The sequence below is a fragment of the Phalacrocorax carbo genome, chromosome 9 (genome assembly GCF_963921805.1).
Source record: "Phalacrocorax carbo chromosome 9, bPhaCar2.1, whole genome shotgun sequence".
Lineage (NCBI taxonomy): Eukaryota > Metazoa > Chordata > Aves > Suliformes > Phalacrocoracidae > Phalacrocorax > Phalacrocorax carbo.
The window spans coordinates 9,746,455-9,818,543 of NC_087521.1; the positions used below are offsets into that span (position 1 = coordinate 9,746,455).

General features: G+C 43.6%; 1 protein-coding gene across 1 annotated transcript; it reads right to left on the minus strand.

Annotated features, from left to right (window-relative positions):
- Positions 1-20,436: 20,436 nt before the first annotated feature.
- EGLN3 (egl-9 family hypoxia inducible factor 3) lies at positions 20,437-50,274 on the minus strand. Its single transcript, XM_064460240.1, has 5 exons — positions 49,513-50,274; positions 28,452-28,571; positions 26,441-26,577; positions 25,695-25,768; positions 20,437-24,302 (listed from the first exon to the last, which is right to left on the minus strand). Exons 1-5 carry the CDS (start codon positions 49,867-49,869, stop codon positions 24,265-24,267), a joined length of 726 nt encoding a protein of 241 aa, XP_064316310.1. The 5' UTR covers positions 49,870-50,274; the 3' UTR covers positions 20,437-24,264.
- Between the last annotated feature and the right edge of the window lie 21,815 nt (positions 50,275-72,089).

Sequence of the window (72,089 nt, forward strand, 5' to 3'; positions counted from 1 at the left end):
CACCCTGCAGAGGCTTATTGCTTATATCCTATGTTTGGTTCCCTTGCACCTTCAAATCAGAAATGCGGTAGTCTATGTGTGGTGGCAGAGATGTTCTTTTGGGAGAGTTCAGCCCAGTCAGTGCTGCTGCTGATCTTAGATATTCTGGCAAACATCTACTGAAACAAAGGAAACAGGCCCCCAATTCAGTTTAGCTTGCTTTCAAGGCCTTGACCCTGTAACAGCCAGTACAGGCATGCTCAGAAAAATAACTTGCAAAACCAGTAGGTCAATACAGAAAAGCATAACTTAAAGGTAGGGGTTATGACGGTATAAAGAAATGGTTGGAGCATGTCTTCCCTGTTCAGAAGATTGCTTACATGCTTTATAATGAAAGAGTTCTGAAGAGCAACTAAAACTACTGTGTATTTCTTGGACAAATACAAAAGCAGAAAAGCAAAAAAACTAATCGAAGCAGTGTTCAGGTTGCTAGAGTTATCACATTGCTAGTATCTGCAGCCAAAACATGTAGTCTTCTCATTGGCATAAAGATATATCACAGCTATATAGAATCCCACAGTCAAAGAAATATGGTGTAATATCAAGTGCATAATATAGAGTTATACATATAATCCAAGCTACCAAACATCTATAAGGAATCGGCTACTGGCAAGGCACATACCCTAGAATGTTCCATCAGCCAGCAAGTTATATACTGTGCCCTTCAAGCAGAAACTGTATAGATATTTTTCTGAACTAATCTGATCAGAGGTGACAGACCAGATGATGGTATCCATCCCTTCTGACCGTAAGGCCCCATTGAAACAATGACCTTGCTGACACTAGTAAGAAATGTGCTCTATAAATGTGCAATTTGTAGAGTTAAGGATTAGACAAATTAAGAACAATAAAAAGTAAACAAAAAATGTGAAACAAAACCAGCAGCAAAATTATTTGTCATGACTGTAAGTTTCTGCCTGTGATTTCCAGCATATTTTTGTGAGGAAATAGTGAAGTTTTGTGAATGATCGGAGGTATCTTTTCATTATTATGTTGGCTCCATGTTCTCCTGCAGCAGGTGAGTTGTACTTAGAGGAATCAACAGTGCACTTCAGAGAAAGCGCCTGTGGGAGGAGAGCATGGAACTGACATTTGAGATAGGAGATATCCTTTAACTTCAGCATTAAGTGTCTGCATGCCATCTACCTTCCCTGCTGCTTTGGTTCATGGCTCAAACATCTCCATACACTGAAAATGAACTGACTCCCCACACTGAGCAGGGCTTACACCAGCCAGACAGCTTAAACACCGTGCAGCAGAGACACGGCAAGGCAGCACAGGACATGGGACTCCAGCGCAGGCCTGCCTTGCTGTCAGCCATCACGCTCTGCACACTGTCCCTCCTATAAGTAATTTTTGGCTGGCAGCGTTGGGAATATACCGACTCGGGTGGGTCACACAGATTTTTCTAAAGTCGCTTGGGGCCATCTAAATTAAAATCAAGTTGCTTAGAACTCATATGACTGGAAAGCACACCATGAAAACAATTTTCCCAAACCTCACAAATATTAACTTCACCAGTGGCTCAATATCAGACCCAAGAAAAAAGAAAACAAACCTCAAAAATTCTTCTACTGCTTTAATGGCATGGTGCTGAGGTGTGCATCATCTCCAATATACATCACTTCAGCTTTGTGGTGCTGCAACGAGACACAGACTTTGCCACCTAGCTATGCATTTATTCCCGTTTGTTAAATTCATCTTCCAATACAGACAAGAGGTTTCTGTCAAACTAAATTAAGTCACTACAATACTCTAGACCCTTCCTAAGACCATGAACACAAACCTTCCTTCCTCATAGAGACTTTCTGTAATTGAGCCACTGCTGCAGATGGAAAGGTCTCTCCCTGGAGTCCACGTCTCCCTTAGAAGTGGGAAATCCCAGATGCCTCCTTCAAGAGATTCTTGCTTTGGCTCAGAATACCTTCTCCCCTGCTATTTTGGCCAGGTCCAAAAGAAAAAGCATTGGAGAGAGTGATAAGTAAATGGATCTAAGAAAACAGTCACTTCTAATGAGAAATGTGTAACGATACTGCCAGTATTAGCAGTAGTAGTTGTATTAGCATCAGTAGTAGTGGTGTTGTACTGTAGGAGTAGTATCACATCTACTATCCCATAGTAATGAAAGTAGTGAAGATTAAGTAGTTGAGGTGTTGTCAGGATAAGTTCGAAGTGCTGCTGGATTTTCCTGTGCTTATGAAAGTGTGCTTAAATGGAAACATTAACTTCCAACTTCCTTGACCCTGTGCTTGCTTCTACCCTTTTTGGTCACTGATAGACTCATTTTTTCATTTGTGTACAAGATTACACACTGTCAGAGGTTAGCAAAGCAGGCAATTTGCACACTTCATTTTGGAATATTACTTGTCTGTTGACCTTGTAATATTATAGTTTAATAACTGCATATGACACCAGCATTTAATACTCTGGGCTAACAGATAAAAGTCAAGGCACAAATCGGTAACTGTTCAAGGACCTGATCACCACAAAGACATCCTGCCTTTTCATACCATGCCCAAACTAATAATGCCTAAAAAAACCTGCATGACCAGTTAGGAGGGGTTCATCATGGTGGGTCACTGGCTCTTAGAATTATTCTCTTTATGATTTGCTACAGCAGGGACTTGACAACCTTGTAAGAGGTATGCAAGCAGCTTTTCTTTAGTTGTCAAAAATGGCTGATAAATGCTGTGTTGTTATACATCAGAAGTAACATTTTCTTTGCTGATATGGATGGGTCTAGGGACCTGCAAGATAATCCTCTCTTGTGTACTATAAGAAGATGTCACAGACCAGGGCTCAGAGAGTACCAAAATGTTGATCACTATCTCAACACAGTTTAATAATAATAATAATAATAACAAAAACAATAATAATAATGAATTGTTATACAGGCTTATTCATAATTATTAGTTAGAACAGAAATCTGATTAGCTCTTCATACACATCCCATCTGTATACCTGACAGCCCTCTGTTGAGAAATAAAGGTGAGTGGCACGTGCTCAGTGAAGCTGATCCATATAGTGAAATGGTTTATGAGAAATGACGCTATATGATGAGAATACAAAATTTGATAATAGGTTTATTTATTGATTGAAAATAAAATTTATGAACTGTGAAGCTGAAAACTGCACCGAAGGGAATTGGTCCAAGAGGACACTGGGGGGGGCGGGGAGAGAGAGAGAATGTGTGTATGTATGTGTGTATTACACATAAACTAAGTTAAAGGTAGCCTAAAGGCTTCTGATTCCACAAGCAGAGCCTCTGAGGATAGGATCTGAAAGCCTTTAATGCTACTAAGGCTTCGTCAGTAAGATATTTGCATATTTTGCCTACAAACCCAAAGTGCCATATTAATTCATTTTTATTTACCTTTCTGCCGCTTCCAAAAGAAACCTCGCAGGAAGCCATTAATGACACAGCTTCACAAGAGATAATTTTCAGAGAGGCTTTGCAGGTAGTGACTGAAGGGGGAAAAATGTGTGTCAAATTTAGGTTATTAACAACATAATCCTTAAACAGACAGTATCTCAAAAACTAATTCATCTTCAAATTTGACTGTAAAAACTGCGTGAACCTTTGCTCTGTGTGCACGTGAATTTATACTGCATGGCCTTTTTTTCTTCATGTTTACTAGAAAGGGAAGCAGGAGAGTTTTGAAGTGCCGAGCTAGAAGCTGGAAAACACAATTTCATCTTATAGCTATCGCACCTTCCATTCAAATTCAGGGCTCTTCCTCCACAGACCACCATCAAAACTGCCAGGCAAGCAGTTTTCTTTCAGAGGCTACGTGCAAAGCCATTGGGTAGTGCCAGGGCCTGTTTCCAACAGCAGCTGCCTGGGGAGGAGTATTTAGGCAGGCTGGTGGTGATCTCTCTGGTGCCCGGTCCCCAGCAAGCGACAGCCGAAAGACTTTGCTCGCTTGGAGCACGTTTGCCGTCTCTGGCATCACACACAGGGAATCTGGATTACCACAACCCATTGCAAGCCAAATCATGCTGGTATCTAAAAACATTCTCTGGGTTTCCTCACACAAAATCAGACCTGGCATCCCTGATTTGTCCACAACTTACAGCAGCAGGCATTTGGGGCGAGACTGCTGTATCTCGTTACAACTTAAATAATACTTTTTGTTTAGTTTAGTGCCAAGTTTTTGGTGCACAAACCTTTGGACAAACTGATTGAGAAGCAATTGCTCTGAAATCTGTGACGTCCTGCAAGAAAGGAGGAGTCCCATTTAATACCATTTTAACAGCATGATTTGTTAATCACAAGATGGCAAACGCAGTCTCAACATTTTCCCCACTTAAGCATAAAGTACCAAAACCTTTGTGTCTTCCCACACTGAGAGAAGTAAAATCCCTTTTTCTGATGTGAGTTTATAATATCCAGTACAAGCTTCTTTTAAACTTTCCTGGTTTTGGAGGTACATTTTTCATCCCTCTACTCAGATCCTTTAAAGATATATAATTTATTAGAGGTTTCCTCTTCCTTCCTGCACTTTTCTGCTCTGGATGCTCTATTTATAGTCTTTGTAGTGTCACAATTATCACTGAGGAAAGACACAGACAGGCATGTATGTAGGCGACATAAATGAGCCCTGTTCTGCTGCCCAGTCCAGCACCTTTGCAACACATTTGTCCCTTAAACAGAGGAACCATTTCTCCTAATTTATCTGCACACTAATTTGTCTACATTTAACCCATGTTTAATCATTTTATCTACATCTGATTTATCACCATATAGTAGCCATGTCTCCCCATGTGCTGCAAAGACCCAGTCTCCCATTGCATCCCTTGTTGGGCTGGCATGTAGAGCGAGTCCCTGCATACAGGCAGGTGCCGTGTCCTGGTTACAACCCACCAGTGAGCCAAAACAAAAGGTTATATATGTGAACCATACAAGGTGCCAGGGACCTGGACCCCACTGCCCTGGCGGTTGGGTGGAGAGAGGGGAGAAGCAACACCTTTGTTAGACAACCGCCATCCCTCCACCACCTCCTTGGCCTGGTTGAAGCCAGTGAGATTTTGTGCAACTGTGAGGCTTCTTGGGGATGGGGCAAGGGGGAAAAAGTGCCTCCTGGCACATCCAGCCCCTCTCCCCAGTTGCACCAAAGTGGGTCTGCATCCAGATTTTCCTTTTTGTTCAGAAAAAGACTTGACCCATATTGTCCTGGAGGAAGGCAAAACACCTCAATTCCTTGCAGAGCAGTTAATCCCAGAAGCAATCCCACTGAAATCGATAGGGCCTCTCCAGCAACTCCCTGAGCCACAGTGTGTTTCAAAGCCTGACCCCCTGCTGCGGTGGATACACCTGGAGTCCATTACAAGGCTCCTTCTTCCTGTGATAGATGAGCACCTGAAATGTGCTTAAACAAGGGCCCTGGCCTTCCCAGGTGCCTGCCATTGCTGTATGGCACAGACACGGGCAAGCAGGGACACGTACAGGGAGGGAAAAGACGGCGAAGGCAGCAATGACAAATTGTGAGGCGAAAGGCCTCAGTTCCTATTGGAGCGTTACGTGTTTTTTAGGATGGTTTTTGCATCTCTGTACTGAAAGGCTACAGTGCACTGCAGTTATATTTGCTCTTTGCAAGTGCTGCTTTGTTTTGCTGGGGTTTTTCTGCACAAACTGAGGAAAAGTTGCATCTGGAAAACTGCAAGGTCAGCTCATGCCAGTACTTATTGCTCAAGAAGCAGCCCTGTGATACCATTAACCAAGCCACTGCCACAGTTATTTAGGCACAAATCCTAAAAATGTTTCTTAGATCATGACATAGAGAGATAGTGGAGAAAGTAAGAAAAAGGGATTTCTGTTTAGGGGACTTCAAGCTGGGACATTTCCTAAAGCAATTAATACAGGGAAGAAAAAACCAGGAAGTTCAGGAACACACGAATGTTGGCCATTTCTGCCTCCAAATAAAACTGCTTGAGATATCTTCGAAAGCTAGCAGCAGCTCTGTGCAACTGCATCATTTCCCACTGTGTGCTGTCCTGGGGCGTGGTGGGGGAAGGGGCCGCCGTGGTGAAATTGGGTGTGCAGAAAGGGGATTCTGTAGTGCACACGTGTTCACTGAGTGTGCAGGAGTAGTGTGCTGAAAGGTGTGTCTGTGCTGAAGTTGATGCCCTGTAATTTTAACATGACAATTATTTTATAATCCTTTAATATATTTTAAACTAATTTAAAGTTCAGGGCTGACAGTAGATTAGCCATATAGTTTAATTATTTAAACTACTACTCAGCGCTTGTCAGGCCACACCCGGAGTACTGTGTACGGTTCTGGTCCCCGCTGTACAAAAAGGATGTGGACAGGCTGGAAGGGGTCCAGAGAAGGGCCACCAAGATGATCAAAGGACTGGGAAGCTGCCATACAAGGCTACGCTGGGAGAGCTGGGTTTGTTCAGCCTTGAGAAAAGGAGGCTTAGAGAGGATCTCATCACCATGTACCAGTACTTAAGGGGTAGCTACAAAGAAGATGGAGACTCCCTTTTTACAAGGAGTCCCATGGAGAGGACAAGGGGGAATGGACACAAGTTGCTCTTGGGGAGATTCCAATTGGACTCGAGAGGGAAATTTTTCACAGTGGTTGACTTCTCCACATTGTACAGGGTGCTGGGCCATCTTGTCTAGACTGTGCTCTTCCTAGAAAGGTTGGACTAGATGATCCCTGAGGTCCCTTCCCACCTGGGATTTTGTGATGCTGTGAAATGCTTAAGCTTTCTCTAACATACCAAAAAAGAGGGAACTTTAGGTATTTCAGCTTCATGCTCCATGATAATTTTTCCCTTCCTTTACAAATGCCTGCAAAACAAACAAATAAATAAAGTGAAACATGCAGGGCCAGAAACTGTTTCTCTTTTCTGCTCCTCAGCGGGCATTACCAAGGTTCAAGCCTTACTTGCGGTTCTATAAAACAAGCAAACTACGGGCAGTGATAAAACAGGGCTCATGGCTGTATGAGAGCACGGGGTGGTCTGTCTGATCTAGGTGGGCACTCACATGGTATGCCCACACACGGCCTCACCAGTGGGAGCAGCTGGCACAGCTGGAGGTGATTCAAGCCAAGCAAGACGTGGGCTGTGCTCTGGAAGTGTCAATCTCCAGAGACCTGGAGAGGTAAGCCTGGAAGACTATTTACCTAATCCAGTCACCGTGTAAATCAGCAGTAGCAAAACCAATCCTCCACCCCCTTGCCCTCGATGGATTGTGTGCCTCTGCTTCCAGCATCCAGCGGGACCAGGATGCATCACCAAAGATGACAATCCTGGCACGTGCATGCTGCATGCCACATCTGTCATCTAGCCCCTCGGAAATAACCAGGGTTGCTGCTAACAGGTTGCCTATTGCTCATGGCCATTTTAATTTGGGTCAATTGCCTCCAAATTTGTTCTCACTCCACCATAGCCCTATAATATTTGGTCTGCCATATTGCTCACCAAAATGTACACACTCTGCTCATACCAAACATACTTGAGTTTTGGGGGTTTTTTTTGTTTTCTTTTGCTTCTGTTTTTGTCAACGAGATATAGCACAGTATTCACTAGAGCTTTAACATATTCAGTGCAGGCACTGTTAAGCCCATAAGCAAAAGTAGAAAAAACTAGAAAGCTTCCTGGCCCTTGTAAAGTTTCAATAAAAATAAGCTGGTTCTAAATAGTGGTCAAATACCTTGCTTAAACCTGTTCTTTGTCAAGGACAGAGTTTTAGTTGAAGTCATAGAATGTTGTCCGGTAAATCCTTTGTGTTTCATTTTTCACATGGTTTTATGACATTTCCTATTTACGTTTCTATCTCTTTAGTAAGAGAAAGGATTTCATAGAGAGGAAAAAAGTATATATTCTGCTTACAGATGTAGGTGCAACAGATATGCAACAACTATAACCATGCACAAACAACTGTGTCATAATGATTTGGCCTCTTCCACCTGCAAAACCCCACCGGAAAATGAAAAAAAGCTAATTTTGCTATAATAATTTCCAAAATAATTACTTCATCTGCTACTGAATTTATTATATCAAATTGCCTGCCTGATTTATCTGTGTTAATTATTTTTTAAAGGAGAGGTAGTAAAAATAAGAAGTGGAAGGATCATATGCAAATGGGACATCTAAAGAGCAGTCATCATATTGGAAAAGAGTTAGCTAGTCATAAATGGTCAAGTTAAACTTACTCTGTATAACAGAGTAAAGCATAAGCCATTTCAGGCAAGTTCCCCTGCTCCTGATAAGACATATTTTTAAATAGATCTGATATCCTAATTGTAATCTTTTCCCTCTGGGTAACAAGGCTAGGTGTTACTCAGGTTTACACCCACCTTTACATTTATTTTCTTTCTCTTTATAATGTGAAAAAATAAAATTGAAATGTATTCACACTTACACTTGTAAGAGCTTTGGAAGTTGTGCGGCAAGAATTTTGGGACCTTTGCTCCCGTCAGTTTTCACTAACACGTACATTTGCCAGTTCCCTTCTAGTGGTTCCTTTCAGGAGATCGGCTGCGTTAATTTAACTCCTCTACTATGATTTGTAGTTAACAGAGGCTGAACCTGGGATAAAAGGAGCTTGGTGACTGCTTTTGCCTTTTGCCATCATTTGCTTGGTCTGAAGCTAATGGTGGTAACACTGACAATGTTAAAGAAAAAAAAAAAAGAATAAAACCCGAGTACTTCAGGCTTTCATTCTAAGAAAAAAAAGGCAATTATCCAAAGACGGAGAGAGAGGGAGAGGTTGTTGAAAGAAAGCTAAGAAGCAGTGTCTGCTGCAAAAAGATGTCAGCTTTGAAAAAACATCTTTTTAACCTAAATATTTCCTGTTGGGCTCCTATGCCAGGTGCTCAACTTATCCATGCAGCCAAACCAGCACTGCTACTGCTATATGAGGGCCCACTGCGACTCTCAGGCCTCCAGGCTCCCGCACCACCAGCACCTTTCCACCCACCAAAAGAAAAAGACCGTGCAGCTGGTGGTTTTGCTGGTGCTGGCAGCCACGCTGCACGGGAGGCAGAGGGGTATGATGCCTGCAGACCCTCCGCACCCCCAGCCTATGCTAGGATTTAAACATGCATGCCCAAAGGTGGGATCTCTGTCTCTGTGTGTGTGTGAGCGTGTGTGCGTGTGCATGTGCACAAGTCTCTATATCCCTTACTTTGCTGCTGCCTCGTGACCCGAGCAGCTCTGGGGAGCCCTGTCCCCATGGGAGAGGCACCTCTCAAGAATAAAGTTGTGTGCCTCACAATATAAATAATAAAGAAGCGCCTCAGTCTTGTCTCCACAAAAATTCTCTTTCTTTTTTTTTTATTTTTAATCTAGGTTTTCTGAACAATGGGGAAGCAAAGGCCATTATTCAGCTCCTGCACAGTAAACAAAAGCATGTGGCTGAAGTACAGCATACTTAGCACTTTGGCTGAAAAACAAAACACCTTAGCACACATGTAAGTGCCATTAAAAACTATGTAAATTTGCAGATGACGTCAAAAGTGTCAAAGTCACTCAGGAGGGGCTGCACTGGGCCATTCCTCAGCCAGTTGTCAGGGCCTGGGGGCCACATTCCCCTGGGGGAGCACTCTCTCGGCTCACACATGAGGTTACAGAAGGAGGGATCTGCCACATCCCAACAAGACGGGACTGTGTCAAAGACAGCCTGAACAGTCCCATACACCCAGAAGACCCTTCACATTTTCTTCTTCACTGCCTGCAGCTCCAGAAGAAACTGAAAGAGGCGTGCAATACACCCCGTGACTGAATGGAGATGGTGCTGGTATGATTGTTTAACACCATGGGAAGTGAAATGCATCACGCACACCAAAAAAAAAAGAGCTAAACAAAGCAAAAAAGAATCTTTTTATAAATACATCAGGGCGTCTCAGACACATCACTATGATCTATAAATTATAAGCCATTGCCTAACACAGCTTGTACCACTTGGTGGCAACACTTCCATGTTTGATTTATTGAACCTTTCTTGTAATCTTTCTTCTGATGCATGAAAGGAAAAGCGTAGGCCCTGATATGTGCAATTAATTATTGCAGAGAATAAAAACAAAAGTTTTGAATGGCTTTGACAGCACTTTCTCTCCAGGAATCATACTAAATAGTTTACAAGAGCATATTACTTTAATGCCTGAGACATTTCTAACAGGAAACTTTTACATGCCACAGAGACATCACTGAGCGGCCTTGTATGGTAATCTTAAATGCTGGCAGCAAACAATTTCTTACAATGTGCAACCAGAACCACAAAAGAAAATGTTGACTAGCTGCTTGCAGAGCATCAGGGGCTCTGGAAAGACAGGGTAAATGGCTACAACTGTCCAAGGTTCTCCACTGCAAGTGTGTTTCTAAGACTATAGTTACACATCCGAATGGCATTCAAGGTGCACTCTTGCATGATGCCCAAACAACATGAGATGCCATGTCTCTTTCTTGCAGTTTAAGTTTGATCTGCAACACTCATTCTTCAAGCAGCGATCACTCAGTGTCCCCACCTGCTAAACTCTGGGCCCCCGCTAAACCTGACAAGTAATGTCATTAATGTCAATAATTTCCCACATTGCAGGATGTGCAAACTCACTAGCATTGGGCCCATACATGCAGTCTGTGGTGTCCTGTTCTGCCACATGTCCCTACAGTAATGTCACCCCAGTGTTATCAAGGGAGTGGCAGGATAGCTCTAGGAAAAGCAGCCCGAAGTCATGTAGCAGCCCAGGGGTGGTACCGAGCATGGGGGTCCTCCTGGGTCTCTGTTCACTGCTACAGGCAGATTCTGGGTAGGAAAGCAGTCCACAGACAATGTAGGTGAGGTTCATGTGCTGCAATTGCCTTCAGGAGTGCTCTCCAGCCCAGACCACCATAGCCTCAGGCAGAACAAGGACAATGCAAAAGGCACCTACATTTACCTATTCCTAACCTCTCATGAGACAGAGCACATATTTAATAGCACAAAGGCCTTGAGATCAGCAGCTGAGACAGCAAATGGAGACATTGTCTGAGCCTTAAGACCGCACTGGATAAATCTCCTAGATATTCCCCTGCCCTTTGTGCCTGCTGCACAGGGTGATGCTGGTCAGGGTGCTGGCACAGGTGCTCTGTCCAGAGGGGATGGCAGCAGGGTCCATCGCTTCCAAAGTGCTGAGCCAGCTCTGCCAGAAGAGCTGCCATCTGCAGCGGCTGGGGAAGGCCCCACCTCCTCCCAAATGGCCTCATCTACGTCTTCTGGGCATGACTGGCTGACAAGGGGAATGAAGGGAAGCTGAGACCAACAATTTTCATGCACTCACTGGGCACATTTGCAGAGACTAAGCAAAGGAAATACACTAATAATAAGGGGGGAAATATTTGGCTTATGATATTAACGTATTTATAGCAGCAGGACTATTATAGGTCCCGACTTCATATAAAAATTTAATAGACTGCCAGTTTTAAAAGTGAAAAAAAAGTTTGCAAGAACTACCCATGCTATTTAATATCAATAATAAACACATCTACACTCAAGTACTGATATTCCAAGTGCTTGAATTTATGACCACATTAGTTAACTCAAGTTCTTTCAGATGTGTTAAAAGAATTGATGACTCAACTGAGAATTTACTTAAAATATACTTGGAAATCAACACAGCTTTGCAAAGGGGAGAAAACGTTCAATGGAGGTAGCAAACGCTGCCTTTTGAACAGATACACGCACATTGTCTTTAACCAGGACATGACTTAGGGGAGGGAGCAGAGGTTCCTGCCTCTAAAACCCCATAAGTTCCCAAAGGCTAACTTCTGATACACCACTGTATATGTCATTGTCATTCCTTCCCCCCCAGTATTACTTCCATTTGTAAGCAATGTTTGGAGGTGATCTGTAACTCAATATTTCCTAGAAAAGAGAGAGCCCAACCAGCTGCAGAGCTACTCTGCATAGGAGGGAAAGCAGGATGTGCTCCCTGCTCTAAATCTGTTCTCCAGCTACCTTGAGGCTGGACCCAATGTGGCATCAGGCTCAGAATAGCAATTCCTGAATTTGAGACAACAAAAAGAGGAGGAGAGCCTACAGCCTTAGGCACTAGATCAAAAAGGTTTGGGCATCAAATAACATGATGTGTAACCTGCATGAGATATCCTACAGGGAGTGGGTATAAAAGGAGCTACCAACACCTCATTGCTGTGACAAAAATAATTTGATTCAGCTCTGTGCTGCACTGGACGAGGGGTATTGCTCAGCACAGACAAGTGCCAGACTGCAGGGTCCTCCTGGGGTACGTGCTCACCATGCCCGACCGCCTGCATGGTGCGTGCAGCATGGGTACCTGCAATTGTTCCGCCCCAGAAAGAAGAGGGCAGGAGAAGACAACAGCTCACAGCAACATCAGGCTGAATTCCACTCCCTGACAAGGGCAGCCCTGGCCTAGTCCCGCACCAATGAGTATTAGTAGTCCCCATAACCATTCACTGAAATAGAATCCCAAACCTCTTCCCTTCCATGGTGTACCTTGACCACTTAGGCTCCAAAAATCACACTTACATTACCATAACACAGGACACGTCATCTAGTCTGGCCAGTCCCTACTCACTGCTCCAAGAACAAAAAATCACTTCTACCTACATCATTCCTGGAAGGCATTTCTCCAACACCACCTCTGGCAACGGCAGCTCCACAACTCCTTCAGGTGCTCCAGTGGTTCAGTGTCCGAGCCGTAAGAAAGCTCTTCCTAATAGCCAACTGGCAACTTCCTTGCTGCAGTTTTAGTCCATTGTGTGTTATCCATCACAGGTATAGAGAACAAACTACTTCCTTATTCTTTGCAGTAATCTTCCCTGCATTTTAAGACTTTTATTTTGCTTTTACTTCCTCCTTCACACCTCTCCCCACTCTTCTTAGCCCTGGAAGAAAAAATACCAGGTCTTTTACTTGTCCTCACAGGTCATGTTTTCTAAGTCTCTGATCATACTCATTTTTCTTCCAGTGAACTGATAGGACAACACTTTTTTTTATACATCTTTCCTGAAGTCAACTGAACCACAATATTCCAGTTCAGATAAATTTGCTCTTGAATCCATGAAAATATGTTTATTCCCTCAGAAATGGAAGAGCTTCAATGAGTTAACCAGAAAGGTCACACTCCCTCACCACAAGGACATGCTGTGTAGCCTAAAACTCCAGCTCTTCTCTTGGTGGGTGAATGAAGTCAGTCTGAATCTCCTTGGGTAGGCCTGGTGTCAGACCTTCAGCATCCTGCCTCTGTGCACTGACTGCTAGGGACCAGAGAAGGGCAGAGGTGGCAGCTCCTCTCCCTCCTGCTATGGTCCACATGGGACCCAGGCCCAGACGATTCGTGTCTGCTCAGCACTGTCAAGACTGAGGCAGATCTTGACCAACTACAAGGAGATCTGCTTGTGCTCAGGGAACTTTGCTAAAATAAATGTAGATGACTGTGGTGCTAGGCAGGAGGTTGTAAAGCTCCAAATGTAGGTCTCTAGCATGCCCTCGGGCACACAGGGCCATGTGTATGCCAATTATTACAGTGTTATAAGCTGAGCTACTCATGTGATGGTGGCTCAGAGCCCTCCATCTCCCCGGCCCTGGGTGGGATTCACACCCCAAGCACTGCGTTCATATGATTGCACCACAGATCACATCACTGGCTTGGCTCTAGCCCTGTCATGTCCACGCATTGGGATTGCAGTGCAGGGACCTAAAAATAATTGGCCTTTCCCAAATCAAGGAAAGATATTGCAGGTGAGGCCCAACAGAGTGGGAGCTAAGTAGAAGGCAAAATAAAATATTTGAAGAAAGAGAACTCAAAACAACTTTCTGTATTGACACTTGTTTTTAAACTAAAGACATAATTATCCTGTTGCAAGCCTTGGCTACGGAGAAAAAAAAATCTTGTTGGCAACTAATTAAAGAATTAGCCAGTGTTTAGCTTCTCATAGATAAAGGAGCATAAGCTTTGAAAAAGAAGTGTTTGCAGTGAGCTTTTGAAAACTCTCTGAAGACAGCCGAGCTTAAGTCTGTTAAGCTTCTACCTTCACCTATTAAATGTCTGTTCAGACGCCTTTTCTTTCCTTCTTTTCTTTTTTTCTTCTTATAAGAGAAGCCCCTACCCTCTTAACAATAGGCATTTTCTTCTTTGCTTGAAGCACAGGGTGATGTGCTACTGTATGTCACAGTGATGGACACAGAGCATCCACCGAACCACTATAAAGGTGGGATAAGTGTCAAAGCTGGCATGAAGTACAGTCTAGTAAATAAAAAGCAACCCACTGTTGCCACAAGCCACAGCATCACTCCAAGATTACATTTTGACTAGACCTTTCTCGGGCATAGCCACTTTGCCTGGCCCACGTGGATCAGCATCGTATCCCCGACACAGACAAGCTTTGGGTGCTGTAGGGGATGCCCAGACCCTTTAAAGAAACTGGCCCAATGCTTGGTCATTTGTGGGGCAACTTTCATCCAAGTTTCCCTGCCTACAACCTCTTTTTCCTTGCTGGGATTATCTTTTATCAATGAATATTAAAACTTTGCTTACGTGGGTGGAGAAGCTGAATGTTTTGCAACACAGTTCCATTTGGATCTGGTACTTTTTCTACCTCACCTTCTAGGCAATTGGTGAACTTGGCTGTATCTCCTATGCTCCACTGTATGTGCCAGAGAAAGGTGGTACTTAAAATACATAGATCCACAGGGAGATCCCAAAAATCCCTCTGCCAATTGCCCCCTAACCTAACACTGTGAGAACCCTTATTTTCTAAGTACTTACTTCAGGCATTGGATCTGCGCTTCTCCCAGTGTCTCTGCTGCCTATGTCTTGGCAAAGCTGAGTAGCTGACATCTGACTGAGCCCCTGACATCATTTGGGCTCCGCTGCCTAAGTGGTCCTCCCTTTGAGGGAGATGGACCAACCACCTGCAACCCACAGGCACCCTCAGTGCAGCCCCATCTACGCACTCAAGGGTCCTACCAAATGCAGTAGCAGCCGCTGCACTGGGTTTGAAATAGCAATGGCATTGCCACTTTATCCCTTTTGCGTACTGCACATAATCATTTTGTATAACAACTTTCTGCTCCTCTGTATGGACTAGTGACGAAGACAAAGTGCTGAAATGCAACATAGAAGCTCTGATTCTCCTCTTGCTTTAAGGATCCTGTTTCTCTCCCTGCCAGAAAAAAATGCCTTTAAATCCTCTTTTCTTACTTTTCAGGAAGTATTTTTGATTCAAGTTCAAGAAGAAAACCAAGCCTTGATTAGTTTCTCTTTTTTTTTTTTGTCACGTGACTACAACATATATTGAAAAAGAAATATATTTCCAACATAAAAGTGAATTATTTTCTTTGCCTTTTGGGAAAAAAAAGCAGTATTTTGTTCACTCTAGTTGGATATCAACAGTCACTGAGGAGGAAGGCAGGCCTTTCCCACGGGTGATTAGGAGCATTTACAGTAGTGCTACAGGGAAATACCAAGCCCTCTTGGGTGCTTTGCATGTGGTTAGAAGTAACATGATTGGCAGGTTAATCAAGCCTGAGTTTTTAGCAAAATGTGGTGTTAGTCTCTTTTCTCTTTTTTTTCTTTTCCTTTTCCTTTCAGATTAAATATGGAAGTGTCATGCAGTTTTCTTGGCTTTCAAAAGTTTTTACATTTGTTTTCAAGTTTGCACACTGATGGCCCTTTCTTATCTCTGCCATTAGGGCTGGCCAACGCCTTGGCCATAGGCTCAGAAGGCCCCTCTAGGTCCTGAGGTCTCAGAGCAGCTGGGACGTGTGCTTGTGGACATGCAGGACACTGCCTGAGGCTGCTGAAGCTCATCCCAGACCATTCACCTCATCAGGATGGTGCACAGGCTCATCCCCAACAGCTTAGCAGCTGGCAGCGAGGGGTGGGCAGCAGCAGGTAAGCAGTACCAGGTAAGAGCATTAAGCTCTTTGGGAATAAGATTTTGGAGATGTATTTTTCAGAGCTATAAGGTCCATCACAGGCAGCCTTCTGTAAAACACCCCAGGGCTGAGCTTTGTCCCACAGAGATATTTTGTGAGAAATGAGATGCAGCTGAGTTAAACAAATCCAGACACAGCAAGAGTGTGATAGCACTGATTTTATATCCCACTTTGCATACTCCTGACTGATGTGCAGTGGGGCCGTGGTGCAAAACAGCTGGCAGAAGGCTGGGCATGGGGACTGCTGTGGGTTATGTAAGTGCTATACATCAGCCTAAGCCTAGTCCCTTGTGCGACCAACTCTACTAAGTTTTAGTAATACCATGAGAAGATGCTAGTCTTCTATGTTTTCCTAACTGCTTCTCCTTCAGTTTACTATTTAAAAAAAAAAGGAGAAAAAGAAAAGAAACTTCAAAGATGCACCTTTCAGAAACAGTAAATATTTTAACTATAGATCCCTTCCTATATCAGTCTTGGCAAAGGGCCCAAACGAGTCTCTCCTGTACACTGGAAAACACAACATATCTTTTCTCCTGTAACAGTAGCAAGGGGAAGAGCCTGGGAGGTTAGCTGAGCCATAAGAGAAGTAAGTTTGATGGTAAAATTACTGCTAAATTATTCCACTTTGAAAGTATGCACTATGTGGCTTCATTTTGCAGCCCTTTTAGGAAAAAGAACTGGTTTGTATTACCACATTAGCTGGTAGCAGACGAGCAACTTTCAGTTTTCTCAAATTCCCCTGGAAATCAGGCTTCCCTCTAGCTGCACAGAGAAACACACAGACACTCATACATGCACACACACACACGCACTGATGCTGGCCCAGACCAACGGAGCACTGGATGCTTTTATCTTCCCACCTTCCACAGGCAGCAGCTGCTGAGGCTGTTACAACACTGCAGTGATGTAGCTGATTTCTGGTACTGATATTGGAGCTAGTGAGAGGGAATGGTGACAGTAATGTCACCTTTCATAAAAGTTAATAGCTCAACATCCTCTGCCAGGGAAGGACCGTCCCACCCTGAAGAGCAGGGGCAGCCGGCCTCTGCACAGGCTCCTGTGGTGACATGTGTGCTCAGTACTCAGTGCTCTCCTTAGGGATAACTGGGGCTTGGCTTCAAAAGCAGCGTCTCTCCACCGTGAAAGCAGAGCTTGTCACTCTGGCTGACCCAGGCAGGGCAGCAGCCACAGTAACAGAGCTGTGGGGACAGCGTCACTGGGCAAAAAGGAAGCAAAAGTAAAATTGGTACAAAAAACCAGCTGTTTGTTGTAAGAAGGTGGGATGTGAGTTACAGACAGGGCTGGCCAGCAGGGACTGGATGGTCATGTGGTTCACCCTGTGAGAGGTGGCAAGTCCATCTATACCGATGGATACCCTCAGGAGTCTTTGTCTCACCCAGTCTTCTATAAAGCTCCCCAGTGATGCTTTCACCCCCCCATGTAGCGGCCTCCGGGATGTGTCTGTGTTTACAGCTATGCAAGGTGCTTGGGCACTTGCCTGAGGTCGGAGATGTGTGAATGACTGCCCTGTGCTGAGGGAGAAAGAGATCCTGCTCCTCCCAGCTCCAGCTGCCAAAGGCTGCCATGGAGGGGGAAACAGCCCCTGCCAGCTCTCATATGCACCACCATCTTAATTTTTTTCTTAAAGTTATGTTTTCACGGCTTCCATGCACAAAAAGGATTTGAATCTTTAAGTGCTCACAAGGTGCAGACGTTACAGAACTGAGTGCTGCAGTGCCCACAGGCCACACTCTCAGTTCCCTGAGCGGTTCCCTCTCTAATACCCATACTTAAGAGACAGGCACTTCTGAATGCTACATCAGCCAGCAGCCTAGACATGCAAACACCTCAACCAGGGCACCGCTAATGCTGAAGGTGGGGCAAAATGCCCCCTTTCTGCACAATTCCAGTTCAATCTGCAGCTCTTGGACAGATGCTGCTCCAAGACTGAGATTCATTACTTCCCAGGGCAGGGTTTTTATGGCTGTGCTGCTGGCTTGTCCCTCACACAGCTCCCATTCGTACCTGTGTAATGTTCTGGTCTGAAAGAGAAGCCTGGATGGAGGATGCCTCCACTCTCTTTGCCCAGCATTCTGACAGGAGCTGTGAATGCAATCTCATCTGCCAGGAGCAAAGGCAAAGCCTGCAGAGGGCTGTCATTGCTCCATGTTGTAACCCCTAAATGCATTAATGCTTGGGGGCCTACTCTCAGCTTTCTGCATCAGGCTCCCCAGCTGGTCCCTGGGCTCTTCCACACCGGCAGGATGACATGTCTGGTCACGGTACACACTGGCAGAGGGCAGCTCAGTGCCAGCAGACACTGCTCCCAGAGTGCTGGGTAAACTTGTCCATCACATTCTGGAACCTGCACAGATGCCCTGCGGTCAATTCTGTTGCTAGCCGTATATTGCTGTCATATGTCCTGTTAATAGAGAAGTGTAACAAAACCAGCTTGCCACAGCACCGCCACTAGCAAAGGGGGCTTCAAATAGCTTTTCCCACCTCTTCTGAGTAACGTTGTCCCTTCTGCTGCTTCTTTGCTAAATTGGATGATGATTTCTCAGTTCAGAAATCTTCTGTACTGCATACAGCATTATGGTGTTTGAAAGATCATGCAGCAGCAATGCTTCATAGACGATGGGGCATCAGGGACCAGGAAAATGCTCTAAGTCCACGGTTCTGGAAGTTACTAAATAATACCAGCTGTATCAGAACAGCAAGGCTTGTAAAGGGGGATAGTATTTTTTTATTAATCATACTGACACATTTGGGAAAAAAAGGGACACATTCAGGCACAGAAACCCTTCTGTTTAAGTGCCCTGGCTCTACTGTTTGGAGGTCTCTTCCCACCTAGGTGCTTTAGTTTAAAAGTCTGTTCTAATTTTGCTACTCTGCAGTGTTTTAGCACAAGACCCTCAACAGGTACAAGCTGAAGAAAATGTCAAAATTAGAGGCACTAAGAACAGCTGCATGTAATCACAAGTAATCTTCAGAGCTCTCTCAGCTTGGACTACAGGGTATTTCTTCCCATGCTTCTCACCAGCTACCCATACTGGAGACTTCCAAGAGCCAGCCAGATTAACACTTTCCCAAAACCTTGGGACTAGGTAGCCATACCCTGACTAAATCGGTCTCCAGGGTGTTGACCAAGATCAGGGACTACAAAGTGCCTCCTCTCTCACCTCTAGCAGGAAGATTTACTACTGTGGGTGTCTGGCAAAGGAGCAGGCCTGCACACTGGCACTGACTGGGTTTGTCACCACATGAGAATTGCTGTTGACTGCAGTTGTAGTGTAGTTTATTTAGCATCGCTAGAATTGTTTAAAATAAGCACACATGCAGATGAAATTATCCCCTCTTTCCACAAGACAGATTAAAAAAAAAAAATCTATCTACACTTTATGAAAGAGGATGGGAGTTTTACCAACTCTCTGAAGTGCAAGTATTCCACAGAGATGAAATTATGTGGGAAAGGGGAATCAATTTTTACTAACCTCTCTTCCAGTGTCATGCTACTTTGCAATTTTCAGTGCACCCTCTGATATCAGATGCATTCTCAAGAGTCATGGGAATTGTCAGTGCAAGTATATTTAGCCATATCCCTTTGGGTAGGTGGGGGAGGAAAGAGACCCCTAAATAGCTGTAAGATAACAATTACTTCAAGCATATTTGCTTAGAGAAAGTTTAGTCAGAGTTCAGAGAAAAGACAAGTCCTTGGCAGCTGGATGGCCAACAGCCAGCTGCTTCTCAAGTTGTCCCTACAAACCCTTACTCTGTGAGGAGCATGCTCAGAAGAGAAACCCTTCTGCTTTCGTTAGGTCTTCTCCACATGCTCTAAGCACTCCTCAGTGAAAAAGAAATGCTTAAAGTGGCAAATAATCTAGAATTCTCTCCCCTCTTTAACCAAAAAAGTTAAATCCAAGCCTTCCATGATAAAGAGCATTTGTTTCCATGGGCAGGGGAAATTCCCACTACTCACAATATTGCAAAAGAATCAAAAAAGTCCACAGCACTTTAACAGATGAGTGAAAACATCCTGGCTGTCATTCAACTGCAATGTTAGTGGGAGTTGGGAAAAGCCTCCCCCACAGCTGCAAGAGAAAACTGTGGGACTCAGGCTGGAAAGTAGCAGGGGGAGGATGTGAATGCTGTTAAAAATAAAACTTATCAGACAACAATTGAATAATGAGAATGTTATCTGGTTCAACAGGAGTGTGAAAACAAATAGGTATTTCAAGAAAAGGGTCACTAGCAAGGTAAATAACTTCAAAATAGCAGGAAGTGACCAAGGAAACATGCCAAGCTGATGGCAACAAACAGAGCTCTCCCCAATAGCAGAGGACAGCGGCAGCCACGGATTTCGGTGTCACCTCTGTGCAGTGCCGTCACCCTCCATCCAGCTGTGTGGCACTACACCCACCTGCTGCAACCCTGGCCGTGGTAAGAGAAAAGACTGAAAAGATTTGCACAGGACAACATTTAACATAAGCCAGTGTTTATTGACTCCTGCCACATTTCTTTTCTTTTTTTTTTTTTTTAACAGGAACACAACATATGACGTATGGTAAAATACTACTAGGGGTTTCTATATCAATCTGATGCAAAGTGCCAGCATTGTTGACCAGCATACAACCTGACAAGAGAAGATGTAGTCATAACTCACTCTCAGATATCTGCTGGGAGTACAACATAGCCAAAGTAGAACTAGTTATTTGCCTGCAAATAGATATTTTCTTCTAGATGCAAGTGGTGTTAGAGCCAGCTATTTTGCAACAACAAAAAATATATATAATATATTCCAACATTTTAAAAAAATGCAATAGGAAAGGATTAAACCTGTTTAAAAAGAGAAGGAAAAGAGTGGATCTTTTTAGACACTACTTTGCAGAGGCTGTTCCTCATAGAACCAGAGTAATCTAGAGAAAATAAGATTTATAGAGGCTACTTTGCTCAAAAGGCCAGCTGATACAGGTTTAAGAATAAAAATAGTCTCTTGATTGTCAGTACTGTCTCCTGGCCTTTTTCCTCCCTGCACAATAAAAAACCTGTTGGAAATTGTGGTTTGGTGACTCTGCATATTCTTCCAATGCAATTGCACTTGGAAAGGCAACCATATTTCTTAAAAAGCCACAAAAAACTTGCATGACATGCACATGTGGCACATAACATCTTCACAGATATGAATGATGAAGGCACATTACCTAAAGGTTGGGAGGAAAAAAACAAACCAACCAAAACACACCTAAACATTTGGAAGACTAAAAATTAAATGTCTTAGAGAAAACACTCTTTTTCACAACTGGATGACAAGTGCTGTTTAGCCAGTTGTTTCAGTTTGCCATGAAAACAGAACACAAGGAAAGGGTCTCCCTGAAATGCCCTCCCTACCGAAGCAGCCTGCTTCCCCCACAGCTCTTCAGACAACTGCATTCTTGTAGAGCAGTTTGCAACAATTCCAGAGACCAGCAAGAGAAATCTGTGTAGAAAACATCAAGCCTGTGGATTCCTGCATGACCAACATCCCACAGACACCACATCCCACAGACACCCCCTACCCTCTCCCCCAGTTAAAGTACAGCATCTTCAAGGAGATCACCCCGCTGCAAGGTAAAGGTCTGGAACAGAGGACTGAGGAATTTGTTTCAAAATCCTGTGCCCTCAACATTTTCATACTTAATTATATGTGTTAATAAAGAAAAAGGCAGTGCTCTCTGCCACAGAATAATTGCTCTCTCCTCTATCTAGAACAGGAAGATATTGTCTAAAAATGAAAACATGTACTTTATTTACATTAAATGCATCTATACTGCTCCATCCACCACACATCTGTTGCTGACCACTGCTGAAGCCAGGTGGTAGCAATACCAGTAAGTGAAGTACCTTTCTTTTTCAACCTTTATATAAAATCTTACTCCTCCCACCCCATTCTTTTTTCCCCACTGTTCTAAGCTCCAGTGAGATGTGTATTAACATCTTTCTAGTGCATTTTTTTTTTTAAGGTTACCATTTCTAAAGGCAAAGCAAGACTTGCCTCTCTGTTTTACCTGTCTTTGCCCCCTTTAAAAATCATGTAGGAGTTTCATATTTACATGGCATTATCAATTTTGCATAGCAATACAACAGGTTGGGTGTGTGTCCCCCAGAGTAATCCTCTGGCCCCCCGTTTTCAACACCTCCCATCTTTCAGAGGGTTACCTCTCACGCTCAGGGAAGAGCCCTAACTCTCTCTCTTACCACATGAACATTGCAGAATAAGAATTTCAAGTTATCGTTAAGTTTCCATCAAGTCTACATTGTGCTACTTAGAAGCAACTGTACTAGAATAATCATGTTTTTCCTAATACTAAAGGTCATTTATCAGGTTGTCTTTTTCTAGTCTTGAGTTATAAAAATATTTGTCACATGTTCCCTCATATTCCTCTCTTAAGGTGCACAGTGGTCAGGCTGAACAAAGTCCAGCCCATAAGACCACAGCTGAATTTCTGGGAGAAGCCAGAGAGAACAAGGGGTTTCTTAGCACTACTGTATTTACATTCAGAATTCAAGAACAGGCTTAAGGATGCCCAGGGCTTTTTGGGGTTGTTTTTTGGTTTTGTTTGGGTTGTATTTGTTGCCTTTTTTTTTTTTTTTGAGACAGAACTGCTTAAAAAAATACTCCATTTCTACTACCATTTTTTATGTCATGAAAGTTATTTCTTATCTGTGCTATGCAGCTGTTACCCTTCTGTCACTGACATGTAACAGTTGCCATTGCACCCTACCTTTTCATTCCCTAGCTCAAGTGCAACAGAGCTGTCCCACAGACCCACCATTAGCATGACAGCCCAGCATGGTGAACTGGTGCAGGGGCCAGGGGTTCAGACAGACCACCTTCACCACTGTGGCAGGTGGTACAGGAAAATATGGGACACTGAAGAGGGCACCTGTTTGGAACATTTAGTAGGGTATGACATGAGACAAAAATGAATGCAAGTGAGTGTATTAGGTTGAGAACAATTAGTGTGAGTGGTAAATACATCCACCCCAGCTCTTGGCTTCATTAAGAGCTATACTGAACTGCATAGTGAGTGCTGGTTGTAGGAGCTTAGGCAGATTGGAGATAGCTCACCAGTTACTCACCGAGTCTAATAAGTTTGAAAAAAAAAAAAGGAGGGAAAAAAAAGATGTACTTTGCCATTTGAATAACTCTGATCTCACAGCTTGAGCGCAGCAGTAGTTACCTGGCATAACAGATCAATTGAAACAGAAGCACTGTTTCACTCAAATTACACACGCATGCGAAGTTAAACAAGTGTGTTAACTAGGGCAAGCAGCATGGAAATTAAGACTAAGTTACCCATTATTCATCATACATTTGTCAGACTGCCAGACATCTTTTCCTTTCAGATTCATATCTGTGTCATACAAAACATAGTAGATGGAGAAGTGACAAAGATAACATCTAACTCTATGTATCATTGGTCTTTACTGACAATGCATTGTGTGCCATCAGCCTTCCAAGTTTACCAAACTTTTGGGAGAGAACAGCTGCCTTACCAAACCATGAAAATAGAAACCGTACAATCCACCCCACTCAGAACAGAAAGGAAATGGCTTTACAAAGTTGTGGACAGATGCATAACTACTTCCCCCTCAGTCCTGGGACAGAAAGGGCAGCGCAATTGCAAGCTAGAACTTAACTCTTGAAAAGCAAACAAAATCCAGGAAATGCGATGACTGTGTAGACAAAAATCTGTTTGGAAAGTCATGCTGTCAAAGAGCTGAGCCAATGTTCTGCGCAGCAAAGTGGTGAACAGTACATCGACAGGCCCACGTGGGATAGGCCATAAGATGACACTCTGCAACGATCCAGTTTAATTTCATATTCCCGGTATCTCTCCTTGGCCATTAGCAGTCTGCCACAGATTTTTTCAAACTTGTAAAGCTCCTTTCCATTGAGCTAGATTTCCCCACCCCCCCATAAAGTGCAAATAAGACTCAGGTTTTTACCGCTAGTTCCAATGATCATTATCTTGGTTACAAGAGTGATCAAAAGCCAGTTGGCTGAGCCACTACCACTAGGCTTAGTGATACTCTTTTTTTTTAAACCCTGTTACTTTTTCCAGCAAAAGGCAAATAGAAAACAAGTGTTCCTTCTGCCAGATGCAGGCATGACAGGAGGCTGCCTTAAGTACCATCAATATAAGATGCACATGCTAGACACAACCACTGCATTTGTGTGCCTAACTAGAATTTGCCCTTGTTCGCTGGAAATTTAAGTCATCTTCGGGACCTTATTGCCTCACAAAGAGTTCAGGAACAGTTGATTAGTCTTCGTTAAGAGGTGCTTCTCTCTTCCTTGCATCTACATCAAAAAGATTAAAAAAGAAAAGGCAGTTAAGCCAGACGATTCTGATAGCATTTATCTGAAGACTCAGAAACAGAATAAAATTGGTTTGTTTTCGAGGGACAGCACTTTCCATCCCAGACTCATGATATGAATTCACAACAGATGAAATCCTCTATGAATCCACAGCATGTTAATGAGATAGTCATACCACAGTTTTGTACATTTGCCTTGTTGAAACTGAAGATGACTTGTGCAGTATTTAAGTAGGCCAATAAACTTTCAGGCTCCAGTACTATGATACTTCCCCCCCCCCCCCACTCTTGGCTCCTTGCTTATGATCCACTTTAAGGGTAAAGCCAGTATTTGCTTTGCATACCAGCTACATAGAAGACAGTCTGCTCTGAAAAGGATTTGACTAATTAGGGCTTTGCTGGTCCCCTGCTGCACAGCACATATTTTATAAAATACAAATGCTCTCCCACACTGTATTTTGAGGAACTGCCTGAGGCAGTCCCTGAAGACCAGGTCCTAAACTGCTCCAAACAGGAAATCTTTAAGTATGGCCCCAGGTAGAGCATTGGAGCACTTCTGAACAATTCAGTCCACTACCTGTATTCCATTACTGCAGTAGCAGGCAGTGTGGTTGCCGTTATGAAACCTGAGGTCACCTCTTTCCAGGCTTCTGCAGAAGCATCTCTGTGCTGACTTTAAGCTATCTGTGAGACCCAGCTGAATGTACGTAGCTCTTGAAGTGCACCATGACCACAGCTACTCTAGAAACTGCCTGCCAAAAGATGCACTTATATATATATTTCTAAACTTAAGTTTCTTTCCAATGCATACTCTATACATTTCAAGGTCATTATGAATATCCCCACTCAGAAATTACTTGTAAATTAAAGAAAAATCCCTCTTGCATTACTGCAGGCCCCATCTGCCCTTCATTAATATAGAAGACAGTCCCTATTTGGCCAGAACATTTAGAGAACATGATTATGAAACTGTTTGTGTAAGTCTCGTGACTTTGTGCTAAACAAAGTTTGGAGGAGAGAAAATATATTTCCCAAATTAAAAAAAAAAATAAAGAGCTTAGAGACTCCCAGTAACTGGAGCAGCCACCTGGGGTGAGACACAATCTCAGCAGCCATTTAGAGAGAAAGCAGAAACTGCCTGTCCCATGTTCCCCATCATGCTTATCAGGGATACTGAGGCCAGGCCTGAATCTTCTTCTGCCACAATTTCTCCACTTTGCATAAAATAACTGACCAGTGATTAGAGATGAAAAAGCTTTCTAAAAATGTGTGTCATACCCATCCAGCTACAGAGTTATTCCCAGTTTGTCTCTGACTTTGGAAATATCAAAATGCATTAAATTCTTTCTGGTGAACTCTTATAAAAGAATCATACCGGTTAAGTTCCTGAACTTTTTTTTGGCTTCTGCTCTTTCTTCAGCATCAAAATACCACACAGTCATGGCATATCTATAAAAGAAAAATTTTGCGTTTGTTTCAACTTCTGTTATTAAGTACAGCCCTGTAGTTTTATGCTCATGAAGAAAGCAAAAAACAAAACTGGATCAGTAGATTAAAAAATAGAATGCAAGTGACAAATATAGACGGCATTTTTAAAGTGTATTTTATCAAGATAGAAATATAGGTGAGAATTTCTGCTTGGCGGCACAAAAGAGTGCACAGCCCCTGGTAACAGAGGGCAAAAGTAGCTTACAGCCCTCTGCATGTTTTTCTCTCTGGGATGCCTGTAGGCAGTTTGGGGGTTGCCCTGCGTCACATCAGCTTTTCATAGCCTGTTGACAGATGGTAGCCCCAAGAATCCCTATAGTGTTATGAGGGCAAAAGTATAACCCAGCATCTCCCAGCTACATAGCTATGCCTGGCTTGGAAGATTTCTCCTGTCAATGGTAAAAGGGCTTTTTTTTCTTCACGCAAGAAATCTTATTCAAGCTTGTTCTTCCTCATTTGATGAGAGAATTCCCAGTGACTCAAAACCAGAAAATCCACTCAAAATCTAGCTATTTTGTATGTACATGTATTTTTAAACAAACACACGATGGCCATAATTTTAAACACAAATATTGGTAGAAAAGATGTTTTGGCCTTTCCTGGCCAAACATCAATAACAAATATGCTACTTACCTGGTTGCATAAGAGGGCTGGACTTCATGTGGGTTCCTTCGATCTGACCAAAAAAAAAGTAATCTGTCAAAAATTGGCTCAACATCTGCTACATAGGACTTCCCTTCTGGGAATATCCGAAGAATTCCACCATGCAGCTGAAAGAAAAGGAAAGGTTGTTTTTTTTACATGTATAAACACCCACACATTCGTCCGAACAATTATTTCTCCCTCCTCAGCATCCAGCAAACAGAGACTAAATGTCTAACAATAACCGAGGTCACTATATGACAACACTGGAAAACCGTACACAATCTCTTGGCCACCTTGATTTCCAGAGTTTGTAGTGTTTCAGCATAAGCATCTGGCTAAAGTAAATGAACCAAGATAAAAACAACACTGTCCCTGTAACAAACACTGGGAAACTTCTGAGCTCTCACTCTCATCTCTAGAAGCAGTGAATACCACAAGGGAGGTAAGGGTGCTCCACCTGACCAGTCTGAGGTCAGACTCTCCTCCCAGTGCTGATGGTATTTCAGAGCCTGCATCTGATCATAGTGGAGTTAACTTTTACACCCTGGGAAGAATGAAGCCTGTTCTATTGTTGTATTTGCAATAAACTTCTCATAAGTGTATCTCCCAGCCACTCTTTTCCCTGCTTATGACATAGCCTGGTTTCTCTACCACATCAATTCTCTTTCCATGTACTACCAGTTTCAGGGAAAAACTCTGATCTGCATGCACTGCAGAAACTTCAAAAGACACAGACGAACTCTGCCTCCTCCCTGCTGCTGATAGAGGGCTCTTTGGAGGCTTTTACGCTGTACCACACAGTGCAGGGAAGATGCTGTCAACCCAGCACCGACCTGACTTGGTACCTCCACATGGTATGCAAACCTCAGAGAGAATCTATTAGGTCAGGTTTAAACCAACATTGTTGCTTTCAAAAGCCAGCATGGTTATATTGCGTCTCCTCCAACATGCATTTGCTTATAATTACCATCACACCAACATAATACTCTCCACCCATGTCCTGGATTTCAGTCAGCTTTCTTAGCATCCACTTGGGTGCTCCCTCCTATTAGAGTAAGAGTGCTATACACAAAATAACTTGTATATTTGCATTTCCTCCCACATCTCCTCCTTCATTTTATTACATTGAGATGTTTCCCTGTCATGTTCTCTGTAATGTGTTTTGCTCCAACGGTGCATTTTTTTAGTGGCATTCCCTCAAAATCTGAACTAACTTTGGGGGGGCTCACAGTATTTATGTATGCTTAAAAAGCATCCACCTAAAGCAGCCAAAACCAGTTAGAGAAACAAAAAACTTTGGGCGATTTTCAACAGATAATCCATGTGAATGGTTTGTGCTGCTTTATGACAACAGAAGTGTCAAGAGACATCCTGCAATTTTACAAACCCTTATTTTGTTTCTAACTTAATGCAAGGCTGACTATATTGCCTTATAGTAAAACAGGCAGAAACAAGAGCACTGTCTTGTCAAGAGACCCACTAGTGGAGTCAAAGATGGAGAAGACAAACCAGGTCACGTGCTCATTCCTTTTACTAAGCCCCATCACTTCATAAGAAAGAAAACCACAAAGGCAACCACCTGAAGATTTTCTGTGGGTTAGCCTGAAGAAACAGCATCAAGAATAGTAAAGTCCCATATTTGGGCCGTCATTTTATTCTTCTCCCTGAATCCACTTATTCCTTAGTGGATTATGTTTTTCTTTCTAGTGCTTCATAGCTTTTTCCTCTAAACAAAGCATAAGAGCCAGCAGTCCAGTGCTTAGAAGCTTTATTCTATAGCAACAAAACAGCATGTGTGGGATGGGAGAGAGAATAAGGAAACAGTTCAAATTCTTACATCTGAAGGGTTGCCATAAACACCAAGAAAATAAATGCACAGATGAAGAATGGACCAGCTGTTCAAAAGGTCAGAGTTCACAGAAGGAACTGACAGCTCCAAAGCTCTGTTTCTGAAGCAGTTTTTCCTTCATGTTCTGCCTCAACCCTGTGGCTTACTCACCTTGGAGTCCCAGTTCTTATTCAGGTAATAAATACAGGTGATGCAGCGCCCATCGCCATTTGGATTGTCCACATGACGAACATACCCAGTTCCATTTCCAGGATAGCAAGCAACCATAGCCTGAAAGAAAGTTAAAGGTTGTTGAAAAAATAAATTCTACAAGACATCCGCCTTCAGTTTTCCTTTGCTAAGCATCCTCCCACCACCAGCTTGGCTCAGTATTTTTCGGATGATCAATCTAAAACCTACAGCAGACACCAGCAGAAGGTCTCTTTACACAAGCTTCTTTCACTAGACGAGTCAGCCAGCATGAAATTCCAAACTGGAAATAAACACCCTTCGTATTTCACAATATATACACTAAAGGAAGAGGAAAATAATCTGAATTAAACTAGAACACTGGTCTTTATGGTACAAGCTTTTTGTTCTCTACAAGCTACGTGACTTTGAGGCAGTTCAGCTAAAGTTTGCTTGGGTTTCTAAAGATGAGCAGTCATTGCAAAACTGATTTGCCAGTCATAATGAAAGTAGAAAGCAATCCCAGGATGTCATGCCTTACTACCACCACCCTCCTCTATCCATATCTTCCAGTCCCCGTCATATACATCCCTATGGTCCAACACAAAGTAAAGGTCCCCAGGAGGTGTGGGGAAAAGTCCATAGAGCAAAGTCTGCAAAACTCTGCAACAGGGCAGTGCATGTTTGCTTTCATGGACTGAGCCACAGAACTAACCAAACAGCTTTCAGAAGCATACTTATCTCTTTGATCATCTCCAGACTTGCTGATACAATCGCTTAAGTCACGGTTTGTTTAAATTTCACCTTGAATGATGAGATAAGCCTAACATGAATTACTCCAAACTGCACAACAGGCAACAGGTCTTTAAAGGGTTTTTAGAGCAAAAACATTAAACTTGACTTGACACCATTAGCAGCCTAAGCAGGATGCAGGGAAGAGCAGGTGAGACTGCTGGTAGGGTACCCAGATCTCTGCCTCAGAGTTACTTCTTCACTATTGGGACTACTTGGTAATGATACCAGTCACCTTCCATAGAGTTTAGTCCACTAAAGCTGTGACAATAGTTTTGTTCCCACTCCTCTGACAGGTCCTTTCATTGCTTGCCAGTATGAGCAGCAAGAGTGATGGGAGATGATGGGCTAAGTTTGGTTGGAAAACTGGACACAGTATCCAGATGTGGTCTTCCCAGGACTGAGAAGGCAATAACCATTCCCCTCAATCTACTGGCTGTGCTCCTGTGAATATTGCCCTGGATGCTGCTGTGCAGTGAGCACACTGCAGGCTCATGTTCAGCTCACTGTCCACCAAGACAGTGGTGCTCCCCAGCCTGGCAGCCCCCAGCCTGTACTGCTGCAAGGGGCTCTTCCTTCCCAGGGGCAGGACTTCGTATTTTTCCATGTATAATTTCATAAAAGTTGCCAGTGGTCCATTTCTCCAGCACACCTGGGTCCCTTTAGGTGGCAGCCGTGCCCTTGCGTGCATCAGCTAGTCCCCCTCAGTTTGGTGTCATCTCCACACTTGAGAGTCCACTTTGCCATCTGCTTTGGGTCACTGACAAAGGTGGTTAACAGGTCAGGTCCTGTGATAGACCCCCATGGTGCTCCATTTGTTACCAGCCCCTAGGTATAATGTGACTGAATAGCCACCACCCTCTAAGCCCAACCATCCAACCATTTTTTTTACCCATCTAGTTTTCCATCCATCCAAACCATAACATCCAAACTCTGGATACTAGAGTATTGTACATGCCTATCGCACGGAATGAGGATGTAATTGTGCACCATTTGCATGACCTGCCCCTAATAATTTGCCGAGCACAGGTGATAGCATTGAAGATTGACAGTATAGGCTTTTCCAAGAGCAATTGAGATTTTTATCTAGGAACCCCAGAGGTCTTGTTTTCTGCTTCCTAGCACATGCTAAAGGCATGCTGTCCTCATATGAAACATGATCAGCTAGAGTATAGCACATGCTGCTTTAATCACAAAGGTAATTTTACCATCCAACAAACACTGGCACAGAAGTTACTGCCAGCCAGCACAGTGGATTCCTTGGACCTTCTGCTACTAAGAACGAAAGTCTATTCTCATGAGTCAGACAGTTAGGACAGATGTACACATATAGCTGCAAAAATACTGCTCTGCATCTCAAGTCACATATGAATTGACTTCCCTTCCTCCCTACAAGCACCAGCAAATGGCACCTACAGGCAGCAGTAAATCACCAGAGCCTGCTTCTCGCCCCAGCACCTAAGACCACAGCTGTTTTGGGGCTGGTGGCCCACTGAGGCAGGAGACTATGCTGAAAAACAGTGAGTACCTTTAATTCCCAGTAATAAGCCCTCTTCCATCACACCTGGCAGTTGGCTAGATGCCTTACCATCGGTCCTGTCTGCTCTGTTGTCATTCTGCTGTCAAACAGCTCTGCAGCTGAACTTGCATTTCACTATCAGCCCAACAGCAGAAGTAAGGGCCTCTCTATAGCATGGCACTGGAAACAATACTGCCTTAGGGATGCAAGCCTGGAGGAAGCCACAAGCCAGCTGTAATTGCAGTGTAGAAATGGTCCAAGGGCGCTGTACCCTCACTGAGGATAACCCCCTTGTGCATCCCCCCATCCCAGCTGCTAGCACAGGAGCTCACGCAGCTGCACCCTTCACCTATCCCACGTACAGCGAGCTGGATTAGGTTGAACAATTAAAACAGTAACCCTTTGACAAACCTGATGCTCGTATGGTGGGGAATGTGACCCTGGAAGCCGAGAGAGCAGAGGAGAGGGGGCAGAGGTGCCAGCAGACAGGCAGGGAGGAGGGCTGTGCCGGGAGAGCCAGCGGAGCAGGGGCGCATCCCTACATTGAGCACAGCTGCCACTGAGAGGATGCGTGCCTACACCGCCAGCACAAGGTCTGGCTCAGCAGCTGATCGTACCAGAGGGATGATGCACAGTGGGAAAAAAAAAAACTTTGTTGACTGATAATACCTCGTTTTTAAGTCAATGTACAACACAAAATTATGGAGGCCTTAGGGAAGCCTCTCTTTGGAGAGCAGACATTACTCCAAGATTTCTGAACTGCCAAAAAATCCACCCAATGTTACTAGTATTTTTTAATGCCACAATCAAAAAGCTGCTGAAGAATAACAGACTGCAGGCCAGATCCTTAAAGGATTTAGGTGCCTTACTACCAAAACCTGGGCAGAAGGCCAGAGTTTTCCCTGGCCTGCCCCACCTAATATGTTCTCTTAGCAGAACATGTGCTTTGACTCAGACACATTGGTGCATTATTTATTTACAGCACGCACCTTTACAACCACAACGTGCAGAGTCCCTGGGGATGAAGTAGAACAATTCCCACAGAATCCAAAAGCGCTGGCCACACTAGCTTAACTTTAAGAAAAGAAGAAAAAAGTTTTATAGTAGCAGCAGCAAAGGGAGAAAAGCAGAAGTGAAATATCCGTTTTCCTGGCATAGCGAATATTTGAATGAAACCTTAAACAATTAAGGGAAATCATTCTGGTCCTCCTAGAGCCTGTTGAAATGATATCAAGCTTTATCAGAGCACTGGCTGGAGCAGCTCCAGAGCAGATCAAGCTGGCCTCAGTAGGGATTCCAGCTGTTAGCACAACTTTTGGATTCAGTCAAAGCAAACAAGAAACAGGAGATGAGATGCGTGACCCAGACTTAATTTAGGTAATTGGTGAACAGTGGTATTTGCCAGTTTAGTGCACAGGTTACCTACAAAAGCTGGAGGCTGGATTATAACAATCAAACCATTTACCAGGTGACCAAGAAGAATGTCAGTAAAAAATTGTTTCCTATACTTTTTGGGCTATTGTGTCCAGAAGAGCACACTCTGCTTTTGGAAGCATCTTCCTTCATCAACCAACTCCAGACATAAACTAACTATAGCAGACAGTAATGAGCTGGAACATACCTAACTTTTTTGCAGTATAATCCATTACAATGGCTCCTAGTTGGCTTAACTTCCCAGTGTGTGCACTCAGAGCAAATTTTGGCAACACCCTCCCCCTCTTATTTTAAGTTAAAATAGATGAGTTTGTCTTAAACAGCTGAACAGTTAAAAACTCTGATATACAGATGCATGCCTTTGCGGTTGCACACACATGCGTGCCATAGTTTGAAGACCAGTGCTCTGGTGGTCTAGTTGACAGTCATAAATTAAAGCCTACAAAACTTGGAAAATGAAAAGCAAATCATCAAGACTGAAGTTTCTGCACTGCCATTTTCAGAGATGTTAGGTTTCCCAAGAGGGTGCAAATCAACGACCAGTTAAACAAGCAGTAATTACCAGCTCCAGTAAGGAGCCAGGAATCATCAGTAAACTCTGCGTTGCACAGAAGCTTGCAGAAATAAGTTATTCATCATTCAGTTTAAGTATTACACTCAAGTCAGCCAGCGAAACCTGCAAGTCAAACTGCAAGACACCAGCAAAGTTTGGAGGCAGATAAAAAACAACAGTTCCATAGAGAAGATTTTCACTTGCCTCCCAGTGCTTCTAGCAAGGGGAAGAAGAAATTCTCTTAGCTGATAGCCAGGACCATGCTGTGAGGCATCATTCTGCTACATTTTATAAAATAAGCAGCACTAGAATGGACTGATACTTGGAACAAAACGCTTCAGAGAATATCTCAGCTAGAAAATGATCATAAGTGGACAAGAACACTGCTTAATAGGAAGCAGTAATGACAGCAGGTCAGAAGGAGATGCTCTCCATGCCTGCTAGCGCTAAGCCAGGGCCCCAGTGTACTCATAGTGCAGACTGTAGAGGAGGTATTATAACCTTATACTGATCCCATATTTTTCTCTCAGAACTAGCATGACCTTTGCAACCAGCAGAGAAAATTCTGACCTGCATAACTCTACCCTGCCAACACCAACCACCCCTGCAGATTAAGCTAAAGTCTCCACAACATGCTTTTCCACTTTCTGTACTGGATGTGTCCTGTATCTTGTTGAACAGCTGCTACTTTTGATCCCTAGTGTAGATCATCTCTGCCTACAGCTTGCACATCAGCTAGTTAAATTCAGAAATTACTTATAAAGTCTGTTACATGAAAGGTACTACATAGACACAAAACAATACTGATCTACAATATCACTATGATGGCTGTCTAGAAAACCAAGGTATTAATAAGAATTAATGGTACTATAGCCACTGCAGCTTTCAGATACTTTTTTTTTTGGCTGAACACTTCCAAGTTTCCCAAATTTCAGTTCAATATGTGGTTCTCAGCCCTGAACTCTAGCACAAACAAAAAAATCACTTGACCTGACTTTAGGAAATGAGGGCTAACCAGGATTCACTTGATTGACTTAGGTCTGACTGCATATTGTATTCAACCTGATTTTAGTTTGTAGATGTGCACAGTCTGTACAGCCAGAAAGGGAGAAGCACACAGCACGCTCTACATTAAAAGAACATGAGTAGTCTGACATTTCATGATCAAAGACTAGAGATTCTCAGTTGAGGCTTGTCTGACACAGACACAACGGGGTGTTTCTTAAGTACTTTCGTGTTGCACCCAATTGTGCCCGAGTGTTTTCTATTGTGTAGCTTATAATGGTTAAGTATAAAATATTCATGAACATTATTAAATATTAGTTTGTTTGAATTTATGAAAGTTAAAACATTTAACTGCTATACTGAAGCAGGACCTAGGAAAATTGGCCTGATTTAATACTCCGTAGAGATGGGAGGGAACAGAGGTAAGAATATTATGTTAAAACACCAAAAAATCAGAGACATTAGCTTCGTGCCTGTTGGAGAGGGAATCACCAGTTCCAAGCGGGGTGTGAAACCCTGCTCACTTCAGTGAGGCAAAACATGAAATGGGCCTCAGTAGCAGTGTTGCCTGAGAAACCAGTACCTCATTTCCTCATCCATAACTTGATTATCAGTCTTCAAACAGCTGTTGGATTTATGGAGCTAAACATAGCCTCCTCTCTTGATCAGTTTCTTGCTCAGGGATGGAGGCAAGAGAGAGGAAAGGCTGTGTGAGGAAGGAGCCTGTTTTTAGAAGTTAAGAAACACTGGGGAAAGGGCTAGAATTTGGCAGGTCAAAACACCTGCATCTTTTCACTTCAACTTTCATCTTCATACAGAGACCTAAAATGAAGCCATACAGAAGACATCTAAAAGACAAAAAAGCCAAGAGAAATAACAATAAAAACGCTGGGACAGTTACCATCTTTCATGAACCACAGAGCAGATCAAATTCCACAAACTCAGCTACAAGCACAGTTTGCTGAAGACTTCCCTTCATTAGCTTGCAGAAATAGTCCTACACAACAAAAATACCTTGGATGCAGGTGACAAGTGGCTACTGAAGGGCCAAACAAGGCATGCCAAACAAAATATGAAAGGTTGGTATGACGCTCTACTGGTAGGTGGCTCCTCTCTGGGGCACTATATCTTGGACAGATTGACATAATCACAGCTACTTTTGCTTCTTGCTCTGGTATTATATCAGCAACCCTGAAAATTCAAGTGGAAAGGAGAACACAGGAGAGGGCAGACAGAGAGCCACACAAGTGAAAATGCGTCCGTTTTCAAAAGTTGTCATCTCAGGAGCACAATGCACTGTTTTTGCAATGTCCATTCACCTCCTTTATTTTTCTTTATTTTTTTTTTTTTGGAGGAAGAGCCTGAAAGGGGGAAAGATGGGAAAGTACATTACTCTCATCTGCAGGAAAAGGATGCAAAGATAATGGTTTATCTTTTCTTACCAACCAAAAGGCTAATATTACCTGATATTATTCTAATTCCCATAAGACGGAAAACTGTTCCTGCTTACTAAATTTCTTGTGGAACTAAGGGCAGAAACAAAGAATTACACATGAAAGCTCTGTTCCCAGATTATCTCCATGCCACACAGCTGTTGATGACTGGCATGTTATCTAGCGGTAGCTCGAAGAGCCCCTAATAAGCTTTCAAATCTTACGGAGTCTGCCTGTAAGGAAGCTAGATCACAGATTGATGCTGCTTTAAAAATGGGTTCCCTATTAAATGAATCCGTGATAGGGCTTAGGAAGCTTTTCAAATTATTGGCAACAAAATTGAGTTCCTCATGGGCTGAAGAGTCCTATTAATGTGAAAGACCACTACAGCTCGTGACTATTTTTTATTTCTTAGCAGAACACCCACTTAGGGATAAACCTGGGTTCAACCTGGCTGCCGGGGCAATGCCACTGTGAAATGAGAGGCATGGAACAGCCGTGCCTCCTGTTGGCAGTGGCTATCCACCACTGCCAAGAGACTAGGGAGCATTTGCAAACCGAGCCTTGGAAACAGCAGTGAGTTTTGCTGAACTGTCCCTGTTGTTGGATACTCCCTGGGATCCTAAAGTGACAGAAAGGGCAATTTTGGAAACTGTGAAAGGGCCCAACTGAGGGAGTTCTCCAGGCTTCTGGGGAGAGAAATCTGACCTGTGGTTTCCTGGGCAGGAACGTCCCAGGCATTCATCTGTATTGCATTTTTTTTTTTTTTTTTTTTAAGGCCAAGTAAAATAACAGCTCGTGCTATCAGACCACCACCCAAATTCTCTGTTCAGCAGGCTAGGAAAAAATAGAATATGTTTAAGGAAATAAATCTAAAATTGCCATAGGATCACAGCTGTCCTTGCAGTGAGCATCTTTGTCTCTTCTAATAATTACAAAGGTTAACCTCCTTCCTTGTATGTTTAATTAATCTCCATATTTCTGCATGTATGTCTGTTAATGCTTTTCTCCAGTTCCCCAGTGCTCCTCTCTTGTATTCTGCAATGGCCAAATCAGGTAAGATTTTTACTTCCTCCTCTGACCTAAAACTACGCATTAGGCTGCAGCGTTACTCGGTCATCATGCTTTGCACGCACGCAGAGGCAACACAGGTTCAGAAGAGACTGGCGTGCTGCGGAGAGCAGGCATACCACCGCGGCGGGACCTGAAATTGAAAAGGCTATTGCCAGTGAATTAGTTCAGTCAAGGATATTCAGATTAAGCCTCCAATTAGCAGCTGTAAACATGCGCACTGCATCGAAGTATCAATAAAGGCCGTTTCAGTGCAGCAAGGCCGCCGAGCCCTGGCTTCGGGCCAGGGGGATGATGGCTTAACGACAGCGCTACGTGCGGAGCGTGAGGCAATCGGCGATCACACGCAAACTTTACTCCAGAGTACACTTCACAGAGACGCTGTGGAGGGAAGAGGGGGAAACCCACGCTTGCAGCGCACACACACTCAAGGCGCTTCTCTGTTCTGGTTCTTACTGGTCTCCCTCCCCCGCCCTGCTGCACTCACAGGCACACACGCTTATTTCCCACACTTAAAAAAGAAAATATTCTGTTTAATTAAATTTTAGGATTATTTTTGCCTGTTCTGGAAGGCCTCTTTCATCACCCTGAAAACTATTTCAGTCTCCTCCTCTCCCTCAAGAACCAAACCTGGACGAGCTGCACTAATGAGAGAGCATCGCAAGCAATCAAAGCAGATAGAGAAAGCATCCCCTGTAATGAGTCCCAGGGGACACGGTGACAAGCGCCACCCCCGCAGAAAAGCAAATTTGTAAGTGTAGGCTCATTAAGGAAATCTGTAAGAACCGTCCCTGGATGTTCAGGTTCTCAGCGGGGAATAAAGGCATGGTAACCAGCACAGATATCCTCTGCGGAATATCCTCATCTCCGTGGTAGAAGGATAATTTCATAGTTCCTTAAATATTCTAGCCTTTCATTCTTTGTCAGCACTTAAGACCTTTTCAGCTCTGCTACTAATCACCCAGAGGATTACACCACTCTCTTTCCCGCAATATTTAAAGAACTATGTATCTTGATGCTCTTGTGAGTGCATTAATAAAGGTCAGGAAAGATGGCCACAACACAGGCAAGCTGTGTTTTGCTGGTGTCAGAGTTGCCTGAGCTGGCCAACATCCCTTTTTTACTATTATTCATTTATTTTTAGCCCATGGGCCCAGGGTGAGTGAGCAATGCTTCCCACAAGACTTTTTATCAGCTCACGCACGGTAGACAACACCCCTAACGCTTCCTGTGAGTGTTTCACTTTGGAGGCTGGCATGGGGCACCCTGGGCACCCACAGGCAGAGGAGGTGATGAGCCACCACCTCGAAGTGGATGTGCCATGGGGATGGGGAGGCCATGGCTTTACAGCATGGTCCCTCCCTGGGTCCACTGCCCGGGACACCTCTCGTCGCCTTGCACGCTCCCATCACAGTGGCAGCAGCACCACACCAGGGAAATGTTTTCCTTCATCCCGTTTGGCTCAGTGAAAGTCTCTCTCCGCTGCCAGAGAGGGAGGCAGGGTTTAGACTAGCAATGTCACATTTGGCAGATACCCCAAATATGCCTCAAGGGTCCTCCCAAAACTGTCAGAGCTGTCTGAGCTTCTGAGGCTGCTGAGACATTACTGTGCTACACAAACAGAGAGAGGAACGGTTCCCCAGTGTTTGCTATCACAGCAGTAGCACCAAATTAATGCTAATTGACGAGACCACTTATTTCCTATGTTAACTTCAGAAGGAAGTAACCCACTCACCCCCTACCCAACTCTTGCTCCCCCATCACTTTTTCAGAGGACCTTGCCTAGCTAACAGTGCACTTATTCATGCACAGGTTTTTGTGTACATTAATATTTATGGATAAAACTCATTAAAATTTTCTATAATAAATTACCCTCAGAAATAATTTTTTACATCCTTAAAGAGCACATGTAGTCTTTACCACTAAGGCTTTGCCCGCACATAAAGTTGTACCGCTCTGACTACACATGTACATTACAACGGTACAATCTATCTAGTGTGGGTGCAATTAAAGAAGATGAATGTGCACACAGTGACACAGCATCCTTCCATGCAAGAAGGAAACAAGTTATTCAGATTCAAGGCAATTTTGTATTAATATAGCTATACACCTGTTCTAAGGTTAAGCAAAAAATGTATTAGTACAAAAAATAAGTAAATCCTTCTAAGTGTTGTAGTGCCTGCCCTCCACACGATCTACACAGTTGGTACTTGCACCGGTAAGATGTGCGCAGACAGAAACTAGGCAACTCTGAACAAAGAAAGCATGCATACACACAGACACACACACAATAAATTGAGCTCCAGCCTTACATATGCACATCTTAAAACTATTCAGAAAAGCTCTCAGCTCATAGACAAGGAAGCATGGTCCTAAACCCAGCTGCAAGGCAACATCAGACTCCAGATTTGAACACAGGCTGCTGAATTCCCACTTCTCTTTTTCCACTAGTCAAGACTCTCCCATGGATTTATGCTGCCACCACCTGACAGAAGAGACCAGCCCTACAGGCTAGCTGCATCGTAGCCACTGCCACAGGGTTTGACTCGCCGGCCAGGGCAGCTGCCCTGCACAGGGACACAGCCATGCCTGAAGGTTGTCCTCCCCAGCTTCCCCTCCAGCCCCGTTCACACCTGCTCTGCTTCCCTGCAGTCGCCTCTGGAGCCTTACCCAGCCATTCCCATTGAAACTTACTGAAGCAACAGCCCCTGGGAGGTTTCTCAAGATCCAGTTCAGGACTGGGTCTTAAAGTAATAATGTTCTTTGGCATTTCAGGTAGTTTTTGCAGGAAGCACAGCAACTGTTGAGCAGGGAGGTGGTCTCTCTGGTGTGGGTTCAGGATGTTTCCTGAGGATGCAGAAAGCTTGGAGTGGTCTTTCTGGCTCCATTCCCTCCTTTTTCCTCTTCCTCTCCAAAACCTTTCCTCTCTGGCAGCCAGTGTGACGAGAGCAGCGTGTAGTCAGAGCCACCACAGGGGTGGCCAGGGGTGAGCCAAGCTGGAGGTTGGGCAGGGGCTGCTCTCCCAGGATGCCAGCTGGTTGGGCAGCCAGAAGAAGCAGCCCTTCATCCCCATCCGTCCTGTTCCCTGGGACGGAAATGAGAAATGATGGTTGCACAGGCATGACAGCCTATTGAAAGAATGGGGGTAAGAAACTCCTTGGTGAGGGGCTGCAGCTGGCTTTGCTAGAGGTGTGGGGCACAAGTGGTTCTCTGCAGTGGGAAACGCAGAGGGGGAAGGCAGTAAGGACATGCGGTGGCAAATCAGGGCTATATATGCATATTTACGTGTGGGGGTGAAGTAGGTACTATGTCTGCCCATAGCTACGGTCACCACTGGCCCAACCAGTGCCTTTCCTAACTGCAGCCAAGACACCACACTAAGACATCTCATAATTAGCAGCAATAGCTTCTACGGAAGGTAGGCAGTGAAACAGGCTTTTAACCAAGTGCCAGCAAAAGACAAAAGTAAAATAAGAAAGGAAAAAAAAATGTATTTGTCTCAGTTGCAGATATCTTAGATAAGCGTAAAGAAAACAAACAAAAAACAAGTCAACTCAATTTTCATCCTTGACAAGAAATTATCACTGTGAGTGTCAGACTGGCACTGAGCCTTTAGGTCACCAGTTAGACATCAAGTTATGCACTGAGAAATATAATGGTAAAATGCACAACCTTGACACTTCAGCCTTTGACCACCGTCAAAATTTGAATTATAGTAAATTTGGCAAAGAGGACCGGCATTTGCAAATCATCTCATTGCTCCTCTGTGAAGAGGAAGTCTGTAAAACAGTTAACCAGGCAGTGACCCTTCCTGTTGGCCTGCTTCAGAGACACCATGCACATGATCCACAGACAACGGAAGACAGACAAGTTAATTTAGGGAAGCAGAAACATTGGTGAATACTGTAAAGAACAGTTATCAATACATCCTGGGGGACCTTACTCTGTTTGTGCACACCTAGTCATATGCCATGGCTTATATGCCTTAACAGCAGGACATGTTACATCATTTACAGTGAAGCTTCTCCTTTTTTCCACTTCTTAAACCACTTCTACCAGATTCCCTATGGGAAATCAGAAGGGGAAGGTGCAGTTACACATCTAGTCTTCAGCAGCAAGCACAACACCCTAAGGCCGTTAACAACCTAGGAATAGGCAAGCTGAGGACTGACACTTCCCTCCTCCCCCTCCCCCATTTTGGTTTTTTTCATACCTCCTCTCCAAAATTCCCCTGGTTCTGCATTTTTTTTCTACCACATGGTCAAGCAAGGGGCTATGTGCAAGACACTTTTGCCACTCCCTGGGACCTCAGGGCAGTTGGGAGGTTCCATGCCTGCACCCACCACTTTGGAGCCCACTGTCCAACAATGCCTTGCACCCAGGCTCTTCCCATTCAGGGTGGCATTCCCCAGCCTGCACGGACTAGCAGCTATCTCCCTGTATGCATTACTGGAATAACCACTACTGTTAATGGTATAAGACAGGTCTGCCACAAGGCTGTCCATTGCAAAGGTCAGATAAAAATCCTAACTGCTGTCTGTAACTTCCATCGAGAAAGGCTCCTTGCTCTCTCCCAACACATCATGTAAAAGATGGCCTGTATTTCAAATCTAAGACACAATGTAGACAAAGACAGGGGGTGGCACAAGAAATCACTGCAACTTTTCCTGAAGTTTTCTAAATGTATTCTAGCATAGTCTAAGCCAAGCACCAAAGGCTGCGCTTCAGTCCCATTGATTTCAAAGGCCCTTTTAAAAAAAAAAAAAGTACTTAAGTGAATTGCTGAACTCAGGCCAAAATTTTAAAAACATTTGGTTATCAATTTGTATTAAAAAAATGACAGTGCAAGAAGATATAAGCAATTACTAATTATTATTATGGCTTACAGACAAGAAAAATACATACATATTTCTTGTTTAGATTTTCAGGTCCAGAAAGAAAGCACAGAAGAAAGCCTATTGTGATCAAAGGATTCATATAAACTAGATATATATGAGACTCTAAATGGTTATCTTTTTGCTACAAAGCAGGATGCAATTCCCTGATGTTTGGCCAAAGACGTGGCTACCCTGCCATTTCCAGCTGACAAATCTTTGGACAAACTGTTTCCAGTCTGTGCAGATAGTGTGCTACGCTGTACTCCTGCAATTTATGCTATTCATTTTAAACTGGGTGAGCAGTGGCATGAATATTTAGTAAGCCTCCATGGAACCATTATGGTCAGCAAAATCTCTTATATTACTTTATTTGTGAAAAATCAGAGCAACAAGTAGCTTGTTTAATCAACTGCTTTCTATTAAGTACTTTGCACGGTGGCACTAAGTTTCTTTGTTTATTAATCTTATCAAAACACAACAGCAAAAGAAAAATGACCATAGGGAAATGCTCCTTCCTGTCACTGAAAGATAGTAGATACATATGTGTGAGTGATGGAGGGGAAATGGGGCTTACAGCTCTCTCCAAATCACACGCAGGAATGGTCAGGAGCGGTATGCTGATGGAATTACATGCCTGTGAATAGTTTAAACAGAATGAGATAGACAGTCTACTTGGCATGAGCCTCCTTCATCCGTTTTCTTCCTCCAACTCACTGCCTGAACAGCTAGAGAAACATTCTTGCTTTTCTGACCAACTCCCTGTCATCTCTTTTCAAAGCAATAAAAGGTCTAAAACAAATTGCTGTGCAATGTTATGCACCATCAATCAAAATCTTTCATCAAACCCCACCACGTTCTGTGCCAATAGATCAGTTATTCACCCTGCAGCCCACCACAGGAGCCATCAGCTGCCCTAGGCACAGGTACCAGAGGCCATTCCCAGAACATCTCTACCCAAGAGCTCCTCTACTAATCCAATAAAACCTTTTCACAGAAGCTTAGGGAGTCTTGTGTAGCTGGCAGCTTTCTAACAACATTGTTTCAGTCTTCAGCTTCGTGACAGAAAGATTACAGCCATGATAAATCCAATCCAGGGCTTCAAATTCCCTCGAGTTGGTATGCGCACATCCTCCTCCTCCATAAATCTAAAACCAGCAACACTTACTTGCAGGCTTCCCTTCCTGACCTCCTCATTCTCACAAGCCATCCACTGCAAGATGGATGAGCGCTATGTGGCCTGTTAGTGCCAAAGGACCACTTGCCCCTGACCTATTACACAAAGGGAAAAGACAATCCAATTGAAAGAGGAGCAGGAGAAAACTTTTTAAAAAGTGAATACCTCAAAAAAGAAAAAAAAAAAGTACTTTGACTTTGTAAGAGTCATCTTGAAATATTTGATAAAAGTATTGATTTCTTCCAACTGTGTCCAGTCTGTTCAAACGTCAAGATTTCACCTAATCAAAAATGCATTCATGTTTGAGTCATTGTGGTTTTATCTTCTCCCTCTATCCCGCCCCTTCCACATATGGAAAAGAATGGCTGAGGGAGTACAGACCAGGGGCAAAAAAAAAAAAAAAATATATATCTGTGCAGCAGAAAAAGGAGCAAGACGACACTTCCATGTACTAAATGAAGCAAATTGCTCAGGAAGCAACATGCAGGGTAAGGCTGTATTACATTGAGCCACCACCCAGGTAAATTTGGAAGTCAGAGAAAGAAGAGTTTTCTGTGAAATCAGATAAAGACACTGGGATTAACACAGACAGCTGGAATCCTTAATGCAAAGAAACATGTTCACTTCTTCTGTGTACATGCTGCCCTGCATCAGTGCATCTCCATTTAAACGTATACTGTTATTAGCAGTAAGCTGTAATGAACTGAAATATTCATTAATAATTACCTTGGGAAAAGTCTGGGTACAAGTGTTATTAGCAAGCACCAGCTCCCCTCCCTCCCAAAATGCCAGCTCAGCAACTCCAAATCTTGCCATTTTTCCCGGTGGCTCTCCCAAGGATACTGTGCCTGGCAATGCTGTACACACCCCCGCCAGTCTAAAGGACAAACACTCCCCATACCCAGAGGCATTAATGCCACCTGTATTACAGTGTCCCCCACCACACAGCTATGGAAGGTTTACTTTGACATTTAATGAACCCTTATACAAAAACAGACACGCGCATATTTACTTAGGGCTTGCAAGTAATAGGGGTATTGGCAGGCACACCAGTAGGGCTAGCGCTCCAAGTCTCTGGCTTTAAGACCTGACATAGTGGTACTGGAAAGGACTGGTACTAGTGCAATGGATAAGGCACTAAGGAAAATATACCACCAGTATGAGACACGTTGTGGAAAACCTCACTGCTTTGCCATCATTGTGTAACTCCAGAGTCTAATAGGACTCATCAAGCACTTCTTGACTGCAAAACTACAGACAATATAAAAGAGTCAAGTAACCTGCCCTGATGCCACAAACTCAGGATAAACAGGCCACTCTGCTCTTCACATTGCCTGAGAGCTCGGACTTATTTCCCTTCTTTTACAGGATTATCCACCTTCTGCCTTCCTCTGCAACCGCAGCTGTAAAGCACACAGACAGGCTCCTAATGTGGTGTAAGAAAGGTCACTGCAGGGTTTCAGACTTGTCCTCCACAAGAGAGGGAAAGAAGGACGAACAGCAGCCACCCGGCTGCCAAAGGCTTTGGTGTAACACACACTGAGGACAGCACAATAGTCTACCAGCGCACTAGTCAGGTTATTAAGAGTGCTGATACATACGCGTACCAAATTCAAGCTGCTTGTAACTTCAGTGCCCAAGTATGAGCTCAAACACTACTCCACAGAGGCTAGCCATGCTTCTGAGCCCGCTTACAGATACGTGCATCATTGCCTGTGAAATATTGACCCGCTTCTCCAATAAGCTGTCCCTGCTGAGTGACGAAGCAACCTGAAAGATTCTCCGAGTGCCTCTTTCAGAGAAGTATCTTTTGAAAGTTTCAAAAAGTCATTGAGAATAATTTGATGAAGAACAAAACCAAGACCTAATATACTCAGGTTTATACTCATTTAATGCTCTGATTGTCAAGTAAAAATTATACATTCCTGTGTATAATTAACCAGGCTAACTAATCTTGCTTGACAAACACTGATATAAACATCAGCTTTGACACTGAGCCAAAGCAACCACTTTAGGATCTGTGCCAATGCTGAATTCCTCAGTCTGATATCATAAAACGACTTGTCTGTTGTATTTACAGTTCCAGTGGCTCTGGACTCCGCCGGCAGCTGGCCAGAAGAACAGATTTGAACTTACCCATTATGCCAGAACATGTGTGTTTGATTAGAAGAAAGAAATTATGCATATTTCTTCTGGATGGTGGTATTCATCAGACCTCCCATTGTAAACTAATTACAAGGCATGCTGCTATGCAAGTATCAAAAATCCTTTGTAACATAATAAACCAGTATATTTCTATAGGCAGTATTGCTCTTAAGCCCTATAGTCAGTTTTCTGTTATCGTGCTCCTTACATCCGCACCTCAAATCAGAAAATGCAGCATTTCACTCTTAATTGAAAAGGATAGAATTTGAATGCTATAGAACAGAACTTTCCTTTCTTCATATATAATTGCAAAAATATCTCACCTCATTACCTCAGTTATGAGGGACTTGGTAAAACCACTCAACCCAAGCCTGTGACGTTTCATGCATTTCTTCAGCCTTCAAGAACAGAAATCTTGGTAACAACTTGTTAGACCATGTTTATAAACCTACCTAAGAACACCCCATCGTGTGATAGGCAGAAGGACCCTCTCTGGTTTTCAGCAAACACTCACTAGTGGTGAAGTGGCACCACAAAAGACCTGCTTCTCCTGCAACAGTCAGAGGCAGCCCACCAGGCTGGGGTGAGCAGGGAGGTATCACGGCTATAAGTGGAAGATGCAGAAAACATACAATAAAAAAAGTGAAAGGGCCAAGAGATTTTGAAGCAAGGTTTTAAGAGGGTTCACATCCCACAGGGACTTCTAAATTAACTAATCTTACAATGAAAACACTTTTTTTTACTTCAAACCATATACTTGACACTGAATGCAAGCAGTTGGGTTCTGAGCTAAAAACATCAGTCATGGGCTTCCTTCAACAAAAGGTCAGCTCTTAGGATTATGGCTTCTTGCCTTATTTTCTAACCAGCAGGGCTCTCTGGTGTCCAGCAGGCACAAAATGAGCTCAGCGGCCCCAAAGGCTGCCCTGATGTGGATTTCAACCCATGACAGCACACAAGAGGGTACCGGTGACACGCTCCTGTCAGGGCCAGGTGCAGAGTCCACACAGAGCACAGCCATGCCAGTTCAAAGTACCTTCCACCCCTCGCCCATGAGGGCCAACGCAGCCCACTGGCAGCACATCAAGCGCTGACTCAGCCGAGTTGGCCCAGGGCAGCAGGTGCTGACGGCATCACTCTGGGACCCTGCCTAACCATGGGGAAAGCTGCCCTTCTCCAGCAGAGGCAAACATGAAAGGGGGAAAAGCCACAGCCTCTCAGCAGCAGATTAGCTACCCAGGCATCCCGCTGCAAACACAGATTTTACGTTTCCACGCATCAGCCAGCCAACCAGTTCTTGCCAGCTCCCATCTCCTGCCTCCCGGCAGGAGGGACTTCCAAGGCCCAGGGCTCCCCAGGCTCTGCAGCATCTGAGGCTGCCAAGCAGGTGGATATCTCAAACTCCACAGCACCTGGCACATCTGCAGCTTCTAACTTTAAAAAGAAAATTCCTTTCTTATATCTTGAAGGAGAAATTTCTCAAATGGCTTCTCTTCTGGAGTATTTCCTTGCCTTGTTTCGGGGAGGTTTTTTAACATTGCTGCTTTTGATTTATTTATAATATAGGGATTATTTTTCTACAGGGCAGACATTTCACCTCCTACAAAATTTTGTAATTGCCCACTGAAAATTTTTACAATACATGGCAGGCCCCTGTGCCACCTCTGCACCTGAGCAAAAGTAATTTCAAGTGGGCTCAAGCCTTTTACAGACAGCATCATCTCCATCATCCCCCTCAAGCCCCTGCAAACCCCAATTAACCCTAAGAAGTGACGCTGGGACCTGAGCTGCCAGAAGCTGCAGAACATCACCCTTTCACCCACGGTCCCAGAGCATCACCTGACCTGGGGGGCACTCCAGGTGACTGACCATGGAGCCCAAGCTGTGGCCTCGCTTCCCAGCCTGAACCACCCGCCAGCTTTTCTCCACCAAGCGTCAGAGCTCCAGCAGAATGGAGACAGGTCCTCAAAGCCAGACTGACCTCTGTCCTCAGGCCAGAGCACCCCTCTGCACAAGGATGTGAATCTTCTCACACTGAGGAGAGGACTCTGCCTGAGTCAACAACGCCTTGGTGAGATCCTTAGTTATTTACCTACTACAAAGGGGGAACCATGGTATTATTTTACTAGAAAATGGAAACTCTAGTTGAGGAGAATGCAGAAGCCAACAAGCAGTGTGTTGGGTCTGTCTACAGAAGAGTCCTTTAAAAGAACGTTACCTGGTTATTTTGACTGTTTAACCATGCCAGCTAATATTTTTAAATATGACTGATTCCAAAGATAGATTTGGATCACTGGTCTGCAAAGATGAAAGGTTACATATCATTATCAGCCCTCATATGTCAACGAACAGTTCTCAGCAGTAACCAGTACCCTTTTAAAATTCTACTTCCATCCATTCTCTTTGATGCAATCTTAACTTTCTTGTAATGCTGTTGAAAGTTATTTAGAAATGGCAAAATCCTGACTCATTTCTCTCATGTAGCTACAAGGAAAGCTTACTTTATTGGACACAAGTCGTCCTTGTCTTATGTTTGTACAGCTTAAAAAAGAAAAAAAACCATGAAGCACATCACACTAAGCACAGTAAACTGACAGAGGTTCATTTACTAAGCAAACCTCTCCCTCTGTTCCAACACTTAGGCTGAAGATTAAAGTCACACTATTGTTTTAAAAGCACAAACCTTTAAAGAAAGATGAGGCCAACATTACATAGATTCATTTCCATGACAAGAGGAGTTACCACCTAGCCAAAGGCTTACACTTTAAACAAATTCTTCTGGACTCTTAGCCCCACCTAATACCTATATCCCAAAACAATAAATTAGAATAGCACATGTCCAGCTAAAAAGTTCTGATCCAGTTGCTCTGAAACACCCCATGCCCCTCCAAATGTTAAGCCATGGAAGCTTTCTGGGCATCCATTTATGTGTATAATCTAGCAGATAAAACATAAATACGCTGAACTTAAATTTGGGATTTTTGTGTGTCCATTCACAAGACTTTAGAAGACAAGCAAAACGGGCAGGTTTAATGGTGGAAGGGAAACGTCTATATGTAGGAACCTGCATGCAGTCAGTTGGTTAGTCATGGGAATAATCTTCCTGTTGAACGCATCCCACATCTCAGTTACAGATGGTAGCTGCTATTTCAGGGCCTCACATATCCATGGTACTTATTGTAATAAGGGGATTGGTTACTATTAATTCTGATGGAAATTCCTCTGCATTTCATTTTACAAACAATATTGAGTCCCTTTCAGTCCTGGACCGTTGTGTAGCACTTCCATGCACTGTTTGGAGTCTGATACCTTCCACACTAAAGCATAAGGGCCAAAAATCTCTTTAGAGCAAGTAGCTTGGTATCAATTTATAAAACAAGTTTTGTCCTGTCATTACCGTTCATATAAAAATGACTGCAAGAACACCACAGCTCAGTTTCAAAATCATATCTTCAACACAGGGTCATTCCCCAGGACCCTTCTCCCCAGCCAGTGCCAACAGCCTTCAGGCATCCAGTTGAGTCTCCAAGTGTCTTGTACAGATGCTGGACCACCTCCTTTTACTCCAGTACAACTTATAATAACCCACCGATTTTTTTCCCCTCCAGGTGGCCAGCAATGCACTTTCAACAGTAATCAGGCAAACAGACATCATCCAGAGAAAGAACTAGGATGACCTTAAAGGCATGCCAAAGCAGAATGGTTATTTATACCTCCTGACACCAGACTCCCACCAGGAATAACTGAAATCCCATCTACTCTCATTTTAAACCAAATCCACCCAAGCCTTAACTGAACTGATGATCAGTAGTTCAGTGGAGCTAAGTACAGGAGCAATGTTTCAACCTTTTATTATTCCCACCACTGTGTGGAAGCGGGGGGGAGGGGTGTGTGGGGCTGGGGGGTGGGGGGGTGGGGTGCATACACGGGTTTTAAGGTGTTCCCAAGCAATTGGGAAACATCACCATACTGCTCGTTTCATTTCCTGTGAAAAAAAAAAAAGAATCTCAGCACCACTCACACGTCCCCTTAGTTTGGCACAAGTTTGGACCAAAAGAAATGCCTAATTTTTCACTTCTGTAATTTTTTAAAAGTTCCATTGTTTCTATTTCTGGCATACCTCTAAAAGAAGTGGATGCTTTGAAAACACGCTATATGTTATAGAATTCAAGTTTCAAAGAAATGGGGATCTTTTCGGCATTCAGGACAATGAAACAAACTTAGTTCCAATCCAATCCACTTTGCCACAGCAAAACAGACATGGAGAGAACAGCCAAGTCACCCCAAACTGAAGCAATGACATTGGAAGTGCAAATAAACTTCATTGGGCAAGAAACCTATAATGTAAGTGTCCTACAAGGCAAGGGCCCTCTCCATTTCTGAGCAGCAAAGCCTGGAAAAGCCCTTAAAAAAAAAACAAAACCAAAACGTTTGCTGTGTTCAGAGCATCCCCTATTTCGTGGAACATACCCAGCGCAGTAACGAATGAAACTGCTTTGGGTAACACTATCACACGGGCGCAAACCACCAAAATACCGGATCCGAGCCCTGTACCTGCGCAGGGAGCGATCTCCCTCCACCTGAAACAACCCTCCAAAGGAAAGCCACAGTCAAGACTAGGCTTTTTTGGCGGGGTACGGCCCGCCTGGGCGGTCCCCGCTCCCCCTCGGCAGCCGAGGAGCCCGGCGAACATCCCAGCGCGGAGCACGGCGGTGAGCGGCCCCGGAGCGCTGCCGGCACCGGCGGGGCGAGGGACCCGCGGGCGCAGCCCCGCTGTACGCCGGGCGCGGCTTTAGCAGGACGAGCCCTCCGCGCCCGCCCGCCGCCCGGTGCGGGCGTCCCCGCGCAGCCCGGGGCGCCTCCGCTACACCCCGAGCGGTGCTGAGGGGACAGCCCAGCCGGGGCTGCCTAAGCCACGGACACCCGCGGACAGCGAGAACGCGACACGGGTGGGCGGGTGGGGGAGCCCGTGGAAACTTTCCACCGGGAGCTGCGAGGCGGGTCGGTCCGGCCGGGAGCCGGTGCCCGGCGGCCCCTTACCTTGGATCTCTCCTTCACGTAGTACTTGCCGAGCCGGCTCCCGCAGTACATCACCAGCCGGTCTATCAGCGTGAGGAGGAAGTTTATGGCCTCGCAGCCCTCCTCCGTGCCCCCGATCCACTTGATCTGGTCGCCGCGGAGGTGCCGCTTGGCGACGCCGCGGCTGGGGCCGGCCAGTTGCCCGTCGGCCAGCTCCCCGTCGCGGTGCATCCGCTTCACCCGCTCCAGCACGCAGTCCCCCACCACCTCCCCGAGGAAGTTGTCCAGGTAGCAGAAGCCGATGTCGTGCAAGCAGGGCACGACGTACTCCAGGGCGATTCTCTCCAGGTCGAGCCTCATGATGTGCCCCAGCGGCATGGCGCTGCGGGGACGGGCGCGCCGCTGCCCTGCCGGCGCCCGCCTCGGGAGGCGACGACCGCCGGGCCGCCGCCGGCTCCAGGCCGAGCCGGGCAGGGGCTCCGCCGCGGCGCGGGGCCAGGCGAGGCGAGGCAAAACTTTCGCCGCGGCGGGACGGGACGGGCTGGGCTCCGCGGCCCGGCGTGCGGAGGCAGCGGTGCTGCCGGAACCCCGCGCTGCTGCCGCCGCCGCCCCAGCAGCCTGCGGGACCTCCCCCCCCACGGGGCCGTGTGGGAACCGCGCACGGCAACCCTCGCCCGATTTATGGACCGAGGCAGCAGATGGCCCCGCGCTGATTAATACGCGGGCTACGTGCGGGATGTGTGCTCGCCCCGCCGCCCGCTCGCGCGGCACCGCCACGCGTGGGTGGAGCCCGCCCCGGCACGGCGAGGCACGGCACCGCCACGCCCACCACCGCCGGCACAACCAATCGGCTGTCGCGGGGCGTGGTCAGCCCGCGAGGAACAAGCGGCTGGGGCTTCCACACGTGCGCGGGGGGGAGTGGCTTACGGTCCCGCAAGCTCCGCCTCCTCGGGGAGGGGGCGAGGCCAGCGCCATTGAGGAATTCTCCGCTGGCATGTCGGCGGCGCCGGGGCCGTCCCGGGGCTGGACCGGGGGGCACCGTCACCCCGCCTGGCCCTGCTCCGCCGGGCCGCGGCTCCGGGCTGCTGCGCTGCTCCGAGCGAGCGAGGTTTGCAAATGCCCCCACCCCGCGGAGTTCTCCTGCCGCCCCCGACACCCGCCTCCCGCGGTGGCAGTTTCAGCACCAGACGGAAGCATTTGGTTGGGCGGCAGGTACAGCTTTTCTGGGCGAGGAATGCACTATTTTTTTTTTAATAGTTTATATAATAAAACTCTTTTATCTACCCCTGCCGCGAAATACGATCCCGCTGCGGCTCCTCAGTCTGTCCCCGACCGAACAGCACGCACGCAATTAAAGATGCCTCGTGAAAAACCAAAAGTAAATAACTACTCGGCTCCGCTCACAACACACAACATGCCCGCGATTTGCTAAACAAACAAACCAAACCTCCACAGAAACCAAAACTGAAGCAAGCAAAGACACATTACGGAGAGACGCTGCCTGCGGCCGAGCCAGGCTGGGGACCTCGCGGGGGGAGGCGGCCGTGCCTGACTCCGTGTCACTGAAGTTACCGGCATCGTCTTCCCCTCTCATTTTGCCACCCCGCAGCCGCCCGTCTGACGAGGGCATCCACCCTGCGCGGCGGCCACCAGCGTTGTCCCACGCCCGCCGCCGCACCGCGCAGTCCCGCGGGACCCGCGCCCCCGCCCGGGATGCCCGCAGGGTGCCGTGTGCGTGGGGGGACGGGCCCCGCGGGAGGCCGCTCACGCACCGGCGGAGCCCCGCGCCTGTCACAGGGGAGTCACATGCGTTTCAGCTGGAACCCCGCACATTTCACCCCCCAAAAAAAGGGAAAATCCGCGCTGGGTGTTTTCCTCCCCTTCGAGCGGCAAAGCCTGCCAGGGTTACGGGCCGTCGTGCCGATGATGCCGCTCGAGCTGCGAACTCCAGGCCCCGGCACAAGCAGGAGTGGGTCACATATCCCACATTTGTTCTCCTCCAATCCAGCAGCACCTACCCCTCCCCAGTGCGTAACACTGCACAGGACTAGTCCTCTAAAGTTATTCCCTGGCAGCTCTCTCAAGAGCCAGGCAGTACTTTCACATCAGATAAATTCGTATGCAGTGAGATACGGATTGTCAAAGGACTTCATTTGATTTAGGTACACACTTCACATTAAAGTGTGGTTATAATTAATGAGATACAATTCTGAATCTTATTAATCCCCTAATGCTTATCTGAAAAATCAGTCAGGCATGGTAAGCTAAGAGCAGCTATAACAATCAGCAAGGGATGCAAGATTAATTCAGCTGCAAAATGTCAATGTTGTGAAATTTGGATACATTAGGAATCATTATTGCTACACTGTTCTACTGGTCACACATTTTTGTCATGTAAAAGCCATGACATGCCAAAATCTTTTGATTTTTCTTGGAGTTCCCCCCCTCTTTCTTGTTTGCACGTACATGCGTGCGCAGTCCTATGCCAGGATCAAGCATTTGTAGACCCTGAACATCTAGCCTTTTTGTCAAGTGTAATGCTGCAACTTGGACAAGTCGAGGGCTGAAAGGGATATCTTCTGGCTGTAGCTGAGGTTGGTCATTACAGCTCTATTTTTCTCCTTTTGAGAGTTTGAAATTATGAGTTAGGCAGATCTGTGTCAGAAGAAGCCACCTTAGAGAGTTAGAGATGTGCCTTAGAAAGCTGAGCCCACAGCCCCACTTGCAGAGTAGTGTTTACAGAATTGTAAATACTTTTATTCCATAAGCATCAAAAAGACATGTCTTCCTCAGGAGGGCATCTGCTGCCTTGTGTGGGCAAATCAGGTTTTCTGGTGGACAACGCACTTATTCCCTTCAAGCATGATGTGTTTTTCACACCTAGCATTCACAGTAGCAGACAGGCACATCACTTTTCCATGTGAAGATAAAATACCAGGAGAAATAAGCCCCAAGACTGGTGATTTTACTTATTTTTATTTACTGGTGCTATTTTACTTCATCTTTTTGCCCCTGATTTTTGCGGGAAGCATGATGATGATGATGAAGGTGTGTGATAGAGATTGTAGTTGCTTAGGTTAGAAACTCTTTCCCCATGCTAACCCACAGGCACTCTGCAAGAGCGCTCTCATTCCCCTTAGGGGTACCAAAGCTGAGTGGAGAGATGCTGGCCTACAACTGCAGTAACTCCCAAGCAAAGTCACCAACTTGCTGATACAAGAGGCAAAGCAGTTGTCAATATATACTATCCTGCACAAGGACCACCCAAGGAGTATCAGAGATGGAGCAGGACCAGACATTGAAGCTTCCCAAGCACTTCTTGTGACCACTCCACAGCTCCCCAGAGCAAGCTACGGTAGCACGTACAACACAACAGTGTTGCACACGTCACGAATAAGGCATGAAGGTGTGAAATACGGCAATTCACAATGTCACCTGCACCTTTGGACATGCACAAAGTTTGTTTACAGTGCTGTGTATCACAGGCATGAAAGGCGTCACCACATATTAATTAAAAACCCTACACCACTCAATTATATATGAGCTATCCCTCTGCCATGTGAAGCTCTGTTTATCCTTACACTGTAAAAACTCTTATTTTCCCCTCTGAAATTAATTCTATATTTTCTTATTTTCCATTCTAGAATCTCATTTTCAAAACTCTTTTGAGTCCTGTGTGTCTGTTGCTTACTCCTGCCTCCATGGTACATGATAGAGTTCAGTAGACTAAAACAGGACATTATCACACTGGCAGAATCACTTTAAGGTGGTTTGTTTTAGAGGACACGAGCAATTGGTAAGTGTCATTAAAGCCCGGATACTTTGTTACATGCTAATGTTTTGGGGTTTTTTTGACAGCAGAGTTTACAGATGAACTGTTTCACACTTTTTAGAGCAGAAAGTTTTAAACATTTTAAGTCTTGTTTTCACATTCTTTCTTTCAGAAAGCCAGACCACTTTAGTGCCAAGAGCTGAATTGCAAAGGCCCCAGAGAGAGAAACGGATGAGGGGAAGAGTATTCTTTATATCAGTGAGAACTGAAAAGTAGTATTTTCAACACCTCACAATGTGATGAAGGGCTGACATCTCACAATCTAGTTAGACCTAACTGAAGCCCTGCCTACAGAAGAAAGTTTTCTGATGATGTTGGTATGCCCTTACCAACCCCTCTCGCCAAAGGGCAGGCAGTGTTTGTACAGGGATGACACAGCACCACTAGCAAATCTTGCCACGACTGCTTAAGAGGTCACTAACCCCACCTGCCCTTCCCACCGTTCTGCTCGAAGTTTCGACCTCTCCTCCACAGGGCTGAGAGAGGGGAACGTGTTTTTGCCTCAGCCACTTCAAAAGAGCAAAGTCCAGAGCCTTAAACCCTCCTTCACTGGGGGCTTAATTTTACATGGAAGCATCTGTGGCATCAGCACCTGTGCCGTTCCTCTGCCAGGCAGCAGCTCCTGGTAGAGTGGCAAAGCAGCCATGTTTTGGCAGGATGTCTCCTCCAACTACAACAGCAAGGTTTGCGGAGCTCCTTTGTCAGCACCCTTAATATTATGTCATACTGAAAGCAGGTGTGAGGGCAAAGGTACATGTCACAGCTTGAGCTGGTCTAGCAACTTGTTCAGTGGCCTTTCCCCCACACCTCCTTTTTGCACTCGTTTGGCACACTTTGGACTCCTCCACGGCCGATCCCATTTGCTAAGGTGGCAGAAAAGCAATCCTGAGCAAAACAATAAAGAAAGAGTCATTGTCTGCCAAGTCAGAGAACTGAATTGTCTCAGGTCAGGTCCCATGAGACCCGCTGGAAGGATGGGAACCGTTGGGACTGGCCCCTTTGGGCAGGGCTGAAGGTTCGATAGCTCAGCCCTTGCTGGTACCTTTCCTTCACTGTCACAGTCATCTGGCCTGCACTAGGTCTCAAGTTAGTTAACATGATAAAACTTCAGGGTAGGCTTTGATTGAGCTTAAAACCTTCTAAAAATTGCGTTGTTTGTAGTAGGCTGTTAACATGCATTAACTGATGCACCAGTATCTTCCAAATCCTAGTCTTGGGAAAAACCAATGCTATAAATGTTGTTAGCACTAAGGTGAGCTCAGCTAGCATCAACTGAGTGTTTTCTCAAAGTTTTTCTTAAGCTTTCTAGGTGTACAAATGGCCCTTTGGGAAGTGAGATACCCAGCTTCTTGATGGGATCAAGTGCCCCAGTCTTGTTCCAGCAGTCCCCGAGATACGCCAGACCTTAAACTTGCAGCTTTTACTGGCCTTTTGTGCATCTCTTCTGGGGGAATGGATGTTTGTGGCATGCTGTCAGCTGTTTGGAGAGCCATGGGATGTTCTGAACTGCCCTGCAGGGAGTTAGCAAGAGAGCAGACTGCAAGGGCAGCAAAGTTGCATAATAAATGCAACTATTGCATGGTGGTCTGACAATATATCACTTGGCCGTTATTTTTATGGCTATCGACTATCATACTATCAAAGACTTGGAAGTATGGCTGTGATGAAAAAAAAGGCAACTATTGAGACTTTCGTTACGTAAACAGAAAAGTTCAATGGGGTAAGTAAACAGCACAAACAAGGCAAAGCAGTAAACTTTGGTAGTATAATATTTTTGTAAAACAAGGATTCAGTGATTTTTAAATTGTTAACATCTTTTTAGGAATCTGGCTGTGCAGACATCCATATATATATCTCAATGTTTTAGAGAGGTTTGTCTTGCAGTGCTAAGTTAAGAACCACATCTAGGGCAAGTACTTGCATTTGAAAGGAAATAGAAAATTATCATAAATAACATTCTGATTACCTTAAAACTTATTTCATTTTCAAATAGATACTCCTCCTCAGAAACCATGTCCTTTCTTACCAAGTGTATCTCAATGTTTCTGGGATTAAACAGTAAATCTCAACAACAGAAAAATAAATCTGCCCAAAACAGTGCATTGTAATAAAATAGAGAAACTATCTAGGAAAGTAATAATCCACCAACCAGAAGACCGGAGCCATAGCTGGGTTAGCTGCATTGCCAAGGATTTTAAGCCAGAGACCCTCAGAAACCTAAATTTTGACAGACCAGAAGTCAAAGTTCTCAACGTTAAAGAGATTTCTACCAAAAGGACCAGGCTTTTAAAGCTTTCCTTTTCTTTCTCAAAGACATTAAGTGGCCATTTAACATCAATATAGATGAAGAAGAAGAAAGCCAGAAACAGAGTGTTTAAAATATCTTTCCTGCTGTTTCGCAGTTGTTGAGTTTTCACACCTCTAGTTCTCCCACAGCTTCCAAGGAAAACAAGAAATAAGTATATGATGTAAAAAAAAAAAATCCCCTTTCTCAAAAAAAAAAAAAAAAAAAAGGATCTTTGGGGATGGACAATTTTAGGGATCAGACTTTCCACTCCTCCAGTTCTAGGCAACAATGAATGAGCAATAGTTTATTATCTAGTTTTTCTAATTAACGCCTCCACTGTGAAATTGCCAGTACAGGCAAACTTCATTTCTGGGAAATCTCTAGCTGGCAGTGAAAATTACAGTTGGCTTTCAGTACAGTTGGCAAGTGCACTGTCCTGCTGAAATGCCAGTAAGGTAGTAGGGTTGTCTGGGTTAGCTTGTTGTTGGGGCTTTTTTCTGGGTTGGGTTTTTGGGTGATTTTTTTGTTTTGGGTTTTTTTTTTTCTTTGAGTTGCTGAAACAGAGAACAGTGGAAGACCTTATAAGGGAAGAAAATCAGAATTCTCGTTCTTCTTACATCTTTCTGATCAATATGGCTACAAAAACATTGTGTTCCATATGGGTGAGTGGTGATATTGCTTTATCTTATTTCATTTCCTTGCCTTTTTTATTTAGAAAGTCCCTACATACTACTGGAAAATTTTTGAGGGGCCAAGTGAGTACAGATTTTAACTCTCATGCCTTATCTCTCAGGAATTATGGTCCTCCACTTTGTCTTCAGATTACAGTATGATCCAAGTTAAACAAACAGAAAACAATATTTTTTTTAAAATGACTGAGTAAGAAGTCAAAATGCTGTCCTCTAGATTCCTTTAGATAATTAAAGCAGTGGATTTCTGCCCTTTCTTTTCTATCCTACAAGTAGTGGTGCATTTATATACCTACAAAGGGGCTTTATACTAGTATATAGACTTTTTTGGTATCGGAAGGAGAATAAATCCTATAAAATATAAGGCACATTCATATTGCTGTAATTATATCCACACCAGTAATTGTACTAATAACCATTCAAATAATTAAAAAAAAATAAATCTAACAAATACTGGTTATATATGTTGTGTATAGCCAGACCATAAATAATGTGGTACCTCTGCCTACCTCAACGCTTATCTGTACGACAAAGATTTTTTTTCAGATATTACTGAAAATATGGCATATACTTTGCTATTTTTTATTATTTTATTAAAAATAAAGTTGGGAGTTTTGCATAAAGATCACAGTAGAACATTTTGGATTTGGGTTTCTGTGATACTAAATGAATACAAATGTAAGATTTTTCTATATCCTGAGTTTGATGATTAGGAACAGATGTTCATGGATTTGGACATCTTATTGCATATATAATTACTAGAGCTGTCTTTCTAATCATAGCATGCCAAATTGATCACTTGCCATATCTAATTAAATCATTTTTTACTCCTAACACAGAACCATTCTCTTCTGAATGGCTTCGTAATAAAACTTATATCAAAGATCTGGTTTTCTCTCTTAAATTAATGTTTCTGATAAAATTCCTCTATTTTGTAAGATGTTTGCCTGACGTTATTCTGAGCAAGTACTGCCTGAGTATTACTTTGGCTGCATAAAATGTAAAATACATGTTCATATCAAGTTATAAAATTAATAATTTACATACATAAATAGTTGTAGTGCCAGGCTTAAAACAAAACTGCAGTCAGTTTGTCCTGTACACAGTTCCAAACACCCTCATGGCAGGACAAATGTTTTGCTTTATTTAAAATATGACTTGTTTTTTTTTGTAAATGAAGTTTAATTAAGATCTTGACACTCATGCATTTCTGAGAATCTTGTTGGAGGCTACCTCTTGTTCACACATTTGATTTTCTGATAAGCAATTTTCTTCTCCTTTTGATCTTTTTCTGCCTCAAGAGCTGATAGCAAGCTGTCCAGCTACACAGTAGCAATAAAAATCAATGTTATTAGGTGATTATCACAAGTGAAAAGTTAACAGCAAAATTCACAGTATCTGTCAATCACGCTTGCACAGCTTTCAGCTCATGTTGGGTAAATGCTACTCTATTTCTCTTAAACCATAAAGTCCTTGTCCTGGTGTTTGAATAGGGTGGACACAGCTTTACTATCTCTGACATGGGGTTCCCACTCTCTTTGCTGGCCAAACAATGTCACCTTTCACAAACTGCATGCACCTCAGCAAAAAAAAAACCTCACCACTTGTAATTAAAATCTGCCTTTTCAAACACACTTTGCTGTTCCCACCTAGTACTGTTTCCAGTAGTATCTTTCCCAGTGACCCTTTCAGAAGACAGTGCAGAAGAGAAAATCCAAGACTTCATGTAGTGTGTAGATAAAGCAGAGTCTAAAGAGGATATTAAAGTATTGTGGAAAAAAAGATACTGTCAATACCTTCTCTCATAAGAGCTGAAATTATTTTTAGTGAGATTTACAATGTCCTATGGGAAAACTGAAAAGGAATCTGTGTGTTGCAGGCCCAATATGGTGATTTAACTGCTGGATAAGGGTTTTTTAATGGAGAAAGACCTTGTGGAATGACTGTCTTGCCTAATTAGTTATAAAAGGAAAAAGAACGCAAAATATTATAGCCAAAGGAGGTCGCCATCTAAAATTATGATTGATTTATTATTTCATTCATATACTTTTAGAGTATTCATTTGGTACACAAGCCAACACTCCCACAACTCATCTTGTGGCCAAAGCAAGGTTCTAGTTATTCCTAATTTGTTCTCACAATGGATTAATTGACTTTAATTTATGTTTTCCATCATCTGTCCATAGAGGCCTGGTATTCTTTCTTTCACTGTCTGTTTGACTAAAAAATGTTAGCGTGTCAGGATGCTGGTATGTCCAAATAAAACCCCTAGACACAGTGACCATAATCAGCCTTTGAAGAAGGATATCTTTGTCCCACAACATAAACTTTTTTTCCGTGAGGGATCTTTTGAGCTATCTTTCCTGCACAGAAACGGCAATAATTAGGCTCAGTTCAAAATGTCATTCTTACTTAATAAACAGATCAATTCCAGTTTGCTGTTCCTTCATTGCCTTTCTGGGGATCTACAAGTCAGAGGATAAGCAGATATTTATTGCCAAAAACCCAGGGGAGGTTCAATAGCAACCTCAAGGGAGGTCAAGCCTGGAGATCACAGAGCAACACCACTTCTGGGAATGTGGGTACCCAAACCAGATGGAAGCAGCTAATATCGTCAGTGAAGACTTACCTTGACTTAAGATAATTTGATCAGACCAGGTAATTGCCTTATCCAGAGACTGGAGCAGCTAGGCACACGTTGAAGGCTTTATGACAATGGTAAGTGAGCCTTCACATGATTCATTCTTTAGCAATTTTCAGAGAAAAATATCTATTTTTCCTCGGTGTATGGAAGGAAGAGAAAAACACTCAGAGAACACACATGACTAAGCTTGTCTCCCCATTTCGTGGTGGTTAATGGAAACTTCATCTGAGCTCTTATCTGCACTGCTGTGCTCAGAATGGTCTGACATTGTGACCTGAATGAGAAAAAAACAGCCTCATAATTGTTCCTTTTCTCTCTTCCCTAAGGAAGAAAAACTTGTTTATGTTTCGCAAACAAAGATTTTAGCAAATGACCGCACCCTCACTTAACTAGGAATTATTACATGATTATGACTTCTGGCTTGGGGTGAGGAATCACCTGAACAGATCTGTGCCACACTGCGTTGTAATTTGAGAGGTTGATTACACTGATTCTTTTAGGCTTGATCTAGGTATGACTCTATCCTGGGGGCCCAGGAGTCTGTCCTTAAAGCCATGTTATATCCCAGGAGCCTTTTAAATGTAAGAACAAACTGCCTGATGAAAAGTCCATTGAAGTCTTGCACGTGACTTCAAGAAAGTTTCAACAAGGAAAAACATGCGTATTTCTTCTGGCAAAGTTATTGCTTTTCTAGAGGCCAGAATCTCAATATATTATAATAAATTGATCACAGAGTGGATTGATTTATGTTCTTTTTTGTCCTCAGCATTTCTGTTAAAAAATCTCATGCCTTTTCCACGAAAGACAGAAAAGAAAAATTGACATTTTAAAAATCATATTATAAGTAAATTAAGCTGCTATTTCAGTAACAAGCTGTCTGAGTGTATGTGTGTTATTAAATATGTGACCAGGAGTAGTTACAGCATCCCTATCAGACAGGCTGATTTTACAGAGAAAAGTAGATCATCCCATTAACCTGTCTCATATCAACAACACACATTTTAGTGCAGACGAAAATAAATTTATGCACTAAGAAGCAAAGAACAGAGATAAGATTGGGGTCTCTGTGTGCATGTTTATTTAGATGCATAATAGCTGTGCATCTGAATATACATATATAACCTACATAAAGAACTATGTATTATTTTGTGCTTTGGGATCCACGGTGATTTTCAAAAGGCCTTAAAAGTCAGGGAAAATCAGTTTGCTTTGCCGGGTCATGGCTGAGAAAGCAATGCAATCATGACAGAAGTGTTAGTCTAAGCACAGGAATCACACCTGACTGAGAATTTGATTTGCCGTAGTAGAGGCATGTCTGCACCATGCCCATATCTACTTGGCACTGACACATCCTCCCCTTTCTAGTACTGCAAACCCTTCCCGGTGGGCCACATCAGAGCAGTGGAAATGGTGACTTACACTGATACAGCCATCTGAATGCATCTCAGTTCAACAGTCAAGTGTCTGGTAAACTTTTTGAATGCTGCTGTCCATAATCCAAAGTTCCAATGATCTTAAAAGATGTTTTACGTTACAAGCTGCTACACTTCACTTCTACTCCCTGTCAATGAACATGAACTACGTGGTCAATAAGGTGCAGAGAGGAAGCTGTGGGTTGTCTGGGACAGAGAGGCAAAGAAAAGTACAATGAATTGTCTGAAAGCCCGGTATTGGCCTGGGTCCAACCCTAACACAGAGACCAACAGAAGCCCAAAACCTCACTCAGATGCCTGAACTTTTATTACTCCACAAGAAAGGAAAATTAGCTAAACATTTGATACCACACTGATCTCTGTCAAATTCCTGAACAATAACCTTGAATTCAAAGTAATGTTTACTGTACTTAAATTTTGAGCAAGCATCTCTAGCCCCTACCTTCCCAGCTGATGTAGACAGGTATGAGTGAAAATGTGGGGATCCTGTCTTTCCTCTAGCTCATTCACATGCTTCCAAATAATCTTACATTTCCCCTTGACAAGCTTTTTTTCTGATTCTCCACTATGTTAAAAACAAAAAAAAACTAAAAAAATGAAAAACCCCAAAACACAACACAAAAATCTCCCAAAACTGAAACAGCTTCCTGAAAATGGATCATAAGGTTCCTCAAACTCACTAAAATCCTCTTTAAAAAAAGTTCAATAATTTCCAGCAAGTGGCCTTCTCTATCCTCACATAAACCCAGAAAGCACATCTATTATTGCCAAAAGCATTGCCTGAATTGGAAGAGCGAAAGACAGTGCTTGGGGACGGTGGCATTTTCACTTCAGTGATACAGTACATGATAATTTGGTGATTTTTTAAAGCATATTATTCAATCCATTAATAAAACATATTTAAACCATATGTGTTGTGTGATGTATGAAGTGTATTATGCAGTATTTGTATGACAAATCTAATTTACTGTAATGCCATCATATAGAAATATAGAGGAGTAAATTATATGATAGGTGCACACAAAACACACTCATTGATTATGTTACATGAATGAATGTGTGGTAGGAAATGTGATACACACATGCAAGCAACTAAGGGAAAATACATCTAAGATAGCTTACAGACATTAAATTACATTATTTCCCAGTTAATATATGTGGTTTTGAACTAGAACAGGATTTTTTTTCTGCTACAGGCTCAGTCACAGATATGTAAACTTGCCTTGTGTGCATATCAGAAACCCACCTTTTTTGTCCAGACAGACTTGAGTAGTGGATTGTGCTATGGAGATTTCAGGTTATGCTCTGCCTGTCTTGCCATGTGATAGAAGAAGAATCTATAATGGCAGTATTTATTTAGGCAGTATTTATTTAGGGAACCAGCTGCAGCATCTACACTGTAATGCTATGGTGCTCTAAGGAGCTTGCCACAGTCACTGAGGGTCCACTCTGATCTCCCACTGCAGACACGCGATGATGGGCCACCACTGGAGAGGCAGAGGAGGGACCAGATAGATCGCTTGGCAGAAGCCTATAAAAACCCACTGGAGGAAGCCACACTCAGTCCTGTGGCTTATAGACATAGAAACCTGTTAACATTCATGTATTTAAAGGCAGTATTTCACAGGATGCTTCCCACTTTGCCGGCACAGCACAGAGAAAGAAACTGAATGTGGCAAGAAAGAAAAATGCTCCTCATCTTACTCCACCAGCCTTCTCAGATATTGGCTACATATTTTCCTAGCTTGTCTCCTACCATTTAGGGATTCCTCTTGAAAGATATTCCCTCAAGGATTCTGTCTGGAATAGTTTAACATCCTTCATTAAATACTTCCTCTGCTTACCCTTCCCTATCCCTTTACTTCAGTATTCCCAGGAGAAGTTTTACAAGATGCTGATCTTGCACAGTAGAGAAAAAAAATACTCAGCACCCAAGGCCTTAAATGAAGTGTTTGCTTTGAGACTTTAATTGAGGTTTAAATATATGTTTTTAAGTGAGGAAATAAAAGGCCTAGAAACAATTAAGTGTTCTTTGTTTTTTCAGTTCACCCGTGACCTCAGGGAGCAAATTTCTGCAATATCTTGCAAAATCTCTGCAAAATTTCTGGTGAATGTTTGAACCACAGGAAAAAAAAGTGGTGAGTGTGTGTTTTGTGAGCTTATGTCCAGAGGCCAACAAAATACCAACAGAAGCAGGAAATCCTACAGTGTCAACTGTGGCAAGTTAGGATGATATACCCGGGAAAGCATCCCTCCAGAAGTGTCTTATTATTATGGACTTTCCTGAAGCATCTACTGCTGCCACAAGGAGGACAGTAAGTAACTGGACTTCTGCTCCTATCTAGTATGGCCACCCTCCTGGGAATGGCAAATAAGTACTGAAAGACATGCAGCTGGATGCAATCCAGACAATGAAACACAAGACAGAACTACTAGAAACAGTAGTAGGGAATAGCTGGCAACTACAAGAAATATAGCCCCTGAGCTACAGAGCTGAAGGGATGCAAGCCGTTGCCAACAGCCCATAGGTACATCACACTCCATCAAGTCACCTCTTCCTCCTCTGGAGCTCTCAACTGACTTCATCATCCCACAAAAATACCTTGTTAATAAAGTTCAAATGTTTTGTAAATCAACGTCCTTTTATTGTAAGTGATTACCATAACAATAGACAGGAGATGAACAATAGAGGCAGTAGAGATAAGCACCAGGGAGCCTTACAACCTCTCGGACAAAGAAATACTATATAACTATCACCTATTCTCAAAATAAGTTAGTACTGCATTCTCCACCCCCCACCCAAAATGGCAGTACACCCACATGCCAAAAGTGAACTTCATAGATTTTATATACCAAAAACCAAATAGGAGCGGTGGGCTAGTACAGTTTTTTTCTTGAGCTTAAACTATAGCATGAGACATTTCCACTCGCCTGTTGGCCTTCCACAGACTTACTCCACACCCTCTGTGACTACCTGCCACTTATTGTCTCCTTTAGCAGGAAGAGAACACTGCATTTCATCAGCCTGGAAAAGAAAAGACAGGTTGGGACAGCTAGTGCCTTGATTAATATAATGAATACCAACTAGGTGATTGGGGAAGGGAGAATTCCTTACTCACAGCTTTACCAAATGTTTCCTGAATTGCCTGAATGCTCTTCTCCAGCCTGGGCTGACAGCACTGAGGCATTCCCAGTGACCTGCTACAACATGGGAATTATTAGCTCCCAGTTATCTCCCTGGTAGGTGGGTGAGGATGACAAAAAATAGCACCCATGATCAATTAGGAACTTGGAATGAGTACATATGGGGACTATAGCCTCCATGTATATTTTCTCACTGAAAATCCACAGCTCCAAGGTCATGATATGCCCTGAGTTTTTAGTTTCATTGTTGGCCAATATAACAACCAGATTCACTAAATTGTACATCTGCCCTGCAATCACAGCACTCACAAGCAGTTGCACTTAATTCCTCTCATGCATGTTCTCCACACTTGGGCATAGGCACTTCCAGCATTCTTCCCATTGCAGTGGGGTAGATCCTGACCTAGCAATGGGAAAGGGCTTACTTACTCAGTCCTCATCTATGCAGGTGATGATAGGCTCAGGAATGAAATGGCCAAATAAATTAACAGGTTAAAAAAAGCAAAAGTCAGTGTTTGAACCTCAGCTCCCACTATTATGAGAGCTGGTATGCTGCCAGGGCTGCAAGAGCATCCCTGCTCCTGGAGGTCTGGCTGCGGGGTTCAGGGTCCCTTTGGTGGCTGTGGAGAGAGGCTGCCCTGCAGGCACTGCTGGGAGCCTCAGCAAGGGTGGGCCCCTGCCTTCCCGTGGGAGGTGCTTTGAGCCAAGCCTCTACCATTTGCCTCCCACCTGAGCCTGACCATCCCAGGGCTCTGTCTGACCCTGGTTCTCCTCCCTGGCCCTGATACTGGCCCACATCTGCAGGCTGGCATCGCAGCCTGGCCGTACCCCTGTCCCCAGTGCTCCCCAGCCTGCCCTGGACCCTGGCTGGGGGTGGTGGGATGGCTCTGTCTGGGAGGCCCTGCTCCCCCTGCTCGTGGGAAGCCCTGGCTGCTCCAAGCACCCTGATGCACAGCATGCTCACGCTGCTGATGTTTCTAATGAGGCCTGGCTGCAGCAAGTAAGATCCAGGACATCGGTTACCCATGTATGGAGCACTTCCACACTGCCACGGAGAGAGAAGAGCTGGAACATGACAAGGGGGCTCAGGGTCAGCCAGCCAGCCCACCAATAACGTTTTGCAAATTAGCAAAATCAACCACCTTGTGCCTCAGCAGTTTGCGTTTTTAGCTAACTTCTGGGTAGATTTGTAGAGACAGAAGCATTAGTATGTGGCTTGTGATAATACAGGTGTATCTGATGCCACTACACGCAACAGCAGACAGACCATGACTGGAATAGTACAGCCCAGTGTCCATATTTCAAAAGAAAATGTAAAAAAAAAAAAATTAATTTAAATGTTCCTGAAGAGAATGACAGAAATGACAGAGAACCTGCTTTACAGGGAACTGGGGAGACTGTATTACTTCCCAAGGAGAAAAGTCTTTAATTTAGTATACAAACATACAAAACAATCCAATAGCTAGAAGCCAAAGCCTTCAATTTCAGATTAGCAATAAGGGGAAATAATTTACCAAATGCAGAAACAAATTTTCTACTATTTGAAATACATAAATGAGCATTAGAAACTTTCCAATATCCTCTGTCTTGACTCAAGCTATGGACTAAACTATGAAGCACCACTGTGAAAGTTCAGTGGTTACTGCTACACCTGTGGGCAGAGAAGATACTTCCAATGGGCCATTCCAGACGTCAGTCTACAGATATTGGTTTTTGTTTGTGGGTTGTTGGTTTTTTTCCTGCCAGGAGTTTGACAAGGAAAGGTTACTTTATTCTTTTAAAAGAATAAATATCTTTTACCAAACTGGGGTAAAGATGTTGGAAAGTACAATGTCCTTGATCCTAGTTTAAGGAAGAAAACAGAAGAGAAAGGCATTAGGAGGTGGTCCTTCCTCTCTACCCAGCACTGAAGAGGCCACAGCTGGAGTACTGCATCCAGTTTTGGTCTCTCCAATAATACAGGGATATGGACATAGTGGAGACAGTCGAATAAAGGGCCGTGAAGATGTTAAAGGACTGGAGCATCTCTCCTATAAGGAAAGGCTGAGAGAGCTGGGGCTGTTTAGCCTGAAGAAGAGGTGGCTCGGGGGGATCTCATCAGTGTATACAAATACCTGAAAGGAGGGTGCAAAGAGGACAGAGCCAGGCTCTTTTCAGTGGTGCCCAGTGGCAGGACCAGAGGCAATAAGCTTCAGCTGAAATACAGGAAGGTCCATATGAACATCAGGAAACACTTTTTTACGGTGAGGATGACTAAGCACTGGTGCAGGTTGCCCACAGAGGTGTGGAATCTCCATCCTTGGAGACATTCAAAACCCGTCTGGACATGGTCCTGGGCAACCTGCTCTAAGTGGCCCTGCTTAAGCTCAAGAGGACCAGATGACCTTTAGAGGTCCCTTCCAACCTCAACAGTTCTGTGGTTCTGCAGCTCTGAGAATAGACAAGACCAAGTGGGTCATGAAGCAGAGAAAGTAACTTCTTGTAGCCACCAGCACTGCTTGCACATATTTTTGAAAGTGGTATTATATGACTATTTTTTATTTGTATAACAGGTGTTTTTTTCCCTCTGGTCTGTGGAGCTGGACTTTGCTCTGAGTTTTTTCAGTAGATTTTGAAGCCAGATCACTCCAAAGAACCTGTGATGTGGTGTCCCTCCACTAATCAAAGATCCACCTTTTGATACAGTGGCATTTGGCCCTGGGGACAGAATGAAATGGAGCCTATATGAAATGCCCAGCCAGTCTCTGCCAAACCTCTTGCCAGGTGAAAAGAACTAACACCTTGAAATGGATGCAAATATTTAATGTAAAATATCAGACCATGTTCTAACACCAAAAGGGTTAAGCTTTCTATTCTGTTAAATTAACAAAAGTGCCGTTACTCTTTCCTCCTTGCTTGCCAGTGTGGTTTCCTCTCCAGTAACATCTGTGACACCACAGAACTTTTCAAGACCTAATTAGCGACGTTAGAAGAGACCGTTAGTTCACCAGGCAGTTTGGGGAATAATGTAATTTTTATCTATGTATACATATGTGTGTGTGTGTTTGTTAAGCATCTTGAATCTTCCTCATGTCCCCGTGAATCTTGTGTGGTAGCAGCCCTGGAATGCAAAAATCATCCAGGGAATTCCTCATCGCTAAGTTTAGCGCTAAAGAGCTAATGGCTTCAGTATGTTGTATTGTTTAGACGTGAGGTTAAATTCAGAGATCAGACTTGGTTTATTTTCTGGAAAACCAATCTAAATACGGTTAGGGTGTGCAAGTTCCATTTGTGAGTGCCCTGCATTGGACCCTGGAGGCAGGATCCTGGAAAGTGCAGAACAATTTGTTTAGCAAAGCAGTAGCTTGGGTAAGAAAGAAAAAGGCATTAACTCAGTTCTTCATTTCTAATTCTCCAATCACTATAATATTATCTGCCACCAGAAGAAGAAGCAGTGTTAAAAAGGACCACTCACTTCAAGGAAAAGTACATTCACTGGATTTTTCAGAAAAAAACGAGCTTACGTGTAAATTTAATTCCCACATCTTCAAAGGAGCCAGCTTATGTAAACTGGGTTATATAAATCAAAAAGTGCAAAGGATCTTGATCACTGTAGTTCCCTAAAATAAAATATGTCCCACTTTAATTTAGTTTTATGAATTGCTATATCTAGAATTTACTTTCCAACCAATGTTAATGGCTCTCTGCCTTTGTTCAACTCTTTTTAATCTCCCGACATATTTTCAATGGATAAGAAATTGCCTTCTGGTCATATTCCCACATCACTGAAGTGACTGACAAGTTTGGCCAGAATTCTGTGCCTTTAGAATACAACAGCTGAAATCTCCTGTTAATGGCTACAGCTATGCCTAGAAAGGCTGTGAAGTAAAACCAGAGTTATGCATTCTGTTAGACCAAAAAAAAAAAAAAGGTAATTACTGTTACTGGAAATAGCTGGCCACCACTGGGAAACAGAATGCAACAATAATTATTTTTAGCTGAATTTAAGCAACCAGGGCAAAAGGCAGTTAAATCAATATATTGGTTTTGCATGGCAAGGTTTTGGTAGCGGAGAAGCCTCAGGGATGGCTTCTGTAAGAAGCTGCTAGAAGCCTCCCTTGTATCCAAAAAAGCCAGTGCCAGCTGGCTCCAAGTCGGACCCGGCACTGGCCAAGGCTGAGCCCATCAGCAATGGTGGTGGCACCTCTGGGATAACATAGTTGAGAAGGGGGAAAAAACTGTGCAACTGCAGCCAGAGAGAGGAGCGAGAATATGTGAGAGGAACAACTCTGCAGACACCAAGGTCAGTGAAGGAGGGGGGCGATGGGATGCTCCAGGAACCAGAGCAGAGATTTCCCTGCAGCCTGTGGTGAAGACCATGGTGAAGCAGGCTCCCGCTGCTGCTCACAACTGGCAGCAATCTGTTCACAGGCCTTTCAAAGGTGCGTGTCCTAAATGTTTTGTAATATGAAAATTTAAGTGGACTTTGTGATTCCCATAGGTTATTAGTGATTTTGCTTTTGCGAGTCACCCAACATTATTTTGGGCAATGGAAAGCATGCTCCTTACACACTTGCTCCATCACTATCCTCAGCTCCTGCTGCAGACGAGGGCAGCCCCTGCACGTCCCAGGGCTGGGATCCAGATTGACTCATCATCCAGCTGGACTGGGCAGTAAATGGAAAAAGGATTTTACTCCCATATCCCAAGTATCTGCACTGAGCACTCAGCTACGGTTAAGAATTGGGCTAAGAGATACCATTATTAACTGCAGATTTTTAAAGAATTGGAGGAGTTGATAAAAAACCTCTTACGTAACATTCCTCCAGGCCAAACAAAAGGGACTGTATGGTAGAGAGAGCTTTCATGGTGATTTGATAGTAGATCATAAGCTTTTTAAAGTCCTATGTTTTTGAAGCTGGTGGTACGTTCGTTAAAGTTGTATAGCATGGATTTAATATTATATGTAGAACTGAAATATATGAGAAAGACAAGTTTTCCTACCTATGCTGTTTAATTTACACTGAGAATGATTACAGCTAAGTAAGGAAGATGAGAAGAAAATAATGTAGGCCTTCCAATGCAAAAACAACTGCCTTATCATTCCTTTCTCTAAGTAGATTTAGATAGACATGGTGCAGAATATGAACTCATATTGACAGATAAGCAGAAGTATAATATTGCAGTGAAACTGGTAACTTATGCATTTCTAAAGAGATTACCTACTGTTTAATGCAAGATACTTTTAACAATAATAGAAAAGTCTATGCAAGTTCATTTTGCTGAAGATATTATAATTTTATACTAGCAAGACAGACTACATTTTGCTACTTTATGGCCACTGGTGCTATTCCATCATCCTGTACAAAAAATAATCTACAGAATTCTCCATTTCTTTTTGTGGTAAGGACTAAATAAGCTTTCCACACTAAATTAAGCTAGATTAATATTGTATATTTAAAAAAAAAAAATATCTTCTGATGCTATCTGAAAACAGCAGCACGCTGCACCAACCATTACCATTTTTTTTACATTTAAAATATCATATGTATAGCAAAGGTAGCTGACAATAGTAGTTTAAATTAGTTATGTTATATACTGAAATGGGAAGTCAGAAGTACATAAAGGAACAGAAAACAAAAAAAAAATTCCATAAACTGCATTCTAATGTGACAAGAAAAGATTAGGCTTTACGATGACAAAGACCAAGCAGAATATGAATGCTAGCAACTTTTTTAGTAAATGTGAACTATGAATGCAGAGCTTTGGGCATAACACAAAAGTTGCTTTGTAATGACAAAATTTCTTTCACCCCAAGGTGAATTTGATGCTGAAATACATTTCTATGAAGAATACTGTGGTTCTTGTAAAAACAGAGATAACCGTAATGACTCTTTAATTATTAGCTGAGACTTATGACAAAATATGTCTGCGCCAAGTGTTGCTAATAGCACCAGGTTGATGTAGGTCTTTGTTCCTTCCACACAGCTCAAGTGACATGAGGATAACATTGACCTTATTTCAAGTAAGAATTATTCATGTCACTTCTTTTACTTATAGAGGTTGTTCACCCAGTCACGCCTGACTGAAATAGAAAGGATGGATTTACAAATTCAGTGCCAGACACACTGAGCTGACAAAGTACTTTATTTAATCTGTAAAATTGGTTCCAGAGCTACAAAAGGCAGAGGGAAAGTCAGATCCAGCACGCCCGCTGGAAGAACTGTAATATCATTTAGGACCTTAAGCAGTCACCTGTCAACTTCTATAGTCTCATCTCCTCCACAGACTTTTTCTCTCCATCCCTAATGTAGTCCATATACTTGTCTAGCCACTCTGCTCCATTAGTCATTTCTTCTCTTTTCACTTCCACTATCATCTCTGCACTACCACCTCTTACACAGCCCAACCTCTCAGCTCTCTCAGGTCTTTATTTTTCTCCCCCAACAGAAGCTCTGACAATTTTGAAGGTACCTTCATAGGATTGCTCTCTGAAAAGTACACTTATTACTCACCCCCCAGTCACCAATCCTTATCTTTCCTTTAAACTCCAAGGAAAGGAGGTGGAAATTGATGTGCCAAGGTAATGAAGGAAGGCTATGGTTAAGCAGAGAATTAAATTTAGGATATCTACACTCTTCACAAGAGGGCATCCTTCATGTCCCCTTCCCCTCTTCCTTCAGTCCATTCTTACTGCTACTTGGAACTTAGCCAAGGCAAGTGCTTGTAAAACAAATGGTCAAAATTATAAGGAGTCCAAATCTTTTCAGTCCTAAGTGTCAAATGAAAGAGATGCCTGTCTAGCAGGTAATGCTCCTTACACTTGGGGCACAGGCCTTGTGATAACTCAGGCTATACACTCCTAAATCCCTGTTTGAATCTAGCCCTAAGAAAAGAAATTACATTAACCTCATTCTGAGTAAGAGTATCCATGCAGGAGGACAAATACTGTACACCCACTGCACTTCGGAGCATCATTCAGATTACTTAAACATTCCTATATACAGGGCTTTAATGGATTTTCCATGCAGGTACTAGTCCAGTCAAGCCATCTTCAGCATTAGAGGTGTGTCTTATATCATAAGACGCCTTATTTTGCAGATATATTCTTAGTGTTGTCCACTTCCTATAAGATATGCTAGGGGGCATAGCACTGGATACCAGACATCTTTATGTTTATTAAGTGACTCATAAAGGTTAGAAAATTACAAGAAATGCTTGTTACGTCATACACCATTCCTGTATGGACATTACAGTAGCCAGTGCTTCTACTTACATGTTAGCCCAATGTGTCTTCTGTTTTCTGCAGATACATAAGCAGTAATAGGCAAGAACTACCCCATGACAAGCTTATTTTGTAGACCCTGAACACTCAAGCAATGAAAGAATTAGCAGTGCTGCTTTTATAGTCCATGTTCATATTGGTATGGTAAGTAGCTAAACTGACAAAGCAGCAGTATTTAAGTATCCTTCTATTTTCTCTTTCATGTAAGGGCATCCATTGCCATGTTTATTCCATTATCATTCACTAATACAGGAAATAATCGTGAGACAGATTTTTTTCGAATAGAGCTCTGCATCATTGACTTTATTTTAGTTTTGCTGTAGTTATACTAACATAAACAAGTATTTGAGCTATGAATGGTCTTGTCACAGCCGTTATCTTCCTCCTAATGGCTTTTTGAGTTCAACACAAACTATTTACATGTAGCTTTTGGAATAACAAAATTAACGGCAGGAAAGGACCTCAGGACATCACCCATTGCTTCTCCCTACTGCAAGGCAGAGCCAACCAGAAAAACCACAGCTAAACAGATCTGAGCTCTCCCTAGTTGTTAACATCTCACCCATGTCCACACAATAGCCACTGGTGGCTGTTTACCTCAGCTTCGAAATCTGATCTGTTTATAGATGCCCTGACTTTTAATAGATGATGTGGTCCATGCCATGCATTGCATGTATAGCTCGTTTCATTCCATACTCTTACTGTCTCCTTTCACAATGCTCTGTGTCCTCTGCAGGTCTGAAAATCTACATGTTGCAGTAGGAAGAAGGGCATTTCCTCTGTCCCTCTACCCCACACTATGATCTGCAAATAGTTTACATCAGCCTCTGTGTCCTCTGATAAATCCTCTGCTTTCACAACCCTGAGCAGTTATAAATAGCAACACATGACAGCGTGTCTTGAAAAAGCCACAAAACTTCCCATGAAACTGATCACCTAACTGAAAATGTGGGAAAAAGGGCAAAACTAACCATAACGTACCAGGTAAACGAAACATCTGAGACTTTGTTTCCTGCTTTCATTTGCACAGCACTCAGACACAAGTGTCATTTCTAAAATGATAGGATTTGCTGAGGCTGCACAGAGGTTTCCTTGAAAATCCTTTTGCACAGTGGAAACTCCACTGGGAGATGTGGCTTGGATAATGAAGTGGTCTCAAAACTGGCAGTCTGTGTTCTAGCAGTACATTGTATATTTGTGCAAACAAATGCGTATGTTGAGTTTTTTTCCTGAGGCATTCATCACCTTTGTACTGCCAGGTATCATTAAAATTGCAGCTATGTAATTGTAGGAACTTGCAGGCAA

Coding starts and splice junctions, on each gene's coding strand:
- EGLN3 (XM_064460240.1), bottom strand. CDS start 49,869: ATGCCGCTGGGGCACATCATGAGGCTCGACCTGGAGAGAATCGCCCTG. Junction 28,572..49,512: donor ACGTGAAGGAGAGATCCAAG/GTAAGGGGCCGC, acceptor ACTTTCTTTCAG/GCTATGGTTGCTTGCTATCC. Junction 26,578..28,451: donor ATAAGAACTGGGACTCCAAG/GTGAGTAAGCCA, acceptor CTTTTCTTTCAG/CTGCATGGTGGAATTCTTCG.